We start from the raw sequence: 72089 nt of genomic DNA, 5'->3' as shown, positions 1-72089 counted from the left end.
TTTATTTACTATTTTCTGTCACACATGCGTTTATGCATTTGTTGAGTATTTCTGGAATATACAGGTTGATTCAATTGAGCTGCTGTCTACACTTGCAACTGATGGATAGTAGTTAGGACTGAATTTTAGTTTTTATGAGCATTATTTATGTAAAGGGCTTTTACTTGTAAACTTTGAGTTTTGTGTTTGTGTTTTGTTACGGATTGCCATAGGGGGAGTTTGTTAGGTTCTAAAAATTTAGGAATTTGTGTATTTAGAACTCTAATGTGTAATGTTGGCAAACCATGATCAAAACAATATGTTTAGTCTTATTTAGGCTTGCTCAAAGTTGTGTCTTTCATGTAAAGTTGGAATCGAGAGGCTGCAGATGCATTGGTGCATTTTGGCCTGACTCGATCAATCGAAAGAAAAACTCGATCGATCGAATCTCGGGCAGAATGCTTTTCTGCAGATTTTTCCATCTCAGCCCTAACTCATTAAACATTTTGGGTCTTTTTTTTTTTTTTACCCTAGGTATATAAAGAAAAACCCTAGCCACGTTTTTAGAGTTGCTCTTGTTGTATTGTTGCTCATACTTTTCTGTTTTGTGTAAATCTCTTGTGAGATCTAGAGGAGCTTTCCTTTACACAAAACTTAGGGTTTTCAAGGTAGAGATTGTATCAACATCTTGATGATCAACTCGGTTGCTGCCATTAGAGCTTAAAGAATAACAAGCATGGGTGCTTGTAGCTGATTGGAGAATCCAAGAAAGAAGGAGTCTGTGGATTCGGAGTTTGCACGTGGTCGTGTCAGTAAGTTCTACTGGTGGGTAGCATTAGCAAGTCAAGCGGGGAGCTTGTAAGTCCTTTTGTATGAACTTCGATTCTTTCGCATAGTGGATTCAGGTTTACCTTGAGGATAGCTAGGTTAAATCCTCGCCAGGTTTTTACCATGTGGTTTCCTGGGTGATCATATCATTGTGTTATTTATATTTCCAATGCTTTATGTTTTTGATATGATTGTATGTTTGTGATAACTTATAATTGCATAAATTGACTAAGTTAATCAATTGGCTAATTAACTAGGTTAATCCGGTTGGTTTAAGGGGTCTAAAACCGTTCAATTTGATTTCTCAGAAATTCATTCTTTTTATTAGACTCACCTAATCTCACAATCAAATCCTCTTTTTTAAGATTAGCCAATTTTAATTCTTCCTTGAATTTCTTAGCAATTTTCAAAGATTTAGATAATTCCTTACAAAGAGTTTCAAGAGCATCAAAAAAAATCAACAGAAGCGTGAGCAGAAACATGATCAGAAAAACATTTCAAATTATCCATGACAACAGGGGTCAAGGATCAACTCTTAGATCAAAAGATCTAAAACAGAAGAGCTACCCGCTCTGATACCACTTGAACGGTTTTAGACCCCTTAACCCAACCAGATTAACCTAGTTAATTAGCCAAGTGATTAACTTAGTCAAATTATTCAAATCTAGGTTAACAAATCAAACAATCATATTAATTATATAAAGCAGCGGAAAAGTAAATAACACAATGATATGATGACCTAGGAAACCGCACGGTAAAAAACCTGGGGAGGATTTGACCTAGCTATCCTCAAGGTAAACTTGAATCCACTATACGAAAGAATCGAAGTTCATACAAAAGGACTTACAAGCTCCCCGCTTGACTTTCTAATACTACCCACCAGTAGAACTTACTGACACGACCACGTGCAAGCTCCGAATCCACGGACTCCTTTTTTCTTAGATTCTCCACAAGATACAAGCACCCACGCTTGTTTTTCTTTAGGCTTTAATGGCAGCAATTGAGTTGATCATTAAGGTGTAGATAACATCTCCTCCTTGAAAACCCTAAACTTTGTGTAAAGGAAAGCTCCTCTAGACCTCATAAGAGATTTACACAAAACAGTAATATGAGCAACAACTTTTAGAGAGTCTTTGTGTACAAAACCCTAAAAATAAAAAAAGGCACACACGGCACTTTAATCTCCTTAAAAAAAGCTCTTAAAAACGTTTTAGGGTTTCCCTTATATATAAGAGAGTTTTACTTGAACCCCAAGACGTTTAAGTAGAGTTTAGGCTGCATTGGAACTCTGCAGAAAATAAATCTGCATGACTTTCGATCGATCGAGCCTAATTTTCGATTGATCGAGCCAGGCAGATTTAGTCCAATAAATTCTGCAATCACTCAATTCCAATTTTACAAATAAACATACTTTGAGCAAGTCTAAACAAGACTAACAACTATTTTGATCATGATTTGCCAACATTACACATTAGAGTTCTAAATACATTAGTTCCTAAGTCTTTAGAACCTAACATTTTAGATAGCACATTATTTCTGTTTTGTGACACCAAAACTTTAGAAGAGTCACACTGCACCATCAGCCACCAGGGACTAATGTAACAACTAGTTTGACATGTGGATTATATGTAACGTGAAGGTGAACATTAACTTCCTCAGAATATTGACAAAAAAATTGCGGTGAAATTTTGATATCAAAAAAGTTAAAAGAACCCAGATTGTATTATATACAATATTCATTGTTCATCTTTCAACTTGTATAACCATGAATGAGGTCCTGGTCATGACTTCCAGATTTTAGGTAGCATACATATTTGATCAAGATCCATTTCCTTAACCTGCAGTACAACAGGTATCAGCATAGCTGTCAAATACAAACCACTATTGGTCCCAAGAATTACTGCTACAATCAATATGTTTAAAAAAACTATTTTTAAGACAAAAAAGAGGATCCAGCTAGAACAATTCCATGAATTATTTAGTAGTTAATAAATTTGACATGTACTTTGGTTAAGTGATAACTCTTGTTTCTCTCATATGGTTTGGAATATATAACTCGTTTCTCTCATATGGTTTGGAATGTATGGTTTGGATATGTTTCTATTCAGAACTTATCCATAATCAGTAATGCTTATAGAAGAAAATGCATTATTCTAAGCATTTTAACTATTGCTTCAGGAACAAATGTTTTACTTTTTCCTCACTTCACAACCATCAACACCACCACTACGAACATCACCATTGCAATCAACAACGTGCCTGCACATAATTAGATTATGGTTTTCCATTCACTTTTCTTTTAATCTTGAAGTACAAGCAATATTCCCAAACAAATAGTATCTGCATGTCATCAATGGTTAATTCCTTCTCTTCGTCTTTATAGCTTCTATGAGTGAGTTCTTAGTTTCTAATATAATACACACATTTATCTACTACTTTCCATGTGGGAACAAGTTTTTGTCATGGGCTTTTTGGAAAGGTTTATTACGGTATCAGCATACATATTTCAGAATTCATTATCTATCATATCAAATATTGACTATGTTGAACCAGTCAGTCACCAAATTATAACTGCCCATTCAATCCACTCATAATACCTCACAACAACAATCCTTGATCACTCTCTCTCTCTTCCCCCACCCCTCTCCCCCCAACGATGTGCAAGGAGACCACAGATCGGAGAGCATGTTAGAAGGGATGCCGTTTGGTGAATTAATATCATTAATTTGAAGTAAATTCTTGGGCCATAGTTGGGTGACTGAAACGCCCCAAGAACACACACACAGGCGCACGCGAAAAGTTGATTACTTTACATCTCAAGTAATTTGGCCACTTTTTTTCACCACACAGCCTATATAGTGAAATCTAATCAAATAAAAACAAATTGAGGCCAAATCATTCCACAGTACCCTATGCATATCATAAACTACACCACATTGGTTTCTTGGGATAAAGGCCTGTTTGAGGTCTCGTCTTGAAGGGAAGATGATAGAACATATTTAGACAACTGCATTTGCACTTTGAAAAATATTTCGGATTGAAGAAACAAAAATCAAGGATGACACTAACCATGTTAGACAACTGGTCCCTTATGGAGTACTTGGAACTCAGCATTGTCTCTCAAATATCTTTAGCTCATTGGAACTTCACATCCAATTCTCCTGAATGAGATTGTGCATCATTTTGAAGCTATAAAATGAGTAGTTACAGTCAATAGGCAGATAATCACACAGACCATTGAGCATTTTTTTTTCTTACATGTAAGGTGGTGACAAATATTTAGATGCTTACTAGGTCAATTTTTTCAGCAGATTTTGTCCTCTCAATGAAATTTCCAAGTTAAGAGGTTATTGAGACATTATCCTCTAGTATAAAGCAAGCTTAACCATTGTTATACATCTTAAAAATCTCCACACGCTTGTAAAGATGATACTTTTCAACATATAACTCATATACTTACAAATCTCCTCACGCTTGAGAAAATTCTATTGTCATCAATACAAAATGAAGTAGCACACATATTTTTAGACACATTGAACACCTAAAACTAATTGCGCACTGACTACAGTCCAAAGATTTGAAGAGGGAAAAAAATAAACAAGGTTGCAGACTGCTTATAAACTTGTCAAAATCTACCCTACACCATTACAACAAATGTCTTAACCTGCTTGGTACACCCTTATTAGAAGCTGGATTTCCATAAATCAAGCAAAAATCATTATAATTTGGTTTCTGGATATTTCAACATATAGAAACTGTTAGCCACTAATAATTGAAACTAACAAATAAGACTACAATAAGTTGACAACACACCTTTGTATAAGCATCCCAATCATCATTGTAAGCTGAGATCATTTGCCATGTTCGATCCCATGAAAACCCTCTCTGTTAAAGAAGAGTTATTCATATCATTGTACTAAACTTCTAGAATGAATCTTGAGAAGATTTTTGTCATATTGCAATGCAAATCTTTCATTGAACGACAGTTTATACCTGCTTGATTGTTGAAACTGTAATCTTTCTTCTTCTCCTCAATGCATTTCCCAAGCATTAAATCACTGAGATATTTGTCCATTAAAAGCTTGGGTAGCACTCTCCTTTTTAAATAAGAAAAATGTATTTCAGAGATGATAGATTTAATTCGGCAACTGATACCTCTTCTTTTACTAAATAAATGCTGAGGTGTGTATAAAAAAAATGATGGGGTAGCATTCTCCTTTAGCTAGGGTTACATGGATCAACATTGTCTACCCTAGTCAAAAACCATGTAAACTATTTGGATTGATAATTATATGGGTTCTGATGAATTAGACCATGGATAGAAATGACATAAAGGAGACTTGATATTGTAAGATAAGAATAGCAGAATGAAAAGAAGGCAATATTAGTAGGCGATGACATTCTTAAATGATTTGGGAAGATTGTCTTCACCATCAAGATCTGCATTGCATGCTTTACATACTGAAACACTGTACTTTTGTTAGAAACCTCTGCACCATGTATAAAGCATAATTTTTGACGTCCAATTTGTTCTTAGACATTTACTATCAGCAAAGAAGCAACCCTCCTATTCTTTACCTACTGGAATAATAGAATAGATTCATGGGGGTAGCTATTGATTGAATCAAACATTTCAGAGTTTTATACATCAACTATGCAAGAAGCATACACTATACTCGAAATCATTGACAAACAGTAATTGATCTAATTGCTATGATTTGGGTGCATAAACAATATAGCCAGTAATTCTCATTATCTCATTAGAAAATATAAAGGAATTAATAACACGACCGTTATATGGTATGCCTATCTCTATAATTAAACATGTTTGATAGAATTAATTTTTTATGATGTATAAGGACGTACTAGCTAGACACCAGAAAGGAGTCATAATAATTGAGGGGTTTGGTTGCTTATGACTTTATGTCGTTTTATGCTTGATCTCTAGAATAATAATCATAATAATAATAACTGAATAAAGAATTATCTTTGTAAGCAAATTAATCAATACCCAAAATAGGCTCAATATAAGCAAAATACCAATAGCATACATTTCGACTCTAATTATACTTGCAACATTTATGCAAATGCAAGACATGATATAAAGAAGTAAATTTTCAGTCCTTGAATCATATGATATAAAAACACACCAATACATACAAACTAGTATGTAACTCATGCTACCGCATGGGAATGGATATATTATTAATCATAAGTTTATTCATATTTAAAAGACTCAGTTAAGTCTAAATTCATATTATTAACCATAAAATTTTATTAACAAAACTAAACAGTATATATATATATATATATATATATATGTATAAAAGAAAGCGAGTTGAACCACAATAGATTGATATAGTATACAAGTTATAGTTGTAGTCATGTGTATATTGAAAGGGTAATTAAAGGGTAATTAAGCCCATACAATTAATTAGTTCTTAAGTAAATAAAACTTTAGAGACATTTGGCACAACAATCAAACTTAAGTAAAAAAATGTTCAAAAGTAGCACAACTATATGCCAAAATAGAGTAATATGAAACTAAATTGGCAGCCATGAAGCTACTAAGAGAGAGGTGTTTGCCATAAAAGAGACTAATTAATAGGTTTAAGAATTCACAAGGTTGACATTAGATATTCTTCCCATGTGCTAAATATTATTTTCAGTAAGGTCCCACCAAATAGGTTGAAAGCCATCTTCGTGCAAGATTGATATCTGCAAGAGAAGTCAATCATCAAGCAAGGACCAAAGGATTTCAAAAAATGTTAATATTGACTCAATGTATGCGCATACACACAAACCCATCACTATATCAATTAAGGGAATCAAAACTAAATGGAAATATTACACAGAAAGATGAATCTTGGTGACAATGTTTATCCAAAAGATCCATTCACGCTTTTGAATATTCAATCTCTATTGGTGATTGAAATTTTCGTAGCTTAAAAAATTTTAAATTAAAAAAAAAAAAAAAAAACCCTCAGAGTTGTACTCATTTTGTAGTTTTACGATATGTCATTTTGTAACATGATGGGCATTTGTATAAAGAAAAAACCTCTGAAGTTGCATGGCTGATAAAAGAAATTCTCTCCAATCTCTTTTTATAGAGAGCTGGATTTGTGCGTGTTTTAATTCATCCTTCATAGTTGCATTATTACGAAACAAGTCCAATGGATTTAGATTAGTACTACCGATTCCCAAAGCATAAGTGTTTAATGTGTTATTAATTTCATCTAATCTCATTACCAAGACCAATGAATTTTAATTGGAATTCAATTTTTCCAAGTGGTGCATCTCTTGCAATATTCTTTCATTTTTTATTTTTAATTAACTTTTTGAAATTTATTTTCAATTCCCATGGCCATTTTCCATATTCAGCTTCCTGTTATAGTTCCCTAGGCACTTTGAAGTTTGAACCAAGAGAACAATGAACTTACGTAAAAATAAATAAAAATAATGAATCAGAGTAATGGTTCTCTCGAAAACAATCCCAAATCATATTATATTCTTTTGATTATTTTCTTTGTACACGTGTATAGTAAAATTGGACTCCAATTTCATATTCTAATTGAACAATTGGAATGACACATGGCACAAAATTAAAACTCTAATTTGGAATTCTATTTGAGTTTCTCTCTGCTTCACCTATTATTATATATATAGATTAGTGTAATGACTTGACCTTTGCACTGCTATCTCCTACCTCTCTTGAACCCCTTTCCCTCCTCTACAACTACACCATTTAATCTTATAAATCTAAAACTTCAGAAAAAGTTTAAAATCATTTTATGAAGTCCTTAGAAAACTCTATGCATTTGTACAAGTACCATCTGTTAACAAGAACGTTGCACCTGTTAATTTGTAAAAAAAAAAAAAAAAAAAAAAAAAAACTTACTTCAAGTCCTCAGCCTTCCAAGGAAAAGGACTTTCGCATTTAAAGGCAAGAGTGAGAAGATCATATAAATGCCTATAAAAGAAAACATCGAGCAGCAGGTTAGCATAAGAAAAAAGAATTTACATCAAAACAGAGGAAACAAAATTATATACTAAACAAATCGTTAGTTTGGAGACTGCAAAGTTTGAATACAAAAGAAAGGGTGCAACCATGAGTTATAAGGAAAAAATCTTCAGCTGAAATGTATTAAAAACATGTCCAACTAGCAAAAAAAGTTGATCCATACATAAGATTTCTCACTACATAGAAGCATCATTGCAAGCTTATTCAAATATCCAAGTGGAGCCAACTACATTTCTGTAAGTACAACCAAGATAAAATAACTACTGGTTCATTTCACACAAACAACTGGAGGGAAATCAGCATTGAGAAATGGCTTTCTACCATGCAAAGGTCTAGGTAGGTGATCATAGCATTAAGTTCTCAATTGCCCAAGCTCATTCAAACCCATCTTTTATCACAATCATCCAATTCAACTGCATTTAAGACAATTATAATCATGAACTATTCAAGTAAAATAAAAACGATTATTTTTCTATTTTTTGAAGGGAACAAAATCTATTCCTGAGATTTTAAGTCACTCCTAGTTAAATACTTTGTAGTTAGTTCTGCCAAATCTTGCAGACCTGACCACTTTGTAAAATTGTTTTAACTCAAACAACTTTCAATGCATTATGTTTGAACAGTCTTTTAGCTGAAAATCAATGGCACCATGACAATTCCATCAATCAAACCTTAACTTTCCAACAACATTCACTCAAGCTATCTATTTTAGAACTAATACCACTATACCAGTGAGCCCCTTTAACAACCATAACAACTACGCTCAACTAATGAACAACAATTCTACTCAGTACAAGTAATCTCTTGACTATGGCCAATGAGATGGTTCTTTGTGAGTCTTAAAAAGCATAGGCCTTTTGACTTTACTGGTCCCTTAACTAGATAAATTTAATGATTTTTTCTCAAGTAATTTTGAAAACTCTTGTAACCATTACAAGAAATTGAATTCAACAATAAATCGAATGACCATCAATTCTGCTTTTTCTTTGCATTAATGTCCTCTCAAATTGAATTAGTTTCTGTACATATAAGCCTTTGAATTTAGAGAGAGAATGGGAAGTGACAAATACCAGCAAAGATGCAAATCAAACAAAGCTAAAGAGGGAAACATACTCCGACATTCAACAATGTAAAGAAATCGAATGGAGATGATGCAGAGGAAAACAGTTTCAACTTTCAATTGAATAATAGTACCTGGATATATTTTTTCAAAATTTGATTAAGAGATTCTCAGTTTCTTTAATGTTGGCTATCGATTGAAGATGGTGTCATCCTTTATGGAGGGAAGGCCCATTGAAGAAAAACAAAAACCAAACCCAAATTTACTATATCAATTGGAAGCTTAGAATCAGCTGTCAAAGAAAGACAGCTGGTGTCATCAGTGATTAGAGGAGGTTGAGGTTCTCTTGTGTCTATGTCCATCGGAAGTGGAGAAAGGAGGTGATGTCTGAAAAATCACCAATGAACCACACGTTGCTTACACGCTCAAAGAGTTACTTACACAACAAGAAAAAGAAAACCTACAGAGAGCACTGGTGTGATGCCGGCCAAATACCCTCCGAAGGTCAAGTTAGAATCTTTTACAACTCTAGAGTGCTAGAGAGGGTCAATTATGCATACCTTGATTTGCGAGGATATTGGGGTTTTTATAGTAGTCAAAATTTGACATCTTTTCTGTGGAATCGAAGTCTTTTCCTTGTAGGAATCTTCTTCAGAAATCCTAAACGTGATGGACAAATCTTTTCCTTAAAGAAAAGATTTCCATTAATGCACGCAGCTTCTAGAAACCCGATTGCGCTAGGATTCTATTTACCCTAGGATTCTGTGATGTGCGTCGCAAATATTCCCATATAGGGATTTTGTCTAACACGTGGCCAACAAATATTTTTAGGTTGTGGCTGTTTATGATGAATCCGTCCTCACTAGGTCTTACACATGATGGGCACGTCCATCAATTCTTTCTTGGATCCGTCAAATTATTCTCTCCTCTTCAGTTGCCCCCTCACCCCATAGGTTCGTCATCAATGAGCGAACAGACACGTGGGGTGACTACTCAAACAGTGGGATGACGGTTCAAAAATTGGGGTGACGATTCAAACTTCATGATCTACGCATAGACTGTCTGGAATGCATTTATTACCCATATCACCTGTCGCACTCCTATAGGCTGTTGTATTGAATCGAAGCGTCGCTTCGTCTTCCGTGCACTTCTTCTATAAATATCTCTCCCCTCCCTTCTTATTTCTCTACTTTCAGCAAAAACATATTGTTAGAGTGCAACCATCACCTTTGTTAGAGACCGATCCGTTCAGTCCTAGCATCCATCGCCCAGACCTTAATCCATTCAGTCTTAAACTTGGTAAGTAATTTCTTCTCCATCTTCTCTTTAATTTTTCTACATCCTGGCATTCTCTATTTTTCTTTAGACTTTATGTCCCCGTCACCTTTTCCAAAACCTGTCAGAGTCTTAGGTTTTGTTGTTACATGTAGGTAATGTCTAGTGCGTCGAGTAACCAATCAGTCATCCGTGAAGGGGCAGACTATGAAGAGGTATACCCATCAGGTCAAAAAGACCAAGACGGCCTAAGCAAAGAGAGGAGTCTATCTACATCTTTCCCGTCCTTAAAAAATGAGGACATGGAGATGGTCAAGCTAGATGAGGGTTCTGATGACGGTGAAGATCAAAGAATCAAGTCCATCGTGGGTGATGATGGACTTAGGGAGTTCATCATGTTACCAGAGTGGACAGTGAACGCTTTTACATCCACCATCAAGGAGTCACATTTCAACACTCTTAGGGCTAACTACCAAATCTCAGACCACATTCCAATCCGTCTACCCTACAAGTCAGAAAAGTGTTATTATAAAGGGGTAGACGGTGCTGGAGTGTACGAACAGGTGCTTAAGGTAGGCCTTAGGTTTCCCCTAAGCTCCCTACACCGTGAACTCCTCAAGTACCTGGGATTATCCGTCAGCCAAATATCCCCAAATGCCTAGAGGGTTTTTATAGCAACGGAGGTCCTGTACGGAGCTATGTCAAATGGTTCCTGTAGGTTGACAGTGCGAGAATTCCTCCATTGCTATCGTCTAGATGAGATAGAAAAGTCCAGGGGAATGTACAGTTTTGTTCCTAGGAGCCCCGTCTTGAAGGTGATTTATGAAACCCTAGACTCAAATAGCGATTGGAAGAGCCGTTACTTCTTCGTAGAGGGTGACGACCGGATGTGTCACCCAGGGGAGATGGATCACATGCTCGTTGATACAACCTGGGGCATAATTAATCTGTCTAGTATACATCCGTCATATGAATATTTTCAATAAGTAATAACAATAATTTTTTTTTTTTTATGCTATTGACATCCGTCCTCTTTTTTATAGTTCGATGGCGCCCTCAAGTTGATCTCGAGGAGTTTCACTTTTTTGAGAAGATTTTTGCAAAGTCCAAGCCAAAGGAAAGGACTTGGGCCAAACTCGTCAATCTTGACACCGTCCACTAGTACTGTGACGAGCTCGAACCAACTCCGGCAGCGATTAAATACGAAGAACGAACTCTCCAACGTAAGTCCATCATGCCCCCTTGTTTATATAGTTTGTGTCTTATCTCCAACTTAGCCGTCTATCTTCTCAAAAATGGATGATGCTAAAAGACAGGCAGCAATTAGACTACAGGCCGCCAAAAATAAAGAAGCAGGTACGAACCCTATGGGGACAGGCTTAAGCAAACCGTCCATCAAAAGGAAACTACCGTCCAAGGAAGACCGTGCACCTAAAAAACCTAAGGTTCCGTTGGAGCCCATCATTGACTTGATGGCTAGGGGTGCTAAGACGGTTACTCTAGCAAAACATGGGGCCGGTAAAGGCCTAATGACCGGTCCGTCAAGAAGCCAGAAAAAACCACCCGTTCTAATCCGCGAGGACTCCAAATACGCCGTTCAGAGGCTCTCGTCCATCATAACTAATGAAGATTATGAGGACCTAGGTAATCACTCGACGGAGGCTATGGGAGAGATGGGCTTTTTCAGCATTGCTCAGGTAACTCATCCGTCACCCTCTTATCTATCTACCTCCCCCTCCTTTCTTTTATATACATAAAAAATTTTCTATTCCTATCCTTTTCTAGGCTATGATTATGATGAAGAGAATGATGGGACAGTGTCTCAACCATGAGACGACCTTGGGCCATGTCCGTGAAAAGTCCAGGCTGACGAAGGACGAGCTTATCGAGTTAAAGAACTAAAAGGTGACGACGGAGAAGAAACTCAAACTGTCAGAAGAGGCACGGGATGAGTACCACAAGATGACGGAGAGCCTAAAGCAAGTACTAGAGGACAAGGAAAAAGAGCTTCGTTAGGCTAAGGAGATGGCCATACTAGAGTACCGTGACTTCGACGCCCTTCTGTCAAAGTTGGGGACTTCATATAATGACGGATTTGATGATGCACTCCGTCAAGTGAAGAACTTATACCCAGATCTTGACCTGTCAACTGCCACGATCAACATCCCAGAGCAAACATCCGTTCAGCCTGCCCAATCAGAGGACACAAATGAGCTTTTTGGTGATGATGCTCTTACTAGCAATATCCCTGTGGACCCGACGGTCATGGATAGTGAGCTAAAAGATGGTCAGGACCGTCAAGTTGAAGAAACCGTTGCCCCTGCTGAAAACTGAAGTTATTTTACTTTTATCATTTGTTTCTTTTTATGTAAAATTTTAAATCAGCTCCCTGTCATGTATTGGGGATGCGTAAACATTTCCTTTCAAGGGCCTATGTTTGTTAAACTTTATTTGGTCCGTTATGTTTTTGACATTTCGTCTTATGGCATGCATCCGTCTACTTTGTTTAAATGTGTTTGTGCTTTTTGCAAACTTTTGATTTTGCCAATTTTTGATAGACTTCGTCCATGCTGTAACTTTTTATAAAAGCGTCCTATTTAGGCAATCCGTCCATGCCTTTGTACCGTCTTTGGATGGTCCGTCCATTTCGCGGATGTAAACCCAATCCGTCTATGTTTAGTCTTAGAAATTTTATCCACTTTGTATGGTCCGTCTACCTTGTGGACATAGTTTATATTCGTCCAGATTTTGGACTTTGGAATTTTCCTCCTAATGGTTTGATCCATCAAGCTCTATGGACTTGGTTTATATCCATCCACTTTTTGGACGTTGGAATTTTCATCCTAATGGGATGATCCGTCCAACTTGTGGACAGTTTATATCCGTCCATTTTTTGGACTTTGAATTTTTCATCCTCTTAAGATGATCCGTCCATCGTGTGGACTAAGTTCTATCCGTCCATTTTTTGGACTTAGAAATTTTCATTCTCATGGGATGATCCGTCAAGCTTTGTGGACTTGGTTTATATCCATCCACTTTTTGGATGTTGGAATTTTCATCCTAATGGGATGATCCGTCTAGCTTGTGGACAGTTTATATCCGTCCATTTTTTGGACTTTGAATTCTTCATCCTCTTGGGATGATCCGTCCATCTTGTGGACTAAGTTCTATCCGTTCATTTTTTGGACTTAGAAATTTTCATTCTTATGGGATGATCTGTCCAGCTTGTGGACAACTTATATCCGTCCATTTTTTGGACTTCAAAATTTTCATCATCTTGGGATGATCCATCCATCTTGTGGACTAAGTTCTATCCGTCTATTTTTTGGACTTTGAAATTTTCATCCTCATGGGATGATCTGTCCAACTTGTGGACAGTTTATATCCGTCCATTTTTTAGACTTAGAAATTTTCAGTAGAAAAAACATAGTCGTGTCTGAATATTCCTCTTATAACTTAAAAATAAAACCATGCGTTTTAAAAAAGTACCTACCCTCTTAGGCTTAAAAAGGCACTTGTAGAAAGAATTGTTCTAAGTAAAAACTAGCGATAGCAAAACTAAATAATAGAAAAAATTGTTCTAAGTAAAAACTAATAAAACTAAGTAATAAACTAGAGACTGGGGGAGCGTCGATGCTCTTCAAGTCATCTCTGCTGGTAGTATCTCCATAGGTGCTCCGTGTTCCATGGGTGTTGCAGCTTCCATCCGTCCAGAGTCTCGAGGTGATAGGTCCCTTTCCTTTGCCATGATGAGATCCTGTATGGTCCTTCCAAGTTGAGGCCGAGCTTTCCTTGTGAAGGATCTCTAGCGGCTCCCATTACCTTCCGTAGCACAAGATCTCCTATCTGAAAGTCTCTATGTCTGACATTGGAGTTGTAGTATTTTGCCATGAGGTTCTGGTATCGTGCCATCCTCTACTCTGCTGTAATTCGGACCATGTCCATTAAGTCTTGCTGAAGCCGTAAGGCTTCTTCGTTCTTATCCTCGTTGAAGTTCTCCACCCGATAGCTCGTAAGCCCTACCTCCGCTGGAATGATAGCCTCATTCCCATACGTTAGCCTAAACGGCGTTTCTCCAGTAGGTGTTCTTGTCGTAGTACGATATGCCCATAAAACACTTGGTAGTTTGTCAGGCCAAATGCCATTAGCCCCCTCAAGCCGGGTCTTGATGATCTTAAACAAGGACCAGTTTGTGACTTCGACTTGGCCATTTTCCTTTGGGTGTGCGGGCGACGAGTAGTGATTCTTAATACTCAGCTTCAAACAGAAGTCACTGAACGCACTGTTGTCAAACTGCTTTCCGTTGTCAGAGACGAGCACTCTGGGTATCCCGTACCTGCATATGATATTTCTCCACACATAATTTCAGATGTTCTTCTCTGTGATAATGGCTAGGGCCTCTGCCTCCACCCACTTAGTGAAGTAGTCGATACCAACTACCAGAAATTTTAGCTGCCTTGTTGCCGTCGAGAAGGGACCCATGATGTCTAGTCCCTATTGGGTGAATAGCCAAGGGGACGTCATGGGTGTCAGCTTCTCGGTTGGCTGCCTGATCAGATTAATGAACCTCTGACATTTGTCGCAAGTCTTGACATAAGCTAGCGCGTCCTTTTGCATTGTAGGCCAATAGTACCCTACTCGGATCAATTTGTGCACTAATGACCGTGCCCCTGAATGGTTTCCACATATACCCTCATGGACTTCTCTCATTACATAGTCCGCTTCCTTGTGATCCAAACACCTCAGGTATGGTCGAGAGAATCCCGTTTTGTATAAGACATCATTGATCAGCACAAACCGCAAGGCTTGGACTTTCAATTTCCTGGCTGCGTCTTTTCCGTCTAGTAATGTGCCCATCTTCAGGTAGGCTATTAATGGCATGGTCCAATTGTTCTCAGAGTTTACTTCCTGCACTTTTGTTCCATCATCAATAATTGAGGAAACTTGGACAAACGACAATACCTAATTGGGGACTAGCATTAATTCCGCAGAGGCTGCTTTTGCCAGACGATCGACACATTCGTTCTCTTCCCTTGGGATTTGAACAAATCTGACTTCGATGCTGCCGATCCAATTCTTGACTTTTTCCAAGTACTTCTTCATCCTTTCATTTTTGCATTCGTAAACGTCGTTAATCTGACTTGTTATTACCTGGGAATCGTAATGTACTACCATGGTTTCAGCACCTGCAGCCTTTGCGAGGTCCAATCCTGCCACTAATGCTTCATACTCGGCCTCGTTGTTGGTCGTTAGGAAGTCCAGTCAAATCATGCATTTGATTCTATCTCCATCAAGGGTTTGGATCACCACGCCGGCACCTCCAGCTTGCCTGTTTGAAGATTCGTCTGTGTAGATGTTCCATTGTCTGAGGGTGTCCGCCCCCTTGCTTCTAATGGAGTATATTCAGCGATGAAGTCTGCGACAGCTTGCCCCTTTATTACAATTTGCGGGTGGTACTGTATATTAAACTCGCTCAGCTCTATTGCCTACAAAACCATTCACCCGGCAGCCTCAGGGATGCTCATGGCTCTTTTTAGAGGCTAATCCATCAAGACTATGATAGCATGGGCCTGGAAGTACGGGTTGAGTTTTCAGGCTGCAGTCACCAGTGCGAAGGCCAACTTTTCCATCTTGGGGTACCTCTTTTCTGCCCCCCGAAAACCCCTGCTTATGAAATAGACGGGTAGTTGAGATCCTTCCTCTTCTCTTACTAAGGCCGCGCTGACCGCCGCTTGCGAAACACCTAAGTAGAGGTAGAGCTCCTCCCCTGGTTTGGACGAGCTGAGCAATGGTGGAGAGGCAAGGTATTTCTTCAGGTCTTCAAATGCTTTCTGGCACTCGTCCGTCCACTCGAAAGATTTTCTCAAGGTGAGGAAGAATGGTAGACATTTGTTCGTTGCTTTAGAAACGAACTTGTTTAGGGCTGCAATTTTGCCATTCAAGCTTTGCACCTCTTTCACCATCCTCGATGGTTTTAATTCCATGATAGCCCGTATCTTTTCTGGGTTGACCTCTATGCCTCTTTGGGATACCATGAATCCCAGGAATTTTCTCGTTGTTACTCCGAACACGCACTTGCTTGGATTCAGCTTCATGTTGTATGACCAAAGGGTGTCGAATGTCTCTTGGAGGTTGTTTAGGTGGTCATTTTCGTGCAGGCTCTTTACCAACATGTCATCAACGTAGACTTATACATTCCTCCCAATTTGGTGCCTGAACATTTTGTTCATAAGTCTCTGGTACGTCGCCCCTACGTTTTTGAGCCCAAATGGCATCACCTTGTAGCAAAAAAGTCCTTGGCTAGTGACAAAGGAAGTTTTCTCTTGATCAGCTTCCTTCATCTTAATTTGATTGTAGCCTGAAAAAGCGTCCATGAAGCTTAGGAGCTGGTGTCTGACCGTTGAGTCTACCAAAGTATCTATCCGAGGGAGGGGGTAGCTGTCCTTTGAGCACGCCCTGTTGAGATCCGTGAAATCGATTCACATTCGCCACTTCCCGTTAGCCTTCTTGACTATGACTACGTTCGCCAACCAGTCTGGGTAATATACCTCCCGAATGAAATCCGTTTCTAGTAGTTTCCTAACCTCTTCCATAATCGCTCTGTCTTGTTCCTGAGCAAACACTCGCTTTTTCTGTCGGACGGGCAAGGATGCGGGGTTCACGTTGAGCTCGTGGACCATGATTGATGGATCAATCCCGAGCATGTCCTCGTGGCTCCACGCGAATATGTCTTGGTTTATCCTGAGGAATGCTGCGAGGGCCTGACGTATTGGCTGGCTGGCTGGCTAATGTCCCTATCCTAGTCGTCCGTTCAGGCCCTGATTTGTCGAGTGCTATCTCTTCTAATTCTTCAACCGGCTCCACTATAGTCCGTTGCTCTTCGATACACATGGGCTGCTGGTGATCTTCCATTTCTAGCATGGCAATGTAACATTCACGGGCAGCCACCTGGTCTCCTCGCAACTCACCGACCCCACAATTTGTAGGGAATTTAACCATTAGGCGGTATGTCGATGTTGCTGCCTTCCACGAGTTTAGGGTGGGTCGTCCGATAATAGCATTGTACGCGGACAAACAGTCAACCACGAGAAACGTCACATCCTTAGTGATTTGCTGAGGATAGTCGCCAACTGTCACCGAGATTGTGACCGAGCCTAACGGGAATACTTTTGTTCCTCCAAAGCCTACCAACAGGGAGCTCATCGGCATCAGTCTTTCTTTGTCTATTCTCATTTACTGGAACGCTGGGTAGTATAGAATGTCTGCCGAGCTGCCATTGTCGATCAACACTTGATGTACGTTGTAGTCTCCTACACGTATACTGACAATGAGTGCGTCATCATGAGGATGATAAAGATGCCGTGCATCTTCTTCCGAGAATCCAATGATAGGGCTTTCCATCCGTGCTATCTTTGATACGGGGCCCGTTAGCTAGACGTTATGGACTGACCTAAGGTAGGTCTTCCGAGCCTTTTTGGACGACCCTGTAGTAGCGGTTCCCCCTACAATCATTCTTATGTCTCCAACAGGGGATCTTTGACGCTCATTATCGTAGCGGGGGGCGTGCTCTTGGGGATTTGGATCCGTCTTCTCCTTACTGACGAACTTCTGCAACTTTTCTTGTCTGATAAGGGCCTCAATTTGTTGCTTTAAGTCGTAGCAATCAGATGTGTCATGACCATGGTCACGGTGGAAATGGCAGTACCTGTCTCTAGACCGCTTACTTGGATCACTCTTGAGTTTTCCTAGAAACATCAAAGCCCCCTCGTCCTTGATCTGCATCAGGACTTGTTCTATTGGGGCGTTCAATGGGGTGAAGCTTGTAAACCTTTTTCCTAGGGGCTTAAGGCGCCTTTCATCCCTTCTGTCTCCTATTCTGGGCCTCTTCTATTCTTGGTCCTGCCGTGTGTCTTCCTGTCGCTCTCTCTTCCTGGGCTTTTCGTCTCAGGCCAGCAATGCGTCTTCCACATTCATGTACTCAGTGGCCCTGTAAAGCACTTCCGTCATGGTTTTCGGGTCGTTTTTGTATAGAGAGAACAAAAATTTACCCTTTCGCAACCCATTCGTGAAGGCTGCTACCAATATCTTATCGTTGGCCTTATCGATCGAAAGGGCCTCCTTATTGAAGCAGGTTATGTAGGATCTCAGCATCTCGTCCTCTCACTGTCTGATGCTCATCAGGCACGCCATAGACTTCTTATACCTATTTCCCCCGATAAAGTGTGAAGTGAACTGGGTGTTTAACTCCTTGAAAGTGCTGATGGAATTTGGTGTCAACCGACTGAACCAAATCCTCGCGGCTCCCTTCAGGATGGTTGGGAATGCCCTGCACATTATCTCATCCGTGACCCCTTGAAGGTGCATCAAGGTTTTAAATGTCTCCAGGTGGTCTAGAAGGTCTTTCACTCTGTCATAACTATCGATCTGTGGCATCCGAAACTTATGTGGTAGAGGGAAGGAGTTGACTGCTGCAGTAAACAGTGAGTCTGTTCGATTGACTAAATCATTAAGGTCGCTTGATACTCGCCCCTTCAGGGCGTTCATCATGACCTTCATTTATTCCTTCATCGCCTGCATCTCCACAATAATGGGAGGTAGAGCCACATAAATGAGGGATGGGATGCTGATATTTTGTCGCTCCGGCTAACTTGGTGCGTTACTTCCCTCAGGCCCCTCTCGATCTCCTCGTACAGCACTGGTACCTTCTTGTTCCCTCTGGTTGTTTGGTGCCGCATTTTTCTAGCGCAACTATTCTTCTAGGTCATGGTTTTGCTTGATGAGGCGCTCCACAGCTGCGGCGAGGGTTTGTACCTGTCTTTCAAAGGGAGTCATGGGTGGTTCCTCCTCTTGGATGTTATTGGTGGTTGCCATCAAGCGGATTAGCACCATGTAACTCTTTTTTCTGGAAAGCGATAGTGCAGCTTTTGAATCACAAAAGGAACACTAGTCTTTTCCCACAGACGGCGCCAACTGATGATGTCTAAAAAATCACCAATGAATCACACGTTGCTCACATGCTCAAAGAGTCACCTGCACAACAAGAAAAAGAAAACCTGTAGAGAGCACCGATGTGGTGCCGACCAAATTCCCTCCGAAGGTCAAGTTAGAATCTTTTACAACTCCAGAGTGCTAGAGATGGTCGATTATGCGTACCTTGATTTGCAAGGGTATTGGGGTTTTTATAGTAGTCGAAAGTTAACCTCTTTTCTGTGGAATCGAAGTCCTTTCCTTGTAGGAATCTTCTTCAGAAATCCTAAATGTGATGGACAAGTCTTTTCCTTATAGAAAAGATTTCCATTACTGCACGCAGCTTCTAGAAACCCGATTGTGCTAGGATTCTATTCACCCTAGGATTTTGTGGTGTGCGTCACAAATACTCTCATATAGGGATTCTGTCTAACACATGGCCAACAAATCTTTTTAGGTTGTGGCTGTTTATGATGAATCCGTCCTCACCAGGTCTTGCACATGATGGGCTCGTCCATCAATTCTTTCTTGGATCCGTCAAATTATTGTCTCCTCTTCAGAGGGGGTTAAGGTTCTCCTATGTCTATGTCCATCGGAAGTGGAGAAAGGAGGTAGTAAAGGTGCAAGCCCATAGTTGTCACCAGCATTTTGAGGAGGACAAGTGCATTCCACATGTGCCCCCATCCTTGTAATGACAGGTGCAAATTTTCAAAATTCACTTGTCCAACGAGAGATTTTACATGAAACCTCAACATGATTCTGATCACCTTGCAACAAGTCTCCAAATTTCTGCTGCAATTCGCTATGAGGTACACCATAAAACCACAAATGATCACACTTCAAACCTTGAAAGATCGGTTGCCACATGAAAGGTTGCATATGAAAATGTTGAGGACAAAAATCCAATTGATTATGTCATCACGGAGAGAACTGCACTTACCATTACTTAATGTAACTAGATTAAAAGCAACACAAAAGGTAAATGTTGGAAATTCTGGACCAACCCAGAATGATACGGAGCTTTTAATGCTTTGATGGTTGAACCACTTTGGAATCTTCTTTTCTGGTACTATAATATTATATCTCTCTCCAAAATCAATCAGATACACATCTAGATTTGAATGTAACTCTTCTTCAATTAGGAAGAACTTCGAGAGGGAGAGCTAGGATGAGTAATCAATCTGATGTGAATGGGAATCCACAAATACATGGCCTTTCACACCTGAACATTTCATATTTGGCGAAAGCTCTAAATTTCTTCCAAATTGCATGCAATTAGTAAATTTCAGAAATTGCAAGTAACCAAAACTAGTATAGTATTTTGAAAGGTAACCAAAATTGTTTCTTTATAAGAGAGAGGTACCTGAAGGAATAGTTTGCTTAATGATTTTGAATTCAACGAGATGCAGTTTGACACATGCACAGATCTTATACTTTCTGGAAGCTTCAGAATTTTCTTAAGGAACATGGAATCCTCAATTAGAAGAAAATCTAATGCATTGAATTTCATAATGCTATCTCGGAGGTTCAAAGTATCACTCCCCGATAATGAACATTTCATTGAGAGGTGGAAATAAGAAGTCAAACTTTTTACAAGATTCAACATCAGAAAACCATATTTTGAAAAGCCACCATAAGAATTGCATAGTGCTTGTCTACCAATCTCCACATCCTTTCCGAATTGGACAGTGCCAAGAAGAATGAGTTTGCAAAGATATTACAATTTATAGATGCTACTTGGAAGATGACATAAATAGAAATCGGAAACTATATCTAATCACTCAAGCCCAGTGAGATTCCCAAATGATGAAGGAAGCTCTCTAATGGTAGTGTATGCCAAATTTAGGAACTTCAAATTTTCCATTCTTGTGGAATATCAAGGAAAATCTCAAAGCTATTGCACTCGTAAAGAATTAAAAATTTAAGAGATTTCATCGTGATGCAGCTTGGAAGAATTTAATGTTCAACGCAACCTGTAAGGTCCCAGCTTTCAAGCTTATCAAGACATCCATTAGAGTCATGAACCTTGACTATTTCATACACTCACGAAGATTCAATTGCTTTATGTTTAGGGTGGCTATCGATAAGTCAGGCAATTCCCTAATGTATTGACAGGATTGGAAATTCATACATAGCAAGCTTTTACATTGTATCCTTTGTAGAAAAAAAAAATCAAAATTAACTTCAACAAATGCTAAAGTATAGTTTAATCATTAAAGAAGTACTAATAAATTATAATAAAAAAATTATACCTAGAGAAGCTTGTACAATATAACCTTACTTTCTGGCATGCTTAGTACGGTGAGCTTTTGAGGACAAAAATTGGAGGGTAAGGAAGATAAAGGAAATCCATGCCAATCAAGCACCCTTAATCCGTTGGGAATATGTTCAAGATCTCCACAAATGTCTACATTACTAGCCATAAGGAGCTTGAAATTTTTCATTTTTTCAAGACATTTAGGCTCTACTTGAATCTTTGATGGTTCAACTGAGCATATCATTAAGCCTCAAATTTTTTTTTGACCCCTAGTTAGACAAAGCATTAAGTGAATCACACAATACAATAAAAAGTATAATGACAGTAAACTTAAACAAAAACCAAACTAATAAACTTAAATTTTCTGAATAAAAATCAATACATATGCCTTTTTTAAAATGAATTAAAATGATGCATACCATATTTTTAGTTAGTACATCAAGAACACCCTCATAATGCCATAGTCTACTACGCTCTCCAGGTAGTTGTGGTGATTCCCGTCGAATAATGTCCTTACCCATTTGTTGTAGCAAGTCATGCATTGACAATTTGTCATATTGATCAACAGTTATTAGACACATATCAATAAGTTTTTGAATTCCATAGATTGGATGTAAATTGCAAGAATCTAGTACATCCATGACATACTTCTTATGAAATCCCTTAAAGAAACATGCAATATCAAGGAAAATATCTTGTTCAGCTTCATCCAATCCTTCATAACCTATTGCACTTTTCCATTCAAGTTCAGTTCTTCCACACAAATCAGCACCCATTATTACTAGAGCTAATGGAAGTCCCTTGGTATATTGTATAACTTGGTTTGCAAGTTCCAAGTAATCCTTTTTAGGTTTGTTGCTTTGGAAGACATGCATACTAAAGAGTTCAAGAGCTTCATCTTGATATAATTCCTTAACCTCGTGCATTGAAAAACATTTTCCAAGAGTAGCTACCAAGTGTTTGTTTTTTGTTGTTATAATGATTTTGCTTCCAAAAGCAAACCAATCACATCCTCCAAGCAAATTTTCTATATGGACCCATTTATCCACATCATCGAGAACTAAAAGAATCCTCTTAAAAGAAAGTCTTTCCATTATTATATTGATTCCTCTAGATTTGTTACCCACCTTTAAATTTCTATCCCTTAAGATTTCAAAAAGAAGTGTCTCTTGTAGTTCGATTACACCATTATTTGTCCCCGATTTTTCTCTAAAATTTTCTAGATAACAAAATCCATCAAAATGATCACAAATTCTATTAAAAATAGCTTTTGCGATTGTTGTTTTACCTATTCCACCAAGGCCATAGATTCCTATCATATGAGCATCATTTGACTCAATATCTGAAAGAATGGTCTTTACACGATTATTTATTCCAATAGGGTATTGAGCAATAGATAATGGCTTGCGATTTAATTTATAATTTGAGATCTCTTCAAAATTTTCTTGGATAAATTTGGACTCGCTACAATTTTCATTTACATAACATTAATAAAAAAAATTAAAAAAAATAAAAAAAGGAGTTAGACCAGAAAATAGAAATATGAAGACAAACCATATTTAAGATGTTCAGCGTGTGCATTAAATTTGAAATATTAGCAATTAAAGTAAGTGGCATGTACTAATTTATAAATCAATAACCATCATTATGGTTTTTTTTTTTTTTTTTTGATGGTGAACCATCATTATGTTAGCACTTTCTTTTTTGTTGGGAAAGTATTTTTTGCTTTTAGGCATAGTTATCAAAACATATTAAGTATTAAACCATCAAGGGAGTAGTATGGTGGTTCATTGGTTCAACAATTGTGTCACTGTCTCAACGGTTAGACAAATAATTTATTTATTTTAAATAAGAATGAATTAAAAAAAAAAAAAAAAAAACAAACAAACAAAAGTGGCAACACTGCTTAGGGGTCATTTCCTCATTAATGCGGCCAGAACGTTGGTTGTGTGCATTCAATATGGAGGTGACAGTTCATCCTAGTCTTGCTCCTCCCATGGTCTTGGTTGGCCGAGGCTGGGCAATTTAGACTTTCGCACTTCGTCCTCAGGCGTTTCTTCCTCCTCGGCAAGGGCCTTGGGCCTGGTATAAAGTGGGCCAGGGTTACCAAATTCTCTTACCCCACATTAGCAATTAAAGTAAGTGGCATGTACTAATTTATAAATCAATAACCATCATTATGGTTTTTTTTTTTTTTTTTATTGATGGTGAACCATCATTATGTTGGCACTTTCTTTTTTGTTGGGAAAGTATTTTTAGCTTTTAGGCATAGTTATCAAAACATATTAAGTATTAAACCATCAAGGGAGTGGTATGGTGGTTCATTGGTTCAACAAATGTGTCACTGTCTCAAGGGTTAGACAAATAATTTATTTATTTTAAATAAGAATGAATTAAAATAAAAATAAAATAAAATAAAATAAAAAAACAAACAAACAAACAAACAAAAAAAGTGAAGATACTATAAAAAAAAAAAATGCAATGGTATTCAATTAGTACATAAATATGTAGGTATAACATAGAATGATATTAATAGAATATTATTGTTTAGAAAATGTATTTAAATATAGAATTTAACATATGCACTTATATAAAAATGGCTAAATAATTGGGCATTTTGAATTGATCAAAATGACTTAAATATTAAAAACCAAACGGACTGAATAAAATCATGCAGTTTGGTATTTTTCTAAAAATCCTGGTGGATTTTCATGGTTTAATCCTTTTTAAAAATAAAAAATATGACAGTTTCCTTCATACCAATCCAGAATTTCATACGATTAATCAGCTTGAGAGAGTTCAATCGTCAGTTTGGTACAATTTTGATAACTATAATTTTAACATGAAGTTGCATGGAAAATCTAGTTAGGTGACAACTGAAACTTACTAAATCTCACTTTTAATACTAGAAATAAATTACTGAGGAAGTTTTCAAAAAAAATTTAAATGAATAATACGTGGGTGAAACTCCTATTTAATTGATAAGGTAATGTACATTTAAATTCTTCTTTCTACCAATTCTCCCAAAAAAAAAAAAAACCATCTTTCTAGTTTCTACCATTGCGAGCTAGCTTCTATAGTAGAAGATATGAAGGAAAAAAAAAAAAAAAAAAANAATACAATTATTGATATCGTTGAGTTCTCAATGGTTTTCGGGAGCTTTGTAGAAATTCTTTCTCCCCTTGGGAGTTTATCATCGATGAAGGTGTGAATACCCCTTAAACGCAAAGCCTCATAGAAATGGCTAATAAAACCACAACAGGTATCTTGACCTCTGAAACTCAAGAAGATATCAAAGTTCTTGGGTTGGTGAGTGAAAGAGGAAGATGAGGGTCCTTTGTTGATCACAAGAGCCATCAGCATATATGAGCAGACTGTTGTAAAGATCTGGAAGGAGGAGAAAGAAAACTGTTAAGATGTTGTCAATATAACACAGGAAAGTGAATGACAAATTTGGAAAAGAGTGAACGCAAGCAAGAGGAGCCTTTAAAGGCAGCTTGCTTTCGGTGTGACCAGTAACTCTCAAACTTTTTAAGTGCCATACTGATGCTGTTTTTCATTACAATATTATGGAAGTTTCTGTGTGAAACTTTTAACTCTTTGAAAATTTCTAAGTACCATGCTAGTCATTGCAATCAGACAGAATTGTAATTTCGTATCTTATTAGTCAATATCGAAAGCGAGCTGTAATATATCTAACAAACACTTCCCACTTACCATAATAGTTCATTTTCTATGTTGGCATTTTAAGAGGGGAAATTCTTGGGGGAAATGGAAGCTTTTTTCTTTTTCTTTTTTTTTGGATGGAGGGGGAGAAGGAATTTAGTAGCTAAAATGTTTGTGTTTTGTATTTTTTTTTTTTTTTTTTTAATGAGAAAATGCTTGTGTTTGTTAACAAGATTCTGTTATTCATGAATAATAAGAAGAATAGTTAGGTGGAATTGGGATAGTTAATGGAGATTATTTAACGGTTTTGTTTTCATCAATATATATATATATAATGGTTTTTTTTTTTTTTATTGGCATGTTGGAGGAGTGTGTACCATACCGGGAAATTATTGTGTACTCCCAGAGTACCATAAATGCGTACTCCCTCCTCTCACACGGTAGGTCCCACTAATTAAATTTATGGTGGCCCACCATTCATATGAGAGGAGGAAGTACACATTTATGGTACTTCAGAAGTACCTAATAATTTTCCGTATCGAAAATGTGCAATAGGTGATGTGAAACTATCATAGCCCAAAAGCTTTTAAAAGTGCAGCCACTCAGCACTTGGATAACTAAAATGATTTTTATTTATTTAATAAAGAAATCAAGGTTTTCATAATTAAGGATAATATATTATGTTACTAATTTACAAGGCTCCTTGCAATCAAAAAGATGACACCAAATCTTCTATTTAATTAATTCCTTATTTTAGATAAGTGAAATAAAAAAATAAAAAAATAAAAAAAGGCATAACAATTTCCTAATATTATACACAACTCAAACACAATAAGATAAACATCAACCTAGATGTAAAAAATGACATAATCTCAGAAAAACAACAAACAAAAGCATATGATAAAGTTTAACTTATAGAAAATAAATTATTTAATTGTGGCATAAAGAAAATTTTCAAAAAGCTAAGGAGCTTGTGGCTGAATTGACACCTCTTCATGCACAAAGTATTTGGAGGTTTAAGGGGGAAAAGTTCGAGTTATGGAGTTAGCAGTATATTATAATTATGTCTAAAAATAAAAACTTTCCAGAAAGCCACATGATGGTCATTCTATAAGTATAAGTATTTGTGAGGTTTGGGAGACAAGGGCTAAGAATTCAAGTCTCTAAGAAGAAGTTTCACACACATATACATTTAGATTAAATTAAAGTAGAATTCTATTGCAATTTTTTTTTTTTTTTTTTGAAACCAGGCCCATAATATTATTAATTATTGAAAGACACTAAATCCTTATACAACGCCTCAACAGCTGGAGGTGGAGCCTCCTCTAACCAATAGATATCCTCAACTGTCAAACGTGCATGCCTAGCTAATGAGTGTGCAACACTGTTGGCACTACGATTAACCTAGCTGAACGACAAACTCCTACAACCAGATGCCAGCACCCAAACATCCCCATACACGTTGCCAAGTCTAGACTTTATAGGACCCAAAGAAGCCAAAGATCTCATAACCATGGCGTTATCACCCTCAACCTCCAATTCCGTGAAGCCAATGTCAACTGCAAATTCTAGAGCTCTCCTACACGCGAGCACTTCTGCCTCCTCACTGTCAATGACAGCTGGTCCTTTCGCAGACAAAGCAGCCATAACCTCCCCTATATTGTTTCGGATAACCACCCCAAATCCCATGAAGTTCATGTTGGAGAAAATCGCAGCATCAAAGTTCAACTTGTAGAGCAAACCCAAAGGAGGTCTCCATGACTGCACTGAGATCCTATTCACCGTGATGCCTAGCTATACCTGAGCTACTCGAAACTCCTCCAGATAGTCTCTAGCCCTTTGGTTCAGTCTACCCAGGTCCTGGATTGCACCCGCATGCAAAATGGAGTTTCGTTGATTCCAAATTAACCAACTTTGAGCCCAAAACAGTTCGAGCTCCTCATTGGACAATCTACCATGCAATTCTTCAACCAGCTGGAGCATATCACCATGACCTATCGTTCCTTTTTGCAGGCATCTCGTGCAACCAGCCCAAATGTCCTGGGCCAATCCGCACTCCCACAGTGCATGGTACTTTGTTTCCGCAGTAAAAAAAAAAGACCCCACACCTAGCATCCTTAATAATCCTTCTTCGTGCCAAATTCTCTCGCGTAGGCAAGATGTTAAGGCAAGCTCTCCATCCAAACATTTTTATCTTGTTTGGGATCTTAAGCTTCCATAACTTCGCCCTAACCGAGCCTCCATTCACCCCGCCAGAAGACTCTCCTTTGTCAGCTTCTAGCTTGGATATTAATCTCGCAGTGTAATATCCGGATTTCACCGTATACTCACCACTCTTTGTATGAAGCTAGAAAATCACATCAGGGACTTGTCTACAGCTTAAAGGAATTTGAAGAATAGCCTCTGCATCTGATCTCTGAAATTTAGCCATTACCTCCACATGGTCCCAAGAGTTTGTGCTGCTGTCAATGAGATCTGAGACATGCCACTCCTACTCCTCCTCCACAGGTGGATATAGAACCCGGTTTGTGACTTGATTCGGTATCCACTTATTTGAGGTGACCCTAATTGCAGACCCATCACCCACCCTCCAACAACACCCTCCTTCAAAATAGGTTGTGCTGCCATTAAGCTTTTCCACACATAAGAGCTGTTAGGGACATTCGAAGCATTCAAAAAATTAACCCGTGGGAAATATCGAGCCTTAAAGCACCTGTATAATAGGGATTCTTTTTGTTGGATTAGTCTCCACCCTTGCTTGGCAAGCATAGCCAAATTGAAATCCTTCAAGTCACGAAAGCCCATTCCTCCTCTTTTAGGCAGACATAATGCGCCCCAGTTTTTCCAGTGAATCTTCCTTTCATCTCCCGTTTGACCCCACCAAAATCTAGCGCACAAGGTATTAAGTTCATGGCAAAGCTTTGCAGGAATTAGGAATACACCCATTGTGTATGTGGGGATAGATTAGGCAACAGCTTTAATTAGTACTTCTTTGTCCACTCTTGAAAGCATTTTCCCTTTCCAACCTTGCAACTTTTTCCAAACTCTATCCTTAAAAAACGAAAAAGCTTGGTATTTTGATTGCCCTAAGAGCGTGGGCAATCCTAAGTACGTCTCAAATTTTCCACCTCCTTTACCCCCAACATGTTTTTTATGAGTTCTCTTTGCCTCCCAGTTGTGTTTCTGCTAAAAAACATGGATGATTTTTCAAAGTTGATACATTGCCTAAATGAATCAGCATATAACTGAAGAGTATCTGTAATACACTGCACTTCCTCCTGAGTTGCCTGGCAAAATAGCAATGAGTCATTTGCAAATATTAAATGGGATATATGTGATGCACTCCTACAAACCGCCACCCCCTTAAGCCTCCCTTCAGATTCTAATCTTTCCAACAAAGCTAAAAACCCCTCCGCACATAGCAGAAATAAGTAAAGAGACAGTGGGTCTCCCTGTCAAAGTCCTCTCGAAGGAATAATGTTCCATAAGCTTTGCCATTTATACAAACTGAGAATGAGGCAGTAGAGACACAACACATCACTCTCTCAATCCATATCACAGGAAAGCCCAACTTAACCATGATACCTTTCAAGAACTCCCATTCAACCTGATCATAGGCCTTACTTACATCCAGCTTCAAAGCTAGTGACCCCTTCTTCCCTGATTTTTTGCAGTGCATAGCATGCAAAGTTTCATATGCCACTAACACATTATCAGTTATAAGTCTGCCTGGAACAAAAGCACTCTGAATAGGGGCAATCAGCTGAGGAAGTATTTGTTTCAATCTATTAGCCCAACACTTTTGAAATAATTTTATAAATTACATTACAAAGGCTAATAGGTCTAAAATCAGAAATTTTTTCAGGAGATTTCACCTTTGGAATAAGAACTATATGAGTGTAATTAATTTCAGGAATCATGTTACTTGAATTCAAAAAATCAAGAATAGCAGCAACCACATCATCCCCAATAACATGCCAATATTTTTGATAAAAGAGGGCATTCATACCGTCTGGTCCAGGGGCCTTTGTTGGTCCCATTTGGAACAATGCTGCTTTGATTTCCTCCACACTAAATTCACTGGACGAAACATCCTGCATTGCTGGGGTCACTTTCTGTTTCACTGCATCAAGACATTCTTCCATTCTCTAACATGATCCTAAATGAAAAATACTCTCAAAGTACTCAATAGCCACGTCCGCCACCTCTTCTAGTTCTTCCACCCAAATATTATTATTGTCTCTCAACCCATTAATAAAATTCCTCCTCCGCCGCTAAGAGGCTTTAGAGTGAAAGAAATTAGTATTCTTGTCCCCATGCTTCAACCAAGCAACCCTAGACTGTTGGGCCCAATATATCTCCTGTTTGAGAAGCAAATCATCCAGTATTTTACTTGCAGCCAAAAACTCAGACTTGTTTGCCACTGTCGGTTCGGCCATACTTAACTCCTCTACCTTTTTTTGTACTCTCTTAATTTCTACTACATCTGGATTGGTATCGCTGGCACCCCAAGCCTGAAAGACTGATCCACACCTGCTAATTTTCTCCTTCATATACCTCAAACCCAAATCCAAATTACCCACAGACCCCCATGCCTCAATTATGACCTCTTCATAATCAGCCCTTATTAGCCACGCCTCTTCGAACCTAAAACTCCTTGTACATTTGCCACAGCGCCTTAGATCAGATTTGGCATGTAGTAATAAAGGCCGATGGTCAAATGCATGAGAAAAAAAGACGAGTCATCGAGCTTACATGAAATTTTTCCTTCCATCTCGTGTTGGTCACAGCCTTATCCAGCCTTTCCTATGTATTCTCCACTCCTGGCCTCTTATTATTCCACGTGTAAGGATATCCAACAAATCCCAAATCAGCCAACCTACATTCATCCAGCAAGTTACAAAAATCATCGATTTGTTTAAACTGAGGAGGATACTTACTTTGTTTTTTTGAAGAATGTAAAATTGCATTGAAATCTCCCACACAACACCATGGCCCATCAACAAAGGAGCGTATATGATTCAAGAGAGCCCATGATTGTGGCTTTTGACATGCTTCAGGCCACCCATAAAAACATGTTAACATCCAGACAAAGCCATCATCTTCCTCCACCCTTGCTAGTATATGGTTATCTGTAAAGTTTATAACCTCCATCTTGACCTCCATCTTCCAAATAAGAGCTAACCCCCTTCCCCCATAAGGCTTTTTGACGATAAACTTATTCGGAAAAGGAAATTCACTACAATGTTTATTAAAACCCCCTCTATCTAAGCGTGTCTCCATTAAGAAACATGCTATGGGAGCTTGATCCCTCACCAATTTGTGAAGGCTACAAACTGTCCAAGAGTTCCCAAGCCCTTGGCTGTTCCAACTTAATAGCCTCATTGTGCTCGGCAAAGGTGCTCTTGCACCCCCGCCGCTTCATCCATTAGAGAATCTTCAGAGTGTCTACCACGCTTCCCCTCCTAACTGCTTGTTTCCGTTTCTGCTTCAATGTCGACATCCTGTATTCCTCTTTTCCCCAACGTGTTTGGAGTTGCATCTTTATTCCTTATCCCCGGCCCACACTCCATCCTTATAAGCCTAGTCCAAGTAGGCTTTTATTTTGTAACAAAAGGCCCATTCTGCTCCTTCCCTTCCACATGCCCTTTTGTTGACTCTGGCTGCCTCACTCCCACGTGTTGCTGACTAGAATTAAGAGATTCACTCTCAATATTTAAAGTCGGCGCCTCAGAGTTATCAGCCAATAAATGTTGCCCCAACCGTTCCTTAGTTATTGCACCCGTTACGGAAACATGATCCAAGGAATCCAGGGAGGTCCCTGAAATCACATTATTTCCTTTTGCATGCATGTCGCCTCTAGTAGGGTTTTCTTCATTGTGTGCTATCGCCGCCGCCGGCTTCACTTGACTGCCACCAAACTCATTCTGCGCTTTAGTCATTCCTTCACTATTTGAAGCTTGGTTCTTGGTCGAGCCCATTCTAGGGGGAAAACGGGTTCGACCTCCTGTTGATCGCAACCACTCCCCATATGGACACACTACCTCTCCACCATCCTTGCTTAAAGCGAAAAATTTAGCGCAATGCTTCAAATCATGGCCCAAGAGTCCACAAAAATGGTAGAATAATGGAAGGCGTTCATACTTATAAGTAACCCAAGACCTCTTCCCATCTGATCCACCAATGAAACCACCCCGTCGAAGAGGTTTGGAAATCAGGACAGCAGCCTTGACTCTCATAAAAAAATTCTGTACTTCACGTTTCTGATGCATCTCTACCTCCACTACCTCCCCCAAACGACTCCCAATTTCAAAGGCAACCTTGGATGAGAACATGTCAAACGGCGCTCCCCAAATCTGAACCCAAAGAGCCACTGAATTGAATTTAACATTTGCCGCAGTCATTCCAGGCTGCCACCTTCTCATCAAGAGCACTCAGTTGTCAAAAGACCAAGGACCTCCTTTAAACACTCGGTCCATATCAAATTCCTTCTCAAACTTAAACTGGAAAAGGTTGGAGCCAACTTCCACAATCTGCATTGATTCCTCTAAGCCCCAAGCTCGCCTCAACGTATTCTAAGCAGCCCGTGTGTTGAACAGTTTGCATGTGAGAAACTTGCCTACCAAACTGAGCGAGCAACTTTCAATCTCATCCCTCCTATCTTCATCTCGTATCGTTATCACTTCTTCCTCTTCCGTCATCAACTTCATCTTCTCAAACCCGTTGATGACTTCTTCAGCCATAGTGTATGTAAACAGACTAAACTAATGTAAAAAAGCATGCCCTGAGTAAAGCCCGGGGAGAGAGATGTCTCGCAGCAAGTCGAGAGAGAGAGCTCCTACACGAGGAGAGTTAAATCCGAATTCTATTGCAAATAAANATTGGATGTTCTAAGGGTGCCTTATCAGAAAATTGGGATTCATCAGGAGTCATATGGTTACAACATGCAGTATCAAAAAACCAAGGTTGTTTACCTGAGGTGACAGAAAGGGCAGTGGAAGTGCGGGATAAAACCTGTTGAACAACTGCCTCAATATCAGCCGTAGTAAGTGAGGAAGTCAAAGATGGACCTGTAGGAACCGATGGATCTGAAGGACATACAGCAGCTGCCCGAGGAAGAGAAGCTTTATTCTGCTCTTGCACAAATTTCTGCAGTTTGCGACAAACTGAGATGTCATGGCTTTTAGCACGGCAAAACTCACAGCGAGTACCTTTGGAAGATTGAGAGGTGGGACGCCCAGAGTTTATCCGTGGAGGAGCAGTGAATGCAGCAATGGGAGGCTGTGGAGATGGTGTAGCCAATACATGATCAAATGATGACATGTGATAAGCAGGCCGACGGTTTTCCTTAGAAATGAACTCCTTCACTGCAGCATCAAGAGAAGGAGTAGGAGACCGGCTAAGTAGAGAAGCCCTAGTAGGCTCAAAATCTTCACGCAAACCCATCATGAAGTGCATAAATTTACGGCAATCCCGATATTTGGCAAAGAGCTCAATGTCCTTAGAACACACTAGTGGAGGATCTGCAGCAGAGAGTTGTTCCCACATAGTAGAAGTCTAAGAATAAAAATCAGAAATAGACTGACCTGTCTCTTGTCGCATTTGATAAAGTTTTGATTCAATGTGGAACTCTAAGCTTGAATCATTAGTACAATTATAGCGATAAGCCAAAAACTTCCAAGCAGCCTCAGCAGTCTCAAGACGAGGAAGAAGATTAAGAATGGAGGGAATAGAGGTATTAATAAACCAAGACAAGATCTTACTCTGAATACTCTCCCATTCCTCTAAGCGATCTTCATAATCATCTGTTGTAACAGTAGTCATGGAAGACTCTTCAGCAGCTATGACTTTGGACTTAGGGTTTGGTACTGGCTTAGGAATTGAACCAGTCACATATCTCCACAGTTTACGACCCTTGAGAAAAACAGTCATATTCTGAGACCACGCATGATAGCTAGTAGGACCATCCAACATAATGGTGATAGGACGTATGATATCGCGTTCACTTTGTTGAGCCATAATGAAGAAAATGATCAAAAAATGAGATTTAGAGATCTCAAATGCAGAAACGGAGCCCAAAATCGGAATCTACGCGAAAAACTGAGCAAGACAGGTCCTGTTGAAAAATTTTAACCTGGTCAAAGTCAACGGTTGACGCTGACGTGGAATGCTGACGTGGATGCTGACGTGGGATGCTGACGCGAGATGCTGACGTGGGATGATGACGTGGCTGAGTGACGTCACCCTAGGGCTAACGTGGCAGTCCATGAAACGGAGCAGGGCGCGTGAGGCGAGTGGCCGGCGCGTGGACGGCGCGTGAAAGCACGTGTAAGGGAGAGACGGCGCGTGGAGGCGCATGGCAACACGTGGTGGCGCGTGTCAGCGCGTGGCAGCTCGTGCTCGTGAGGCAGAAACTTCTGGCTGCGCGTGGGGGCGCGTGGAAGGCTGTTTCTGGCAGATTTTTGTTGGGTTTTGCTCGGGACTGTCAGATCTGTCAATGTATGCCTTTACTTTGGCGGTTTGATCAACAAACTGACGAAATCCGAGTGTTCTAGGTTTGTGGGCGTGACGGCGGTGACTCGCTTCTGACAGTGACTACCGGATGAAGGCGAGGGCAGCGGAAGAACGCCGAAGATGTCCACAGGAACCAAAAAATCAGAGGAAAGGCTCTGATACCATGTTAACAATATAAAAAGAGAGAGAATTACTGAATAGTCAGTATAATATTATCTGTGTAACAATGTACAAAAGAGAGCCTTTATATAGGCTAGGTATGTGTGCAGTACAAGTAATAGAAGTATAGTACAAGTAATATACTAGGCTAAGCCCAATGGGCTAATCTATACACTAACAATAATGCTCAGAAAGCTGTTAATGGTGATGAAATCTTGGCTACTGAAAAGCAGCCCTCTGCAGAGTGTTTAGTAGCTGAAAATGATACAAATACAAAGGTTTAGTTTGAATCTCTAAGTTCCTCATCTAGCGTAGGCCTGTCTTTTAATTCCTTGCATGCTATGTTTTTGCAAGCATATCTATCTTCTGATGTAACTCTATCCATGTGACACTCGCTTATTGTCAAGTAACTTTTTCCATGAGGTGGAGTTGCCATAACTACCATTGAAGTTTTCAAAATTAAAGAAGAAAATTTATGTTCAGCACCTTGTTTTAATCAACTAATGAATTGATTAGAAGCTAGATAACTGCTAAACTCTGGGAGTTTGCCCCTAGGAGGAAAAGTTGTCTCATTCAACACATATATGCATCCTTTCTCTGTTTGTTAGTCCCACATATGATGGGCTTACATAATATAAGAGGGATGATGTATGTAACTCTGATGCATTGCACCCTTGATTGATAAATAGAAACTTGGAACAATAAACAGAAACACATGTTGCCACGTGTATACATGTATGTTTCCCTTTGCTAAGTGTGGTATTCAAAGTTCGAACGCAGCCAGCCAGAAAATTAATGCTAAGCAACACCGTTTTCCTCTTTTAAATTTTCAATTTTTGGGAAGGCTTATATTATACTAACAAAGAGAGAGATGGAAATGCGAGGAACTTCAAACGGAACGGAAGAGATTGAAAAGAGGACAAATAGGCTTTTGATTTTTCTTTATAATTGTTTATGTTAAAGTTATGTCTGATCGCAAGCTTCACTGGTGCGTATTTTTTATTTTACAGAGAACCCCTTCTGTTGTTGTTGTTGTTGTTGTTTTTTTTTCCCCCTCTTATTTTTAATTTTTTAATGAAAATTGAGAAACTTTGATGTCATGTACATCATTTGGTTAAGTAGCAATTTTATGGTTTTGGTTTTTTTAATGTTGTAATCTGTTTGGTTGAGGAAAAATTTCAGAAAACAAAAGGAAATGGTTGCTAGGTGTTGTCCTTGTTGTTCTGGTTTCAGAGAAATGAACAACTGAAAGTGAAAACTAATAGTTGTAATAGGCTTTAGTTAAGTGGGGTGGGGGGTGTTAGTTTGGAAAAAGAAAAAGAAAAAAGATTTCTAGTTTTATTTTTCTTTCTTACAGTTTCTAACTAATCAAAAGGACCTAAAGAAGATTCCGGCAGGAGTTGGTTAGATATTTGTTATATACATTGGTTTATAGGTACCTTGAAAAGGGGAGGATGGAGTTCTTTAATTGCATGCTTCAATGGTTGGGATCTGGGTTTCATTTGTTGAGGTTGCTTGAAATGGGTTTTCAAACGGTCACATTGTTGTTAAACATTCACTATGTTGAGAGTGTTTTATAATTTGTTTAGACTAGAGTTCGTAGATGGGAGTGGCATATAATGAATCCAAACTGATCAAATTTGATAATTTATATGATTAGTAAATGACTATATGTATGATGAACAGATTTCTAGTAAATATTATCATTTAAATTTATGTAAAATTATGTGATTACTATTGTAGTTTTATTTAATTATCTTTGTATTCATAAATATATGGTAAAAGAAGAAGATGGTAGTTCTGTATCCATCTTTAAATGATTGTCGGTTGTAAAAATAGAGAATGAAGTATGCAGAAGTATTTCTCTTGCTGTCTTTGTTTCGTATATCAGCATCAACTTATGAACTAGATTTTCTTTTGACTATTATTGAAGGATGGTGCATTGATAATTCGAAAGCCATGAACAGTATTTTTCTCTTTGCTTCTTGGCATGGAAGCGTGATGTAGATTCTAGTTTCGGCTAAGGGGATGCTCACTGAGAATGGTTCCCAAGTTTCAGCTTTCTTAAATCGATGAAGATCGGCTCTTCCATACATTTTTTTTTCTTTTTAAATTTTCTAAATTCCCAAAGATTTTGATAAAAGAATCCCCACAATAATACTAATATATTTGATTCAAGATGCAATTTCAACATAAGCATCTAACACAATACAAAACCCAGAAATTCCAAACTCCAATTCTGCTATATACACATAAGAATTGCATGGTAGTTGTCTATAAATCTCCAGGCCCTTGGAAATATGACATCCGAGAAAGCCTTTCAACATGTTGTAATTTATAAATAATACTTGTAAGATGTACCAAATGGTTTTTGAGGAGTATGTTCTTAAGTCCAATGAGATTCACAAATGACGAAAGCAACTCACAAATACCAGTGGAGTGTTAGTGCTAACTACTGTAAACATTCCATTTCTTGAGAAAAATCAGGGAACTTCTTGAGGCTTGAGCAGATTGTAAGTGTTAAAGATGCATGAGATTTCATCATGAGACAACCTGGAAGAATATGAAATTTAGTGCAATTGCTAAGTTCCCATACTTCAAGCTTTTCAAGATGCCCAATGGAGTCATGAACCACCATTCTGCGCATGTTTCGTTAGGTAATTCAGTTCAACAACAAACAAAAAAATTTCAGTAAATTCAACCTAAAAACACTGAGAACCCAATGCTGGTGTGGGAATGTATTCCAAACACTTTATACATTGTTGTGAATCCCACATTGGTTAGGAGAGAACTCACTTATGTTTTTATATGTTGTTGTAAGCCACCATTGATATCCTAAGATGGTGGACTTTATCCATATCACACATGCACACTGCCCCTCCCGGTCGCATAGGTCCAGATTAGTTTTGTTTCGGGCTGAGGTTTTTATATTTCCTCCTCTGCCTCTTTGGTTTAATGGAAAACTAGGCTCTGACTGGTTTGCTCTTCCCTTCTGCTCTGCTTTGCTCTACCCTCTCTGTTATGGTTTGCTCTTCCTCTCCCACATATTTTACTAGTGCAAACCACACTTCAGTTTCAGCTATATAAACTATATATATCCGTGTTCAAGGCATAGTTTCAGCCAAGAGAGCCAATTACACTGAGTTTTACTCCGGGTAGGCTTTAAGGACAATGCTTTCACAAAGTGATTCTACAACATTGTGAGATCTTTCTAACCTTCCCTTTAATTTTGTTCTAGCTAATTATTTGGGATCTTATTTGCTGAATCAAACTTGTTTTTCAATGCTATATTTCCAACACCCAATGACGATCAAGTTTATGTCCCAAAATTTTGGGATTGACTATGAATCCTCAAGAGACTATGAAAAAAAAAAGTGGATTGCAATTGATGTTAAGCACTGAATAACCCCAATTTAGACTGCTTCACACTACAACAATTGTATGAAGTACTCACATGTAACAAAACCATTTTTTTAAAAGCTTTTTTAGTAGGTATTATATAATTATCAGATAGAAAAATACCCAAATTAGCCTTTCATTGAAAGTTGTGGATTTCAATTAACTTAATTAGTAAAATCTTTTGTCATTAAATATGAAATTTAGGGTTCGAATCCCAACCTATACAAAAAACCAATCGGTATCCATATGTTGAAATTCTATCATATATGTCAGGAAAAAGAAAAAAAAAAAAAAAAAAATTATTTATGGACCACAGTTACTTGACTGAAAAATGGTGATGAAAAAGTATACTCTCAACTTAAAATGAATCAATTTCATAATTAAGATTAAACATTACAAATTTAAACACTAAAATCTTAACAGTAAAATAGACCAAGCTAAAATTACATCTACTATGATAATAACAAAAACATTTTAAAAAAACAAACAACTATTTTACTATAGTCCCATGAACCACTGATGCAGTCAATATGTTTAAAAAATCTATTTTTAAGACAAGAAAGAGGACCAGCTAGAACAATTCCATTAATTATTTAGTAGTTAATAAATCTGACATATAGTTTGGTTAAGTGAAATAACCATGGTTTCTCTCATATGGTTTATAATATAACATGTATACCTTTGCCTATAGCAGTGAGATTATGTTTTTTTTTTCAGAACTTTTCCAAACGCAGTAATGCTTAAAGAAGAAAATGCACTATTCTAAGCATTTTAACTATTGCCTCAGGAATTCTTTTTTTTTTTTTTTTTTTTTTAAACTATTGCTTCAGGAACAAACATTTTACATTACAATTCCTAATGTACATTTTGCACATATGATATTCACACTTTTACACTAGGTGTCCACATTTTACACATGATGAGACAAAAAGTGTATGAAGAGTGTATAAAAGGAGTATAAGACAATCAAAGCCCTTTACTTTTTTGTCACTTCACAACCATGAATACCGGCACTACCAACACCATCATTAAAATTAAAAACGCGCTGGCACGTGATTTCTTTATGGTTTTCTTTTTACTTTTCTTTTACTCTAGGAGTACATGCAAAATGCCCAAACAATTAGTGCATGTTATCAATGGTTAATTCTTTTTCTCTTCTTTCTGCCATTTAGATGTCGAAAGATTATAGCTTCTATGAGTGAGTTCTAAGTTTCCAATATAATGTACACGTGCCAAGAGCTTGTAACTCAACTGACACTTTCTGGTGTTTCCAATAGAGATGTCAAAGGTTCAAATCCTCTCTCCTCCAACCATCAAAATATATATGTGTGTGTGTGAACAAGGTTTTGTCATGAGCTTTTTGGAAAGGTTTACTACGGAGTCAGCATAAATTTGTCATTATCTATTATATCAAAGGTTGACTATGTTGAACCAGTCAGTCACCAGATTAAACTTCTGGTTCAATCTGCAGAAGGGGTGCTTTTGGTGAATTAATAATTTGATATCCCTTACTATGAAGTAAATTCTTGGGTCATGGTTGAAACTCCCCAAGAACACACACACGAGCGCGCATGCACACACGCACACACACAAAAACAAAGAAAGTTCATAACTTTACATCTTTCTCAAGTAAAGTAATTTGGCCACTTTCATTCATCACACAGCATATATAGTGAAATCTAATAAAATAAAAGCAGATTTTGAGGCAAAATCATACCACAGTATCTCATGCATATCATATTCTACACCACATTGGTTTCTTGGGATATATGCCTGGTTGAGGTCTCATCCTGAAAGGAAGATGATAGAACATATTTAGACAACCACATTTGCAATTTGAAAAATATTTTGGAATGAAGGAAAAAAAAATCAAGGATGACACTAACCATGTTAGACAACTGGTCTCTTATAGAGTACATGGAACTCAGCATCATCTCTAGAGTATCTTGAGCTAATTGGAACTTCACATCCGATTCTCCTGAGTGAGACTGTGCATCATTTTGAAGCTGCAAAAATAGTAACAGTCAATAGGTGCATAATCACACAGACAATTGAGCAATTTTTGTCTTACAGTTCCAGTAAGCGTCCATCTAATGTTTATTTCTCACTCTCATTCTCAAATTAGAAACAAAAGGACACTCATTCAAGTTCATTCACCACTAAAAATTCAAATGCAACTGATACTCTTCAGATACCTTCAAATTGATAACAGCCACAGGGTTTATTGATTCAGCATCCTGATTTGCCATATCCCATGTCATTGCCTTCAACCGGGGCAAAGTAACCTAGACATTGTTCATTCAGATTCTTGTGTGCTATCTAGTAGATCAGTGAGATTGCGTATACCATAATCAAATTTCTAACCTGATCCTTGAGTAAATCATCCCGCCATTCTCGTTGAAACTTTTGTAGCAGAAGCGTCAATAGTCTTTGTAGTTCAGGCAATACTTCAGTGGGAAATAGTTTATGAATGTCATCCTTGCTGACATTCTCGTAAACAAACCTACGGATCAACATGCGAAGACATACCAAAAGCTGCAATATAGAACATTAGAATTATAACCCACACCAGGTGGAATTCGCTAAGAAAGCCTATACTACTTAGAAAACTTGAATCACCTTTTATGTAGATAGTGATAATATAACAAGTAATGTAGATGAACACTTTCAAAATGGCTGCTTTTACAAAGCAACCTTGTATCATTCTACGCATGTTTAGTCAAAAGATAATTTAATTCAACAAAAGACAGCAAAATTCCAAATTGAACCTAAAAACACTAAGAACCCAACACCAAAATTTGGGATCAACTATGGATCCTCAACAGACCGTAAACAAAAAAGATAGATTGCAAATGAAGTTAAGCACTAAATAGTGAATAATCATGACCCAATTCACATTGCTTCACACAAATTGAATGAAGTATTCGCCTGTAACAGAGAGAACAAATAAAAAAAGCCTCAAGTAGTCATTATTAAGTTTAAACATTCAAAACCATTCCTTTCAAGCTTTTTCTAGTAGCTACTATACACATTTCCCACGCACAATTATCGATAAAAAACACTCAAATTAAATTGAACGTTTAAACTTCAATTCCTTTTTCTAATAGCTTCACACAAATTGAATGAAATACGCGCATGTAACACAGGAAAAAAAAAGCCCCCAGAAGTTGTTATCAAGTTTAAACATTCAAAAACATTCCTTTCAAGCCTTTCTAGGAGCTACTATACACATTTCCTACGCACAATTATCAATTAAAAAAACACTCAAATTAACCTTTCATTGAAATTTTAAAGTTCTTCTTAAGACCACAACTTTTGTCAGAGTAAGAATGGTTGATTATCATTTTCACATACTCCACCACCCATAGTGAGCTACTGACACACTAGTACATTGTCATGTCATATAGATACGAGGAAATAAAATTGTAACAGTAAAATAGACCAAGCTAAGATTTTTTGTTTTTTATTTTTATTACATTCACTATGACAATAACAGCAACATGGTAAAAAAAAAAAAAAACACAGAAATTCCAAGACATGATTTTCAGCTAAATTGAATAGGCGTGTGTACTAGGTGATACATACAGGGTCGAGGTCGGAATCGTTTTCAAGCTGGAGCATGTCGCGGACGATGTCGCGGTCGGCGGCGTCGAGACCGGTTTTGCGTGTTCTCCAAAGGGCTTGGAGAATGTATTCTACTGACTCTTTCGAATTCGACCTCATCAATAGCGGCAAGTGACCCCACAAACTACGCTCCATTCTCTCTACTGTGTCTTCTTCAACAAAACAACCCAACTCCCTATTCAAATTCTTCACTTCAATTCAAAGTTCAAACCTTGTTGGCACTAGAAGTAGAAGTGAAAAGCTGGGAGTGAGAGAGAGTTTCCCATGTTCCACTTCCAGTTCCTTCCACCTATTGCGCCTCTCTGCTTTTTACCATTGAAACCGCTTGACTGACTGGAAAGCGATTAGAAAAGGGTCAGTTGTTTTATTTTTGGGTTGTTGGTGGGTTGGGCTTTGAGTTGGGTTCAATTGGGCTCAAGATTTGCTAAGCTTGGGGATGGATTGGGCTTGACTAATGATATAGATCTAGTGAGGGTTGGTTTGGTAAAGATCTGATGGGGTTGATATTTGATTACTAAATTTATTTGGAAAAAAGAGTTTAGCTTTTAAATATGTTTGGAGCTATCATGCTCCAATTCTACTATGTGGTAATTAAACAGATAATTCACCTCCAATTTTAATTATATGACTTTTTTAATGGATTATGTGATTTGTTTATATAATACATATAAATAGTTTTATAAATTGTCACATAGTGGATTAGAGAAGGTTCCTCCAAATTGATTTAGAGCTAATTTTTATAAAAATTGATGAATAATATCAATGTAAATTTAAATAAATTCAAATCAAATATCAAAATTATTAGTATAGGTGAAGACAAACATCATTGAACCTAATTCATTGGTTCTTCAAGAACACAAGTTACACAACCAAGGCCTTGGCTCAGCATTTTTCCCAACAAGCCGTCAACGCTACCTTAGGACATCTTTTGGTCACAAAATTGCTCCTCACATTAAGTTCACACTCCCCATGGTTGATCAGGAACACTTTCATGACTATTCGATCATTGTTAATTGCATTGGACAAGAAGGGTTTTTAAATATGTTTTATGCTATGTTTTAGTCTTAAAAAGAGTTTTTTTACCTAAAAATAGTGAGGTAGGTAAATATGAGTAACAAAACCAATTTCAAGTGGGTAAAGTGATGAATTTTAAGTTAGTGGTAAGCAAAGTGAAATTTGGGCCTAATTTCTTGTGGTTAATCCCGATTTTGCACCCAAAAAAAAAAATTATTACAACAATACTAAAAAGGGATTTTTGACTACTATGCATCTATAACGCAATGAACTTCAAACACATATACAATTAAATTAAATTAGAGAAGAATTTTAATCTTATAAAAAAAGAAATTTTTTTGAAAATCGACACAACAACGTAACATCGCTGGTACAATTACTAGTAGAAGAATTTGCGAAGGCCCTAAAGCGACAATAAAACAACGCCGGTACAATTACTAGTGGAACAACGGTTTCCTTTACTTTCCAAATTAACAAAAAAAAAAACTAAAAAAAGAGAGAGAAGAGGTTCACGGACGAAGCTGGAACTGTGGAAGCAGAAAAAAATGGCACCACACGATCTCCGCCATCTGTTCAAACGAGCAGCGATCTCCGATCAACAGAGACGCAAAGAACTCTCCCTACAACGCCAAGCACAGCACCGCCGCGACGGCCAACACCAAGCTTGCTGCTTAGCCTCTTTCCTCAACCTCCACTCCGACCCCGAACCCGAACCCTCAGACTCACCGAAAAAGCTCGACATTCGCCACGCCTCGAGACTGAAAGGCGCCGAAGCTCGTAAATGGTTCATCTGACAACTCATGCTCCCCGAGTGGATGATCGACGTCCCTGATCAACTCCCCCAAACTGGTCTCTCTCTCTCTCTCTCACAGTTTTCGATGTACACATAAATGTCCACAATTTCATGCGCGATGTTCACATTTAAATTTAAGTTTTGTTTTTTGTTTTTGTTTTTATATGTAGGTATGTGTAAGCGAGGCCAGCAGGGAAGCGATGCTTTGTGGTATCGAGTAATGGAACGACAGTGAGTAGGTTAAGAAATGGTTCGATACTGCACCATTTTCCTTCTGCATTGCCTAGAGGAGCTAGGACTAAAGATTCCTCAGGCTCTGCTCAGTCATATTCTATGCTTGACTGCATTTTTCATGAGGTAATCGAATATGGATTAGCAAAGTCTTTTACTTAGTAATTGTTAACTCAAGTTTGTTTAGTTTGCTCTTATCTTAACTCTGGGTTAACTAGGAAACAGACACTTCATTTGGGTGTTTTGCTTGTGCGGTGGACACTGGACACTTGACACGCCTATGCACGTCCCAATTGCATCCTTTTAAAAAAAATGCAGAACACAACCAGAACACGAGAACAAGAGGCATTGAATGCCTCTTACAAAACAAAGAGAGCATTCATGTTTGAACAATAATTGTGCATTTGAAAGTTGCTAAACATCATTTAATAGTCATGAATTTGCTTTATTGTCCGTTATTACTCTTAATTTGATATATATTTAATATTATATGAAAAATAAATGCTTAATAATATATAGAAAATATAAATAAAAATATATTTAATAATTATTTAATAGATGTGTCTTGCAGAATTCGTGTCTTATTTTTTCAAAAATTTCTGTGTCACATTGTTATACCCGTACTCATGTCCGTGCTTCTTAACTCATTAATGAGTGCCTTAAGGGCACATGTTAACGAATATTAAAGATCATGATAAATCAACAATTGTATCAAAAACTTAAGTTGATAATATATTTATTCTTTAATGTAACACTCTCACATGTGTGGGTCCAAACTAAACGTGGAATACAATTTCTAAATGGGGAGGTAGAGGAGAGATAGAATTCAACTTTAGGACTATTTGCTCTGATACCATGATAATATCATGTCTCCCAAATGCTTAAGTTGATAGGGAATGGGTGAATTTAATCCTTTAAAATTATTCTAATAGATCTTTAAAAAAGATAATTCATTAGTTTGCATGCATAATTCATTAATCGAGTATTAAACTTGTTAGCAAAAGCTTTCACAAAATAAATCTGCTGTAGCATCTGTTGTTTGATTTTGTGATAATTGGGTTTGTGACTTTGCAGTTGGATCAGACTTACTATGTGATAGACATGGTGTGCTGGCGGGAGTACTCACTCTATGACTGCAAGGCTGAGTTTAGATTCCTCTGGTTGAGCTCCAAGCTTGCGGAGACTAGTGCGTGTGTCATGTGACCTGCCTTCATGGTATCATAGATACAGATTTAGTCTGGTCCTAGTGTACAATTGTGACCAGGCTGGTCTATCTGCAGCTTATACTGGTGTAGTTCCTTACATGAAGGACGGTTTGTTGTTTTTTAATAAGTATGACCTTTTTTTCTATAGCGTGGACAATGTTAAATGCTTTGAATATTTATTGTTGGATTGGCTGAGTTATTCTTATGAATGTAATTATAGGTTAATTTCAATTAAAAAAAGGAAAAAAATAATTAAAATCATAGGTCAATAGTGCCTGTATGAACTGTTTACTATTGTGAAATTGGGTTCGGCTTGCTAAGTTGGTGAGTTACTTGCTTGACTAGGATTTGGAAGTTCTAGTGCATTGGTTGGATATGTATGCTATTTTGTGGTGTCATTAGGGTTTTATTACATGTGGGGTTTGTTGACTTGGGCTGGGATTGATAGGTAAGATGATGTTTTTTCTCTGGTTTATTGTGGATGCATGCACATTGTTGAACCATGCCCCTCATTGTGTTCTTCATCGGTACATGATCATTTTTCTTCATTTTCTGCTTCTTGTTTAATCGTGTGACCTGGGCACAAACGTGTGCAAGGCAGCACATTTTTATCATCATGAATGTCCAATCACTTATAGCATGTGTCTCGTTGTTTCTCATTTCAATTTTGAACAATTTTTAAATCCATAGTTGCCATATCATTGTACCTACTATGTGTTGTATTTGTTTGGTTATGAATTATAGAGTTCCTTTGGGCCTAATGGCACTTCCAATCTCCACAAGTATGGGGTTGTGGGTAAGGCCCATATCTTGTTGGGTATGTTAGTTAATTACCAAGCAAAAAAAACTTCTTTTTTATTTATTAATTCCTAATGCCATTTGCATTTTTCCTTTCTTAGGCATGCCCATTATTAGACTAGAAATACACCACTTGCATTAGTTTGGAAGGATGAGAATTGTAGTCAATATGTCATTGACACGGATAGCAAAGGACAGGTTCCAAGCTAACAACAGGTATCTTGTCACTAAGTTCTGTCCTATTGCATTTGCAGTCTTTAAAACTTAAGAAGTTTGGACATGGACTATTGTGTTGTGTTATGCAAAGCATCAAATGTTTAAAACGTGTTCTGAACAGATATTTTCATGACAACTTTTGGGGTTGTCTGCGTAACTCTGCATTCACTTTATTGCAATAATTTTTTCCTTTAGTATTAAAATCGTCATACTGCTTTCTCTGTTGTTTTCTATATTGCATGTTTCATGTTATATAATGGGCATGATTTTTCCACAAAACAAAATAGGTACGCCACATAGCCTAGTGGTATGTCTGGCTCCTTGTGGTGTGAACCTGGGATTGATCCCCCTGCAGCTCAAATTTATTAGAAAACATGATAGGAAAGATGAGGGATTTATATGGGACAACCATAACTTGGACATACCAGGAAGCAATAGCAGTGAAGAAGGTAGTAGCAATCAGGAAAATATTGAGAATGTGCATGATGAGGAGATGAAATTTATTTGTGACAGGATAGCTTGGTCCATTTGTGGGTTGTAATAGAATTTTCATTATTTCTAGAATAAGTTGACAACACACCTTTTTTTTTTATAGGTAACAACACACCTTTGTACAAGCATCCCAATCATCATTGTAAGCTGAGATCATTTGCCATGTTTAATCCCATGTAAACCCTCTCTGTTAAAGAAGAGTTATTCATATCATAGTACTAAACTTCTAGAATGAATCTTGGGAAGATTTTTGTCATATTGCAATGCAAATCTTTCATTGAACAACATTTTATACGTGCTGGATTGTTGAAACTGTAATCTTTCTTCTTCTCCTTAATGCATTTCCCCAGCATTACATCATTGAGATATTTGTCCATTAAAAGCTGGAGTAGCACTCTCCTTTTTAAATAAGAAAAATGTATTTCAGAGATGATCAATTTAATTTGGAAACTGATACCTCTTCTTTTACTAAATAAATGCTGAGGTGTGAATAAAAAAAATGATGGGGCAGCATTCTCCTTTAGCTAGGGTTACATGGATCAACATTGTCTACCCTAGTCAACAACCATGTAAACTATTTGGATTGATAATTATATGGGTTCTGATCAATTAGACTATGGATAGAAATGACAAAAAGGAGACTTGATATTGTAGGATAAGAAGAGCAGAATGAAAAGAAGGCAATATTAGTAGACGATGACATTCTTAAATGATTTAGGAAGATTGACTTTACCATCAAGATCTGCGTTGCATGCATTACATACTAAAACACTACTTTTGTTAGAAACCTCTGCACCATGTATAAAGCATAATTTTTTACGTCCAATTTGTTCTCAGACATTTACTATCAGCAGAGAAGCAACCCTCCTATTCTTCACCTACAAGAATAATGGAATAGATTAATTGGGTTAGCTATTGATTGAATCAAACATTTCAGAGTTTTATACATCAACTATGCAAGAAGCATATACTATTCTCATCATCGTTGATGAACAGTAATTTATCTAATTGCCATGATTTGGGTGCATAAACAATATACACAGCCAGTAATTCTCACTATCTCATTAGAAAATATAAAGGAATTAATAACACAATTGTTATATGGTATGTCTATCTCTATAATTAAACATGTTTGATAGAATTAAATTTTTATGATGTACAAGGACATACTAGCTGGACACCAGAAATGGAGGGGTTTGGTAGCTCATAACTTTATGTTGTTTTATGCTTGATCTCTAGAATAATAATCATAATAATAATACTAACTAAATAAAGAATTATCTTTGTAATCAAATTAATCAATACCCAAAATAGGCTTAATATAAGCAAAATACCAATAGCATACATTTCGACCTAATTATACTTGCAACATTTATGCATATGCAAGACATGATATAAAGAAGTAAATTTTCAGTTCTTGGATCACATGATATAAAAACACACCAATATCTACAAATTAGTGTAAAGACTTGACCTTTGCAGTGCTATCCCCTCCTTGTCTTGAACCCCTTCCCCTCCTCTACAACTACACCATTTAATCTTAAACATCTAAAACTTCAAAAAAAGTTTAAAATCATTTTATGAAGTCCTTAAAACTCTGCATTTGTATAAGTACCATCTGTTAAGAAGAACGTTGCACATGTTAATTTGGTTTTTTTTTTTTTTTTTTTTTTTTACTTATTTCGAGTCCTCAGCCTTTTCATCATATATTTTTATTTAATTGATAATACATATAAATATAATAAGCTATTATTAATTTGACAAAAATGTATGATTAATTATTTATATACAATATAGTTGTATTATATACTGAATTGTATGTAGAATACTATTTTAGATTATTGTATATAATATGGAAGTTGTATGTACAGAAAAAAAAAATATATCATTTTATTTTTATTTACTCCCATGACAAATTTCTTGATCTATTATTGTTGAACCCCCTAGAAAAAAAAATCCTAGAGTCGCCACTGCTAAAATGGTAAACCCTTGCTAGCATCTTGGGGCCACCCTCAAAGGATTCTTCCTTATAATAATCTGGTGTGTGTGGAACGGGAGACTGTACTAAAAGAATAGTTATATACTTGAAAAAATTTGAATACCTTTGTTTGTCAAAAACAAAAAGCTAAAATGGTAGAACCTACAGTTAGTTGTTAATGCAACTTCTTTATTGCATTGATCCCTCACATGACCAAACCACCTCAAATGATTCTTATCTCATTTTTCTTAATAGGAGCCACAATTATATTTAAATATTTTATTGTTCATTTTCTATATGATCTTTACTTATATTTCTACTTATTATCATTCTCATTTTAGCTACACATTTCATAAACATGTTGATTTTTAACAATTTAACAGCCCAACATTCAGTGCCCTATATCAGCTAGGCTTATATCAATTTTCCATCTCAGTATCCTTAACTATCAAGTTATACAACTCTATTTTATTTCTGCTTTTACAAAACTTACTACATATATAATATATTAAATCTAAAACCTTTGGATAACATAGCTTCCATCCAGATTAAAATTCCATCCAGATTACAATTTAGCATTGACCCCAACGTTTAGTTTAATCCAATTAAACTATATCATTTGCAAAAATCATACACCCAAGTATTTTCATCTTGAATCAATAAATTAATCTAGAAATTATTAGTTAGATTTTTTGGTTATACAAATGACCGTGAAAGCAAGTCATGATAAACCAGTTGCTAAAGGTCCTTACAGAATGTGACAAAAAATAGCATCATTTCAATCCCTAATTGTACCGTTAGAAAGAAGGTTATTCTACTAGACTTTCACAACATTTGACAGTGACTTTTAGGGAAACTTGTATCAGAACCTTGTAGTTTGTACACTCAAAACACTCATAAAAATGGGGGATCCTAACAAAGGTTCTGTATTTTGGAAAGGGTATTGTTCTCCCATGGGAGTTTCTAACAAATGCGGATAGCTGCAAACAATTCCTAGTTGGTATACTATTTTCTCATTCAAGCAGTGCCTTTGAATTTTTGAACACGTCAATATCTGCCTAACTTTTAGATAGCACATTATTTCTGTTTTGTGACACGAAAACTTTAGAAGAGTCGCACTGCACCATCAGCCACCAGGGACTAATGTAACAACTAGTTTGACATATGGATAATATGTAACGTGAAGGTGAACATTAACTTCCTCAGAATATTGACAAAAAAACTGCGGTGAAAATTTGATATCAAAAAAGTTAAAAGAACCCAGATTGTATTATATACAATATTCAATGTTCATCTTTCAACTTGTATAACCATGAATGAGGTCCTGGTCATGACTTCCAGATTTCAGGTCGCATACATATTTGATCAAGATCCATTTCCTTAACCTGCAGTACAACAGGTATCAGCATAGCTGTCAAATACAAACCACTATTGGTCCCAAGAATTACTGCTGCAATCAATATGTTTAAAAAAACTATTTTTAAGACAAGAAAGAGGATCCAACTAGAACAATTCCATGAATTATTTAGTAGTTAATAAATCTGACATGTACTTTGGTTAAGTGATAACTCTTGTTTCTCTCATATGGTTTGGAATATATAACTCGTTTCTCTCATATGGTTTGGAATGTATGGTTTGGATATGTTTCTATTCAGAACTTATCCATAATCAGTAATGCTTATAGAAGAAAATGCACTATTCTAAGCATTTTAACTATTGCTTCAGGAACAAATGTTTTACTTTTTCCTCACTTCACAACCATCAACACCACCACTACCAACGTCACCATTGCAATCAACAACGTGCCTGCACGTAATTAGATTATGGTTTTCCATTCACTTTTCTTTTAATCTAGAAGTACAAGCAAAATTCCCAAACAAATAGTATCTGCATGTCATCAATGGTTAATTCCTTCTCTTCGTCTTTATAGCTTCTATGAGTGAGTTCTTAGTTTCCAATATAATACACACATTTATCTACTATTTTCCATGTGGGAACAAGTTTTTGTCATGGGCTTTTTGGAAAGGTTTACTACGGGATCAGCATACACATTTCAGAATTCATTATCTATCATATCAAATATTGACTATGTTGAACTAGTCAGTCAGCAGATTATAACTGCCATTCAATCCGCTCAGAATAACTCACAACAACAATCCTTGATCACTCTCACTCTCTTCCCCCACCCCTCTCCCCCCAACGATGTGCAAGGAGACCACAGATCGGAGAGCATGTTAGAAGGGATGCGTTTGGTGAATTGATATCATTAATTTAAAGTAAATTCTTGGGCCATAGTTGGGTGACTGAAACCCCCCAAGAACACACACACACACAGGCGCACGCGAAAAGTTGCTTACTTTACATCTCAAGTAATTTGGCCACTTTTATTCACCAAACACCCTATATAGTGAAATCTAATCAAATAAAAACAAATTGAGGCCAAATCATTCCACAGTATCCTATGCATATCATAAACTACACCACATTGGTTTCTTGGGATAAAGGCCTGTTTGAGGTCTCATCCTGAAGGGACGATGATAGAACATATCTAGACAACTGCATTTGCACTTTGAAAAATATTTTGGATTGAAGAAACAAAAATCAAGGATGACACTAACCATGTTAGACAACTGGTCCCTTATGGAGTACTTGGAATTCAGCATCGTCTTTCAAATATCTTTAGCTAATTGGAACTTCACATCCAATTCTCCGGAATGAGATTGTGCATCATTTTGAAGCTGTAAAATGAGTAGTTACAGTCAATAGGCAGATAATCACACAGACCATTGAGCATTTTTTTTTTTCTTACATGTAAGGTGGTGACAAATATTTAGATGCTTACTAGGTCAATTTTTTCAGAAGATTTTGTCCTGTCAATGAAATTTCCAAGTTAAGAGGCTATTGAGACATTATCCTCTAGTATAAAACAAGCTTAACCATTGTTATACATCTTAAAAATCTCCACACGCTTGTAAAGATGATACTTTTCAATATATAACTCATGTACTTACAAATCTCCACACGCTTGAGAAAATTCTATTGTCATCAATACAAAATGAAGTAGCACACATATTTTTAGACACATTGAACACCTAAAACTAATTGCGCACTGACTACAGTCCAAAGATTTGAAGAGGGAAAAAAATAAACAAGGTTGCAGACTGCTTATAAACTTGTCAAAATCTACCCTACACCATTACAACAAATGTCTTGACCTGCTTGGTACACCCTTATTAGAAGCTGGATTTCCATAAATCAAGTAAAAATCATTATAATTTGGTTTCTGGATATTTCAACATATAGAAACTGTTAGCCACTAATAATTGAAACTAACAAATAAGACTACAATAAGTTGACAACACACCTTTGTATAAGCATCCCAATCATCATTGTGAGCTGAGATCATTTGCCATGTTCGATCCCATGAAAACCCTCTCTGTTAAAGAAGAGTTATTCATATCATAGTACTAAACTTCCAGAATGAATCTTGAGAAGATTTTTGTCATATTGCAATGCAAATCTTTCATTGAACAACAGTTTATACCTGCTTGATTGTTGAAACTGTCATCTTTCTTCTTCTCCTCAATGCATTTCCCAAGCATTACATCACTGACATATTTGTCCATTAAAAGCTGGGGTAGCACTCTCCTTTTTAAATAAGAAAAATGTATTTCAGAGATGATAGATTTAATCCGGCAACTGATACCTCTTCTTTTACTAAATAAATGCTGAGGTGTGTATAAAAAAAATGATGGGGTAGCATTCTCCTTTAGCTAGGGTTACATGGATCAACATTGTCTACCCTAGTCAAAAACCATGTAAACTATTTGGATTGATAATTATATGGGTTCTGATGAATTAGACCATGGATAGAAATGACATAAAGGAGACTTGATATTGTAAGATAAGAATAGCAGAATGAAAAAAAAGGCAATATTAGTAGACGATGACATTCTTAAATGATTTGGGAAGATTGTCTTCACCATTAAGATCTGCATTGCATGCATTACATACTGAAACACTGTACTTTTGTTAGAAACCTCTGCACCATGTATAAAGCATAATTTTTGATGACCAATTTGTTCTTAGACATTTACTATCAGCAAAGAAGCAACCCTCCTATTCTTCACCTACTGGAATAATAGAATAGATTAATGGGGGTAGCTATTGATTGAATCAAACATTTCAGAGTTTTATACATCAACTATGCAAGAAGCATACACTTTGACAAATAGTAATTGATCTAATTGCTATGATTTGGGTGCATAAACAATATAGCCAGTAATTCTCACTATCTCATTAGAAAATATAAAGGAATTAATAACACGACCGTTATATGGTATGCCTATCTCTATAATTAAACATGTTTGATAGAATTAATTTTTTTATGATGTATAAGGACGTACTAGCTAGACACCAGAAAAGAGTCATAATAATTGAGGGGTTTGGTTGCTTATGACTTTATGTCGTTTTATGCTTGATCTCTAGAATAATAATCATAATAATAATAATAACTGAATAAAGAATTATCTTTGTAAGCAAATTAATCAATACCCAAAATAGGCTCAATATAAGCAAAATACCAATAGCATACATTTCGACTCTAATTATACTTGCAAAATTTATGCAAATGCAAGACATGATATAAAGAAGTAAATTTTCAGTCCTTGAATCACATGATATAAAAACACACCAATATGTACAAATTAGTGTAATGACTTGACCTTTGCACTGCTATCTCCTACCTCTCTTGAACCCCTTCCCCTCCTCTACAACTACACCATTTAATCTTATAAATCTAAAACTTCAGAAAAAGTTTAAAATCATTTTATGAAGTCCTTAGAAAACTCTATGCATTTGTACAAGTACCATCTGTTAACAAGAACGTTGCACCTGTTAATTTGTTTTAAAAAAAAACTTATTTCAAGTACTCAGCCTTCCAAGGAAAAGGACTTTTGCATTTAAAGGCAAGAGTGAGAAGATCATATAAATGCCTATAAAAGAAAACATCGGGCAGCAGGTTAGCATAAGAAAAAAGAATTTACATCAAAATAGAGGAAACAAAATTATATACTAAACAAATCGTTAGTTTGGAGACTGCAAAGTTTGAATACAAAAGAAAGGGTGCAGCCATGAGATATAAGGCAAAAATATTCAGCAGAAATGTATTAAAAACATGTCCAACTAGCAAAAATAGCTGATCCATGCATAAGATTTCTCACTACATAGAAGCATCATTGCAAGCTTATTCAAATATCCAAGTGGAGCCAACTACATTTCTGTAAGTACAACCAAGATAAAATAACTACTGGTTCATTTCACACAAACAACTGGAGGGAAATCAGCATTGAGAAATGGCTTTCTACCATGCAAAGGTCTAGGTAGGTGATCATAGCATTAAGTTCTCAATTGCCCAAGCTTATTCAAACCCATCTTTTATCACAATCATCCAATTCAACTGCATTTACGACAATTATAATCATGAACTATTCAAGTAAAATAAAAACGATTATTTTTCTATTTTTTGAAGGGAACAAAATCTATTCCTGAGATCTTAAGTCACTCCTAGTTAAATACTTTGTAGTTAGTTCTGCCAAATCTTGCAGACCTGACCACTTTGTAAAATTGTTTTAACTCAAACAACTTTCAATGCATTATGTTTGAACAGTCTTCTAGCTGAAAATCAATGGCACCATGACCATTCCATCAATCAAACCTTAACTTTCCAACAACATTCACTCAAGCTATCTATTTTAGAACTAATACCACTATACCAATGAGCCCCTTCAACAGCCATAACAACTACGCTCAACTAATGAACAACAGTTCTACTCCGTACAAGTAATCTCTTGACTATGGCCAATGAGATGGTTCTTTGTCAGTCTTAAAAAGCATAGGCCTTTTGACTTTACTGGTCCCTTAACTAGATAAATTTAATGATTTTTTCTCAAGTAATTTTGAAAACTCTTGTAACCATTACAAGAAATTGAATTCAACAACAAATCGAATGACCATCAATTTTGCTTTTTCTTTGCATTAATGTCCTCTCAAATTGAATTAGTTTTTGTACATATGAGCCTTTGAATTTAGAGAGGGAATGGGAAGTGACAAAATACCACCAAAGATGCAAATCAAACAAAGCTAAAGAGGGAGACATACTCCGGCATTCAACAATGTAAAGAAATCGAATGGAGATGATGCAAAGGAAAACAATTTCAACTTTCAATTGAATAATAGTACCTGGGTATATTTTTTTGAAATTTGATTAAAAGATTCTCAGTTTCTTTAATGTTGGCTATCAATTGAAGATGGTGTCATCCTTTATGGAGGGAAGGCCCATTGAAGAAAAACACAAACCAAACCCAAATTTACTATATCAATTGGAAGCTTAGAATCAGCTGTCAAAGAAAGACAGCTGGTGTCATCAGTGATTAGAGGAGGTTGAGGTTCTCCTGTGTCTATGTCCATCGGAAGTGGAGAAAGGAGGTAGTAAAGGTGCGAGCCCATAGTTGTCACCAGCATTTTGAGGACAAGTGCATTCCACATGTGCCCCCATCCTTGCAATGACAGGTGCAAATTTTCAAAATTCACTTGTCCAATGAGAGATTTTACATGAAACCTCAACATGATTCTAATCACCTTGCAACAAGTCTCCAAATTTCTGCTGCAATTGGCTATGAGGTACACCGTAAAACCACAAATGATCACACTTCAAACCTTGAAAGATTAGTTGCCGCATGAAAGGTTGCATATGACCATTGATGGAAATGTTGAGAACACAAATCCAATTGATTATATCATCACGGAGAAAACCGCACTCACCATTATTTGCGTAACTGTCTTTCAACGTAACTAGATTAAAAGCAACACAAAAGGTAAATGTTGGAAATTCTGGACCAACCCAAAATGTTACGGAGCTTTTAATGCTTTGATGGTTGAACCACTTTGGAATCATCTTTTCTAGTACTATAATATTATATCTCTCTCCAAAATCAATCAGATACACATCTAGATTTGAATGTAACCCTTCTTCAATTAGGAAGAACTTGGAGAGGGAGAGCTAGCATGAGTAATCAATCTGATGTGAATGGGAATCCACAAATACATTGCCTTTCACACCTGAACATTTCATATTTGGCGAAAGCTCTAAATTTCTTCCAAACTGCATGCAATTAGTAAATTTCAGAAATTGGAAGTAACCAAAACTAGTATAGTATTTTGAAAGGTAACCAAAATTGTTTCTTTATAAGAGAGAGGTACCTGAAGGAATAGTTTTCTTAATGATTTTGAATTCAACGAGATGTAGTTTGACACATACACAGATCTTATACTTTCTGGAAGCTTCGAAATTTTCTTGAGGAACATGGAATCCTCAATTAGAAAAAAATCTAATGCATTGAATTTCATAATGCTATCACAGAGGTTCAAATTATCACTCCCTGATAATAAACATTTCTTTGAGAGGTGGAAACAAGAAGTCAAATTTTTTACAAGATTCAACATCAGAAAACCATATTTTGAAAAGCCACCATAAGAATTGCATAGTGCTTGTCTACCAATCTCCACATCCTTTGTGAATTGGACAGTGCCATGAAGAATGAGTTTGCAAAGATATTGCAATTTATAGATGCCACTTGGAAGATGACACAAATAGAAATAAGAACCTATATATAATTGCTCAAGCCCAATGAGATTCCCAAATGATGAAGGAAGCTCTCTAATGGTAGTGTATGCCAAACGTAGGAACTTCAAATTTTCCATTTCTTGTGGAATATCAAGGAAACTCTCAAAGCTATTGCACTTGTAAAGAATTAAAAATTTAAGAGATTTCATCGCGATGCAGCTTGGAAGAATTTGATGTTCAACGCAACCTGTAAGGTCCTAGCTTTCAAGCTTATCAAGACATCCATTAGAGTCATGAACCTTGACTAATTTCATACAATCACGAAGATTCAATTGCTTTATGTTTGGGGTGGCTATCAATAAGTCAGGCCATTCCCTAATGTATTGACAGAATTGGAAATTCATACATAGCAAGCTTTTACACTGTATCCTCTGTAGAAAAAAAAAATCAAAATTAAATTCAACAAATGCTAAAATATAGTTTAATCATTAAAGAAGTGCTAATAAATTATAATAAAAAAAAAAAATTATACCTCAAGAAGCTTGTACAATATAACCTTACTTTCTGGCATGCTTAGTACGGTGAGCTTTTGAGGACAAAAATTGGAGGGTAAGGAAGATAAAAGAAATCGATGCCAATCAAGCACCCTTAATCCGTTGGGAATATGTTCAAGATCTCCACAAATGTCTACATTACTAGCCATAAGGAACTTGAGATTTTTCATTTTTTCAAGACATTTAGGTTCTACTTGAATCTTTAATTGTTTAGCTGAGCATATCATTAAGCCTCGAATTTTTTTTTTGACCCCTAGTTAGACAAAGCATTAAGTGAATCACACAATACAATAAAAAGTATAATGACGGTAAACTTAAACAAAAACCAAACTAATAAACTTAAATTTTCTTCCACATTTAAATGAAATAAAAATCAATACATATGCCTTTTTTAAAATGAATTAAAATGATGCAAACCATATTTTTAGTTAGTACATCAAGAACACCCTCATAATGCCATAGTCTACTATGCTCTCCAGGTAGTTGTGGTGATTTCCATCGAATAATGTCCTTACCCATTTATTGTAGCAAGTCATGCATTGACAATTTGTCATATTGATCAACAGTTATTAGACACATATCAATAAGTTTTTGAATTCCATAGATTGGATGTAAATTGCAAGAATCTAGTACATGTACATCCATGACATACTTCTTATGAAATCCCTTAAAGAAAGATGCAATATCAAGGAAAATATCTTGTTCAGCTTCATCCAATCCTTCATAACCTATTGCACTTTTCCATTCAGGTTTAGTTCTTCCACACAAATCAGCACCCATTATTACTAGAGCTAATGGAAGTCCCTTGGTATATTGTATAACTTGGTTTGCAAGTTCCAAGTAATCTTTTTTAGGTTTGTTGCTTTGGAAGACATGCATACTAAAGAGTTCAAGAGCTTCATCTTGATATAATTCCTTAACCTCGTGCATTGAAAAACATTTTCCAAGAGTAGCTACCAAGTGTTTGTTTCTTGTTGTTATAATGATTTTGCTTCCAAAAGCAAACCAATCACATCCTCCAAGCAAATTTTCTATATGGACCCATTTATTCACATCATCGAGAACTAAAAGAATCCTCTTAAAAGAAAGTCTTTCCATTATCATATTGATTCCTCTAGATTTGTTACCCACCTTTAAATTTCTATCCCTTAAGATTTCAAAAAGAAGTGTCTCTTGTAGTTCGATTACACCATTATTTGTCCCCGATTTTTCTCTAAAATTTTCTAGATAACAAAATCCATCAAAATGATCACAAATTCTATTAAAAATAGCTTTTGCAATTGTTGTTTTACCTATTCCACCAGGGCCATAGATTCCTATCATGTGAGCATCATTTGACTCAATATCTGAAAGAATGGTCTTTACACGATTATTTATTCCAATAGGGTATTGAGCAATAGATAATGGCTTGCAATTTAATTTATAAGTTGAGATCTCTTCAAAAATTTCTTAGATAAATTTGGACTCGCTACAATTGTCTTTACATAACATTTAAAAAAAAAAAAAAAGAGTTAGACCAGAAAATAGAAATATGAAGACAAACCATATTTAAAATGTTCAGCGTGTGCATTAAATTTGAAATATTAGCAATTAAAGTAAGTGGCATGTACTAATTTATAAATCAATAACCATCATTATGGTTTTTTTTTTTTTTTTGATGGTGAACCATCATTATGTTAGCACTTTCTTTTTTGTTGGGAAAGTATTTTTAGCTTTTAGGCATAGTTATCAAAACATACTAAGTATTAAACCATCAAGGGAGTAGTATGGTGGTTCATTGGTTCAACAATTGTGTCACTGTCTCAACGGTTAGACAAATAATTTATTTATTTTAAATAAGAGTGAATTAAAAAATAAAAATAAACAAACAAACAAACAAAAAAAGTGAAGATACTATAAAAAAAATAAAATAAAAAATGCAATGGTATTCAATTAGTACATAAATATGTAGGTATAACATAGAATGATATTAATAGAATATTATTGTTTAGAAAATTTATTTAAATATAGAATTTAACATATGCACTTATATAAAAATGGCTAAATAATTGGACATTTTGAATTGATCAAAATGACTTAAATATTAAAAACCAAACAGACTAAATAAAATCATGCAGTTTGGTATTTTTTAAAAATCCTAGTGGATTTTCATGGTTTAATCCTTTTTAAAAATAAAAAATATGACAGTTTCCTTCATACCAATCCAGAATTTCATACGATTGATCAGCTTGAGAGTTCAATCGTCAGTTTGGTACAATTTTGATAACTATAATTTTAACATGAAGTTGCATGGAAAATCTAGTTAGGTGACAACTGAAACTTACTAAATCTCACTTTTAATACTAGAAATAAATTACTGAGGAAGTTTTCAAAAAAAATTTAAATGAATAATACGTGGGAGAAACTCCTATTTAATTGGTAAGGTAATGTACGTTTAAATTCTTCATTCTACCAATTCTCCAAAAAAAAAAATCCATCTTTCTAGTTTCTACCATTGCGAGCTAACTTCTATAGTAGAAGATATGAAGGAAAAAAAAAAAAAAAAAAGTAGATTCATAATTTGGCCAGAAATTGGGAGTCAAAACAAACCACTAAAACTCATAAAAAGTACAAGAATTGTCACTAAACACATACCTATGCTGGTAATGCCAACTAGATATATTGGCTGCTTCTTGGAGAGTGTTTCTCCATCTTTGTACTTTCTTGTTGTCCTTAATGTTTTTTTCATGTTTATCTAGAGCTTTTCCAAAATTTCCATTTTGGTTACGTAGTTCTGATGGGTCCACCTTATAAAAAATTGGTCGCACCAATTGGTCATTCTTCTTGCACTCAATAATCTTGGCTAACTCATCCAAACACCAAGTGAATGATGCATAGTTTTTAGAAAATACAATTATTGATATCATTGAGTTCTCAATGGTTTTCGGGAGCCTTGTAGAAATTCTTTCTCCCCTTGGGAGTTTATCATCAATGAAGGCGTGAATATCCCTTAAACGCAAAGCCTCATAGAAATGGCTAATAAAACCACAACGGGTATCTTGACCTCTGAAACTCAAGAAGAAATCAAAGTTCTTGGGTTGGTGAGTGAAAGAGAAAGATGAGGGTCCTTTGTTGATCACAAGAGCCATCAGCATTTATGAGCAGACTGTTGTAAAGATCTGGAAGGAGGAGAAAGAAAACTGTTAAGATGTTGCCAATATAACACAGGAAAGTGAATGACAAATTTGGAAAAGAGTGAACGCAAGCAAGAGGAGCCTTTAAAGGCAGCTTGCTTTCGGTGTGACCAGTAACTCTTTAAACTTTTTAAGTGCCATACTGATGCTGTTTTTCATTACAATATTATGGAAGTTTCTGTGTGAAACTTTTAACTCTTTGAAAATTTCTAAGCACCATGCTTGTCATTACAATCAAACAGAATTGTAATTTCGTATCTTATTAGTCAATATCGAAAGCGAGCTGTAATATATCTAACAAACATTTCCCACTTACCATAATAGTTCATTTTCTATGTTAGCATTTTAAGAGGGGAAATTCTTGGGGGAAATGGAAGCTTTTTTTTTTTGGATGGAGGGGGAGAAGGAATTTAGTCGCTAAAATGTTTGTGTTTTGTATTTATTTTTTTTTTTTTAATGAGAAAATGCTTGTATTTGTTTTCAAGATTCTGTTCTTCATGAATAATAAGAAGAATAGTTAGGTGGAATTGGGATAGTTAATGGAGATTATTTAATGGTTTTGTTTTCATCAATATATATATATAATGGTTTTTTTTTTTATGGCATGTTGGAGGAGTGTGTACTCTCTCCTCTCACATGAATAGTAGGTTTCACTAATTAAATTTATAGTAGGACCTACCATTCATGTGAGAAGAGGAAGTACGCATTTATAGTACTCCGGAAATACCTAATAATTTTCCATACCGAAAATGTGCAATAGGTGATGTGAAACTATCACAGCCCAAAAGCTTTTAAAAGTGCAGCCACTCAGCACTTGGATAACTAAAATGATTTTTATTTATTTAATAAAGAAATCAAGGTTTTCATAATTAAGGATAATATATTATGTTACTAATTTACAAGGCTCCTTGCAATCAAAAAGATGACACCAAATCTTCTATTTAATTAATTCCTTATTTTAGTTAAGTGAAATAAAAAATAAATAAAAAATAAAAAAGGCATAACAATTTCCCAATATTATACACAACTCAAACACAATAAGATAAACATCAACCTAGATGTAAAAAATGACATAATCTTAGAAAAACAACAAACAAAAGCATATGATAAAGTTTAACTTATAGAAAATAAATTATTTAATTGTGGCATAAAGAAACTTTTTAAAAAGCCAAGGGGCTTGTAGTTGAATTGACACCTCTTTATGCACAAAGTGTTTGGAGATTTAAGGGGGAAAAAGTTCAAGTTATGAAGTTAACAATATATTATAATTATCTCTAAAAAAATAAAAATAAAAACTTTCAAAAAAATAACGTGATGGTCATTTTATAAGTACTTATTTATGAAATTTGGGAGACAAAGGCTAAGAATTGAAGTCTCTAGGAAAAAGTTTCACACACATATACATTTAAATTAAATTAAAATAGAATTATATTGCAAATAAAAATAATAATAAAAGCTTTCCAAAATCGTTCTAATAGAGCAAAACATTGGATGATCACAAAACATCTATAAGTGGAAAAACTTATGCTTATTGAAATAATGGAATTGAACTCAAAGAAATAAAAAATATATATATCAAAAATTTTCAAAAAAACAATATTCATAAATCTGATAGCAAATTTACTGATTGAATTATTAAGGAAAGAAAAACATTGTAAAAAAAAAATAAAAAATAAAACAAACAAACAAACAAAGATCGATATTCCCTTACCTGATCTGAGTTTGTTTGTTGAGAGTGAGAGAAAGAGGAGAGAACCCTTTTTGTTGAGAGAGAAGAATTGAGGAAAAAGAATCTAGGAAGTAGGAACACTCTCTCCGCGTCTGAGACAAGCAAGCAATTAAAATGGATGCATTTCAATTTCATATATTCAAAATACCATTATACCCTTGAAATTTTCAATATTCCGCCTCTCCCTTCTCTTTCTTTTTTCTTTTTTTTTTTAAGTCGAATCAAATTTCCAAATTCCATTGGACACTTTAAAATAAAACAAAGAACGAGTTTTGTACAATCACAATTCGTAACAACTCACGGTTTTCCGGTGCCTGAAATTCCACTAATTTTTACATCAAAATCTCAAATGTGCCACTACCGTCGGTGACTGATGGGTTGCCTCATCAGCGTTCCGCCGAAGAAAAATTATCCTCGGAGCTTCTTGATGCCCAGCCATAGATTCGGCTGCTTCTTTCTTTTTTTATCAGAGCTTGCTTAACATTCCCAAAGGACCTTTTACTCCAATATTTCAGTTGAGATTGACTTTTTTTAGGAACCCTTGTCCATTGGAGGACCAGTGATTCTTGCATGCCATACTGAGCGAACCACACCCTCACAGCCTTCATCTTTAAGCCACATTGCTTTGAAACAGAGGGCCGTTCTGTTCTGTAGAATCATGCTTGTTCATCGTCAGAGCAAAGCCATATAGGCTTGTGATCAGACGAGGAACCTTGATAGCGCAGTCATATTCTTGCATATCTGTCAAAATCTTCGCAAGTGCAAGGGTCTCGTCTACTATATGGAATTTTACTTTTAGTGTCACATGTGGTGTTTGTACTTTTATCTTTAATTTTCTTTTTAATTGAGTCGATGCATTTTGTAACTTGTAATTTGTCTTCAGAAACGGCAGCCTGATGAGAAGCTGGGGCAAAAACATGTGGATTTTGGCTTTGATAATGCTCAGAAAGCTGTTAATGGTGATGAAATCTTGGCTACTGAAAAGCAGCCCTCTGCAGCGTGTTTTGTAGCTGAAAATGATACAAATACAAAGGTTTAGTTTGAATCTCTAAGTTCCTCATCTAGCCTAGGCCTGTCTTTTAATTCCTTGCATGCTATGTTTTTGCAAGCATATCTATCTTCTGATTTAACTCTATCCATGTGACACTCGCTTATTGTCAAGCAACTTTTTCCATGAGGCGGAGTTGCCATAACTTCCATTGAAGTTTTCAAAATTAAAGAAGAAAATTTATGTTCAGCACTTTGTTTTAATCAACTAATGAATTGATTAGAAGCTAGATAACTGTTAAACTCTGGGAGTTTGCCCCTAGGAGGAAAAGTTGTCTCATTCAACACATATATGCATCCTTTCTCTGTTTGTTAGTCCCACATATGATGGGCTTACATAATATAAGAGGGATGATGTATGTAACTCTGATGCATTGCACCCTTGATTGATAAATAGAAACTTGGAACAATAAACAGAAACACATGTTGCCACGTGTATACATGTATGTTTCCCTTTGCTAAGTGGAATTTTTTTTTAAAATAACAATAAATATTAAAATATTTAGTTAGTTGTCACGTTGCAAAAGAAAATTGAAAACTAGCATCTCGAGTATCTAAAACTCGAGTTCCAAGATAAAAATCAAGTTTTTAAGGCTTGATATTTGGATGGAGGGGGAGAAGGAATTTAGTAGCTAAAATGTTTGTGTTTTGTTTTCTTTTTTTTAATGAAAAAATGCTTGTGTTTGTTTACAAGATTCTGTTATTCATGAATAATAAGAAGAATAGTTAGGTGGAATTGGGATAGCTAACTGGAGGTTATTTAATTGTTTTTTTTTTTTGTTGGCCTGTTGGAGTGTACTGAAAAAGTGCAATAGGTGATGTGAAACTATCACAGCCCAAAAGCTTTTAAAAGTGGAGCCACTCAGCACTTGGATAACTAAAATGATTTTTATTTATTTATTTAATAAAGGATTCATGGTTTTCATAATTAAAGATAATATACTATGTTAACTAATTTACAAGGCTCTGACAACCAAAAAGGTGACTCCAAATCTTCAGTTCTACTTTATGTTCTACAAATAAGAACATGTCATATGTCACATATTTAATTAATTCCTTATTTTAGGTAAGTGAAATAAGAAAATAGGCAAACAATTTCCCAACATTATACACAACTCAAACACAATAAGATAAATATCAACATAGATGTAAAAAATGACATAATCTTAGAAAAACAAGAAACAAAAGCATATGATAAGGTTTAACTTATAGAAAAGAAATGATTTAATTGTGGCATAAAGAAACTTTCCAAAATGCCGAGGACCTTATAGCTGAATTGGCACCTCCTCATGCACAAAGTGTTTGGAGGTTTAAGGAGGCAAGAGTTCAAGCTACAGAGTTAGCAGTATATTGTAATTATTTCTATAAAAAATAAAAAAAATAAAAAACTTGTGGGAGTTTGGGAGGTAAGGGTTAGAGTTTAAGTTTCCAAGAGGGAACTTCACAACATTTACACTTAGATTAATGGAATTGAACTCTTGGTCATAACCATACATACTCAACTAGGCTTCATGCCCATTATAAAAATATCATAATTTTCACAATAATTTAAACATTAACAATATATTCACAAAATTTCCTAGAAGATGGGATATATATATATATATATAAGATAACAAAAATATAGAGATCAATAATAAGGAAGTAGAAGTAGCCGTTGCCTCACCCTTGGTCTATGCAGCATTGTGGAGCAATTCCTACAAATCCCGCAAATATTGGCAACAATAAAAGCAAATATTGCTACAGATGCGAGAAAAATGGGTTCTAAGATTTGGAGTTCAAATTCAAATAATACTTGACCATGTACTAATTAACCTCCCTTATAGAAAAGATTTTTTCATCAATTCTGTTTTTCTTTAATCAAGTGAAAGGGAAAATTTGGTGAAATTGGATATAGCTTTGGTGATTCTTTTGAGGCCTTTTTAAGGATTGGGGTTGTGGAAGGGAGGGCATGTATCTAGCCAAAGAAATAGATATAATTTGTTGTGATATCCGTAAATCTGCAATCTAATAGAAATCAATGAAATAAAAAATATCAAAGATTTTCAAAAACAATATTCATAAAGCTGATAGCAAATTCACTGATTGAGAATTATTAAGGAAAGAAAAACAAATAAAAAACACGAAGATCGAAATTTCCTGACCTGATCTGAGTTTGTGAGAGAGAGAAATGAGATAGGAGAGACTGAGGAGAGCACCCTTTTTTGATGAGAGAAAGACTTCGGGAAAGACTTGCGGAAAAAGTAACCAGTACACTCTCTCCGCGTCTGTGAGAAATGACAATCAGTTAAAATTGTTGCGTCTCATATATTCAAAATACCGTTATACCCTAAAAAAGTATCACTCTCTCCTCTCCCTTCTCTTTCTTTTTTTACTTTGTCGAACCATCCAAGCACTTTCAAATTTTTATTCCGTTTGAAAAATAAACCATTTTTTAAAAAATATTATCTTTTCATTTTTTTAATATATATATATTTTTATAGAATTTCTTTTTTTTTAATATTCATTTATTCATTCCCAATTATTATATTTTTAAGTAAACCCCTTAACCATAATATTTTTTACATTGTTCGACCGTATCTATATATAAAAAGTGGCAATGCGCGTAACTATAGTATATACAAAAAGTGTTTTTTGGTTTGTTCAATTAACAGTGTAGCTACAAAAGCTATAGTTCTTTTTTTGTTTTAGTCATTGGTTTGTGCTTTTTTTTTTTCTTTTAAATATTTATATAAGCTGGCATATATTATTATACTGACACTACAAATTTTACAATATTTTTACAATTATTGAGGTGTCAATTTCATATAAGTCGAAATAAAATAATAAAATGAGATTGTGGCCAATTACAACTGAAAATAAATGTTTTGTGGAAATATTATAACACTTGTTATGTAAATGGGTAAAAGCTACAGTATTTTTTAGTTTGCTCAATATGAACTGTTCATCACTTCATTGGTTTTTTTTTTTTAGTCATCGGTTTGTGCTCTTTTTAAAAATATATATTTATATGAGTTGGCATATATATTGTTATACTGATACAACAAATTTCATAATATTTTCCACAATTATTGAGGTATCAATTTTTTATAAGTCGAAATAAAATAATAAAATATAAGAATATGACCAACCACAACTAAAAATAAATATTTTATGAAAATGTTGTAACACTTGTTGTTATCACAATATTTTTACAATTGTTGACATCTTAGTTTCTTATAGATCAAATAAAAAAAAGCCAAGTCCATAACATTTTCAAATTAATTTCACAACAAATCATAGGTAAGCTACTATTGATGGATAAAAAAAATGATATCAGTCGTGGGTCCATTTTAAATCAATAACAACTTGTTATCTAGAATTTGTTATGAAAATATTATGAAGAAAACATTTCTATAAAATAATAATATATTAGACCAAAACTTACCAAAGCTAAAAATAAAAACATTGTGAAAATATTGTGACATTTTATTGTGTTCCTAGATTTCTTTTTTGGTTTAGTCAAATTTGATGGGCAAAAATTCAATGTTTCACGCAAAATTTCTTTGTTGGTTTTTTGTTTGTTATTTCCTTTAATGCATAGTTTAAAGTGGTTGTTCCAATTGAAAACAATAACAATTTACTACCTAAAATTTGTTGTGAAAATGTTGTGGATGTAGTATTACTCTAAAATAAAATTATAAAAGATCATATACCGATGCTCACCATAGGTAAAATAAAGGTATTGAAAAAATATCGCGACATTTATTGTGTTCCTGACTTTTTTTTTTTTTTAACCAATTTGTTGAGCCAAAATTCATAGTTTTATGGATAGTTTCTTGGGCTGACTTTTTTTTTTTTTTTTTTTTAACACGTTGGTTAAAGTAAAAAAAAAAAAAAAAACATAGTTTTACTAACAAAAAAAATTTATGGAAAAAAGTACTTTCCCCCTTTATATTTGAGGTAGTTTCATCTCTCAACTTTAAAGTTGAATAATTTCCTCTTTTATATTTTGTAGACAAGTATATAGTCCATGTTGTTACTCTCTTAATTAAACCTTAACAAAATCTTATGATTTCTAGAATATTTCATTGTACAATATCTAAAATGCCTCACGAAATTTTAATGTCCCAAAAATCTTCTTCGTGTATTTTGAGTTTTATGTGTTAATCATACTTAAAAAGTAAAAATAGTGATGTAAGGACCAGGTTTGAGATTTCAAACCACTACGTGGATGGATTTAGGCCCAAAAAGCCTAAAACAATGAATTTGTAGAGAATGAGTTGAAAACTAGGCTTCGGTTGATCAAACAAACATTAGAATAGATTCAAATTATCAGAGAATGAAAAGAAATAGGGTTGTATTGAAGAAAAATAGTCCTCGGCAAGGTCCAAGGTGCACTGTTCTTGTATATTATTTTTAAATTGGGTTACAAGTTTGGTTCCTGAATGCTACAGTGTGTCTTCTTCTGATTTTTTATCCCCCTTCTTGTTGCTTCCTTTTCCTTTTATATCATCCTCTCTTCTCATTCCCACTTCACACGTGTATACTGGTGGGTTGGTGTTGATACTTGTCCCATCAGCCTATCCTCTAAGTCACGATGCAATAGCTGTAAGGCTGAAACGAACTGTTCAGATATCACATCTACATTAATACGGCTAGAGAGTTAGCTGCAGTGCATTTAATGTGGAAGCAGCAGCTTTCCTTGGAGATAATACATGATTACGTTCTGTCCTATTCACCTATAGTACTTATCTTCTCATATGGAATGGTATGGAAGGTTGCCTTTGTCGGTAAAACACTTTTTCGTACCTCGGCCTTGGTTAATCAAAGATGGGTTCGTCCTCAGCGTAGTTTCTTGGTTCGTTACGATTAACATTGTCTTCTTCACCTACGACCGTGGGCTTTTATGACATCACGTGTTTGTCCTCAGACATGCACTCATCTTCGGTTTTGGCCTCGGGCCTAATACATATGTGGATGAGTACCTTTGGACCCTCCGGCTCCACAATAGCCCCTCAAAATCTTACTTTTTAGCACCTCAGACAAAAAGGAGGATTTTACTTTGGGCTTGTTTTGGGCTCGTCATGTCTTGTCTTCCGCCAATACAAGTGCCTTTTTAACTGCCCAAGGCACGCTCCTGACACTTTGGCGTCTGGAGCGCACCCTCATTAAATTTTGGCTGCTCCTTGTCCCCCACATTCTACGGTGCAAGACAAATCCAACGGCAGAGGTTTTTGTGGGATACGGAGTGGGAATTTTCCCGCTTCTAGCTTCTCCTTGATATAAATACCTTTCAAATCAACTTTTCCTTTCATTTTAGCATTCACTCCGTCCTAGCACATATACTTTGAACCTATACCCTTTTTCAATTTACCTAAACTCTTACAAATACCAAAAGCCTGTCCGAGGACACCATTACTACTTCTATAAGTCTTCTTAAACTTTACTCTTTTAATTTTCTATACATTCTTTCTTTCTTTTCTCCTCGGCACCATTCCCTCTTCTTAATTTCTTTAGTTCTTCCAACCTTTCCTAGAAATTGGTAAATTTAAGAGTTTAGTGGATTCCGAGGAGGGGATAGAAAATTTTAAGGCACAGTATCAGATTCCCCCAAACGTAGGTATTAGGTATTGCAAAGAGGGAGAGTGGCATATAAAAAAGGAGGAGGGAGAAGTAGTGATCCCAATTATTGCATTCATAGAGAGGGGAATTCTGAGAATTCCCATTAGCCCCGTGACTAGGGATTATCTTAGGGCTCAAAGGTTAGCCCCTACTCAATGCGCTCCAAATGTACTTAGGATTTTAGGATGCGTAGATGCCCTCAACGAAAAGATGGGTTTAAGGCTTACCCATCATGACGTCAACTGGATTTATAACCTCCACCATCTGAAGAAACAAGGATATTACCTAAAATCTAAGTATCCCGAAGTCAGACTCATTCAGTGCCTTCCAGAGTCTAACAAAGGCCTTAAAAAAGATTTTTTGATCGTGTTCGGGCAGTGGCATGATGGCCTTCCCTGCCCAATGACAGAGGGATAGCCAGGTGGGGTTTTAGCCATACGACATTTACTTACTAATTTTTCCTTTCTTTTTGGGGTTTGTTCTCCCCCTTTTTTGTTTTCTTCTAACAAAAGATTTCCTTTGTTCTTGATGATTTTGCAGATAGATGCACTGCCGAACCGAACTTTAGCTTAGTAAATAGGGAGAGCTTGGATAACATACTAAAAGCTGAGGTCTTTGTACACGACGGCGGCCAATTACAAGCGGCTCATATAATTTTAGGGTACAAGCTGATCTCGACTGGCTTTCAGGCGATCAAGGCCAAGGATCCCCGCCTACACCGCATAAGTGAAGTCGTCCCTTGTTTTCTCCTCCCCGAAGGTGCACCCGTTCCAGAAGGCACCTTCCTCACTCAACCCATCCCAAGGGGCGATCTTACTTCTCAACCAATCCCAGAGGGCATTCCTGCCGTAGTTTCTTTGTCCCGAGTTGCCACTGATGAATCCACTTCTTCTCGACCCATTAGTAAAGAAGAAAGTGAAGGAGAGGAAGAAAAACACAAGGAAGTGTTTGACGTCTCAGACTCGGACGACATCTACGAAGTTTTCTACCAACCTCCCTCTCCTGTAACCAAGGAAGCAGTTACCTCCCCAGATGAGATGGGTATTCAACGAAAACAGAGGTTGACCCTGCAAGAGCTGCTAGAATCCCAGCCTGGGGAAAAATGTCTGGGAAGTTTGCCCAATCCCAACTTCCACCACCCCTAGCTCAGATTCGTCTGCCTACTCGTCCTCCTCTTGCCCAACAAACTTGCGCCAACCTTGCCGACCATAAAAGAAAAAGGGACGACAAGGGTAAAGAGCTCATGGAGGTTGGGAAGAACCTCCCTCACCAAGAAGGTGATCCCTAGAGGGGGTCTAAGCATCCCTGGGGCATGTAAACAAGGTCGGCTCATAAAGTTGATATGAGGGGTGAACACCAGGTTGCACCCTCGACTTGGGCTCTTCCTATGGAATTGAATGAGGCCCCCCTAACTAACAAAGCTTCCATATGGGACTTCCAAGGGGGGACGGCTAGGTAAATAGCTCATGCTGTGGAATAGCCTTTACTTCTCCCCAAGGACATGGCTGACCTCAAATCTTTGAAGCAGCATGAAGTGTTCCTCGGGCTTAAAAGAGACCTGGCAATGGTAACCACTTTAACTTAAAATCCTTTCTCTTTTTATTTATTTATTTAACTTAACTTTTCTCTCTCCTCAGGCTACCTAAGCAGTCTTTAGGGCCGAGGAGATAATGAACTCCTCCCACCAAAGGATGAAAGAGGAGGAAGGGAGGAGGATAGTGGCCGTAGATGCCTTCCACGTAGCTGATAAGAGCATAAAAGACCTGAAAGTTTAGCTGGCCGAGGAGCAAAAAGAAAGGAAATATGCTGCGGTCGCCTTAGAAAACGCTAAGAAGCAGGCCGAGAGTCAACGGTTACTTCTTCCCCTCCTTGACCAGTTGCTCTAGATGATTCCACAACTTTCGGCAGTCCTCGGTGGTCTGTCCCTACTCCTGGTGGTATTGGCAATGAAGGCTTTGGTTATGGTGCAAGGGATCCCCACCATCTTGTTCGGCCATTTAAAGTATGGTTCATTCTTGATCTTCTCTAAAACTTGATGCACCGACTCTCTAAACACAGTGTTTACAACTTGAAGAACTGCAGGTGAAGATTGCCTAGCAAAATCTCTCCGGGGTCTATTATTGTTGTAGCAGTCCGACCTGAAATCCCTTCTCTCCTAAAGGATAACCTTGCCCTTTCCCATATCTTGCTGTTGATCCTTTTCAACCTTCTTGTATTTGTCAATCCAATCCATGAGTTGATGTATATTGTTAACAGGTTTCCCAATTAAAGACTTCCTTAAGCCATGCTCAACAGGTAGGACGAGCTTAAAAGTGCTAATGTCAATGTCATCAAAATCACCATCTATCTTGTTAAAAATCTCCTAATATCTGTTTGAATACGTCTTCAGGGTTTCTCATTCTCTCATGGACAAAGACAACAAAGAAGCCAAAGGCCAAGGAACCCTTCTACACGTGATAAATCAGGATCCAAATGCTTAAGTTAGTTCCTTGAAAGAATCAATGGAACCTAACCTTAAACTATCAAACCACCTCATCGCCATAGGCCTCAAACTGGTCGGGAATACCTTGCATATCAAAGGCTCGTTCTTGGAGTGTACGACCATCTTTTGATTAAAGTGGTTAACATGCTCCACAGGGTCTGTTCTTCTGTTGTACATGGTGAACGTGGGTTGGGAGAATCGTTGAGGAAGTCTCCCTCTCTCAATCCAGCGTATGAAAGGTAACCTTGCAATCTGGTTCAATGCTCTACTCATAGCATCGTTTCCCAGGCCAACCGAGGACGAATTTCTATCTCTATGTTCATGATGATAGCCTTCATCATACGAGAAAGTCTCGCTAGGGTGAGTTCTCGATCTGTGCCTATAGCTTTCATCCTTCTCGTTGTCAGAAGAGAAATTAAGATTGGACGGGGTTCACCTTCGCCGTTCATGATGCAGGCTTCTCCTCAGGTGGTCAATCTCCCTCTGCATGTTTCTGGTATTATCCTCCTAAGAGACATGGCTTTTACCCTTCGCTTGACTTCTACTAGTATGAGTAGTATATACACTTCCCTCTCGGTCTCTTTACTGTTCAAGATCACAGAAGTGATCTTGACGCTGAGACCCTATAGACTCTGCTTGATGTGGACCTGAACCTACCATTGTTAAAAGTTGGAGTTACTGAAACACCAATTTTACCCTTCGCTTGACTTCTACTAGTATGGGTAGTATGTACACTTCCCTCCCGGTCTCTTTGCCGTTCAAGATCACATAAGTGACCTTGACGTTGAGACCCTATAGACTCTGCTTGACGTGGACCTGAACCTACCATTGTTAAAAGTTGGAGTTACTGAAATACCAATTTTTCCCACAGAAAGCGCTAATTGTAAAGACCAAGTTTGAGATCCCAGCCCACTACGTGGATGGACTTAAGCCCAAAAAGCTCAAAACAGTGAATTTGTAGAGAATGGGTTGGAAAACTGGGCTTCGGTTGATCAAAAAAACATCGGAATAGATTCAGATAATCAGAGAATGAAAAGAAATAAGGTTGTATTGAAGAAAAATAGTCCTCGGCAAGGTTTGAGGTGCACTGTTCTTGTATATTATTCTTAAATTGGGTTACAAGTTTGGTTTCTAAATGCTACAGTGTATCTTCTTATGATTTTCGATCCCCCTTCTTGTTGCTTCCTTTTCCTTTTATATCATCCTCTCTTCTCATTCCCACTTCACACATGTATACCGGTGGGTTGGTGTTGATACTTATCCCATCAGCCTATCCTCTAAGTCATGATGCAGTAGCTGTAAGGCTGAAACGCACTGTTCAGGTATTACCTCCACATTAATGCGGCCAAAGAGTTAGCTACAATGCATTTAATGTGGATGCAGCATCTTTCCTTGGAGATACTACATGATTACGTTCTGTCCTATTCACCTATAGTACTTATCTTCTCATATTGGTATGGAAGGTTGCCTTTGTCAGTAAAACACTATTTCGTACCTCGGCCTTGGTTAATCAAAGATAGGTTTGTCCTCAGCGCAATTTCCTGGACCGTTATGATCAGCACTGTCTTCTTCGCCTACAACCGTGGGCTTCTATGACATCACGTGTTTGTCCTCGGACATGCACTTATCCTCTGTTTGGGCCTCGAGCCCAATACATATATGGATGAGTACCTTTGGACCCTTCGGCCCCACAGTGATGTATGGTATTCTATTTATTACCCAGAGTGTACTAATTTATTAGTGGTTTTAATATTCTAAATTTATAATTTTATCTAATAGAAACTTCAATGACATATGTTTTTTTGTTATTTTGTTCTTTTTTTTATTTGTTTTCTTCCTTAAAAATGTGTTCATTAAAAATTAAGTAAACTAAACATCGTAATTTGGCTCATAAAATAAAATGATGAAGAAGGAAATATGAATAACAAAATATTCATTGCAAATGGTTGTAGATATTTAATTTGATTAAAAGTATCAATTGTAGCATATGTCATCATTTATTACGAAAATTTGAATATTGTGACAATGTTTTTATCAAATCTTAGTTGTTTATTATGGGAAGATGACAACATTTCTTATCATTCTTAGTAGAATTTTTTTGTAAGTAAATATATACTGTCTTTAGTAAATAGATTCTACGAAATGTTTTCTCAAAAAAAAAAAAAAAAGATTCTAAGAAATGAAAAAGTATTTTATATTAAATGATACCACGCTATCCATATCAAAATCCAATAAATGAAAGACATGTGTGCAAAAATAACTACCCACTAACATATGTTTTCAATTGTTAGTGGGTTAGTTATTTTTTGCTGACGTGCCTCACGTTTATTGGATTTTGATACCGTTGAAATGGTATTATTTGATACCAAATACATTTTCCTAAGAAATTATCATACTAAA

At 36.4% G+C, this 72089-nt stretch overlaps 2 protein-coding genes and 2 long non-coding RNA genes across 5 annotated transcripts; 1 reads left to right on the top strand and 3 right to left on the bottom strand.

The window, feature by feature from the left end:
- Window positions 1–3879: 3879 nt before the first annotated feature.
- LOC111986996 (uncharacterized) lies at window positions 3880–4870 on the bottom strand. Its single transcript, XR_002880239.2, has 3 exons — window positions 4801–4870; window positions 4621–4692; window positions 3880–3996 (listed from the first exon to the last, which is right to left on the bottom strand). It is a non-coding gene; the product is annotated as an uncharacterized LOC111986996 (long non-coding RNA).
- A 23417-nt stretch (window positions 4871–28287) lies between these two features.
- Window positions 28288–29198, bottom strand: LOC111987000 (uncharacterized). The gene is made up of 3 exons (XM_065770105.1): window positions 28883–29198; window positions 28495–28782; window positions 28288–28340 (listed from the first exon to the last, which is right to left on the bottom strand). The coding sequence occupies exons 1-3, from the start codon at window positions 29196–29198 to the stop codon at window positions 28288–28290; spliced, it is 657 nt and encodes a 218-aa protein (XP_065626177.1).
- A 6696-nt stretch (window positions 29199–35894) lies between these two features.
- LOC111987017 (uncharacterized) lies at window positions 35895–41099 on the bottom strand. 2 transcript variants are annotated; one of them, XM_024018713.2, is made up of 6 exons: window positions 40711–41099; window positions 39490–39660; window positions 39321–39410; window positions 39012–39131; window positions 38843–38915; window positions 35895–36365 (listed from the first exon to the last, which is right to left on the bottom strand). In XM_024018713.2, exons 1-5 carry the CDS (start codon window positions 40882–40884, stop codon window positions 38868–38870), a joined length of 603 nt encoding a protein of 200 aa, XP_023874481.2. In that variant the 5' UTR covers window positions 40885–41099; the 3' UTR covers window positions 35895–36365; window positions 38843–38867. The 2 variants fall into 2 exon arrangements, with proteins under 2 accessions (XP_023874481.2, XP_023874482.2); XM_024018714.2 differs by having other exon boundaries at window positions 35895–36279.
- Window positions 41100–42226: 1127 nt separating this feature from the next.
- On the top strand, window positions 42227–44167 carry LOC112004709 (uncharacterized). Its single transcript, XR_010627669.1, has 3 exons — window positions 42227–42612; window positions 42727–42913; window positions 43862–44167. It is a non-coding gene; the product is annotated as an uncharacterized LOC112004709 (long non-coding RNA).
- Window positions 44168–72089: the final 27922 nt, after the last annotated feature.

This window comes from Quercus suber, unplaced genomic scaffold, assembly GCF_002906115.3.
Source record: "Quercus suber isolate HL8 unplaced genomic scaffold, Cork oak 2.0 scaffold_3B, whole genome shotgun sequence".
Taxonomy (NCBI): Eukaryota; Viridiplantae; Streptophyta; class Magnoliopsida; order Fagales; family Fagaceae; genus Quercus; species Quercus suber.
The sequence above is the reverse complement of the archived record's forward strand: the minus strand, read 5'-3'. Positions and strand labels throughout refer to the sequence as shown.

Excerpts from the sequence above, each read along its gene's own strand:
- LOC111987000 (XM_065770105.1), bottom strand. The coding sequence starts at position 29,198 with ATGGAAGAATGTCTTGATGCAGTGAAACAGAAAGTGACCCCAGCAATG. Across the intron at positions 28,783-28,882 it reads TTTTAGACCTATTAGCCTTT|GCAGACTTATAACTGATAAT; the intron begins GTAATGTAATTT and ends CTTTTGTTCCAG. Across the intron at positions 28,341-28,494 it reads CTTTGACAGGGAGACCCACT|GCAACTCAGGAGGAAGTGCA; the intron begins GTCTCTTTACTT and ends CTATTTTGCCAG.
- LOC111987017 (XM_024018713.2), bottom strand. The coding sequence starts at position 40,884 with ATGGAGCGTAGTTTGTGGGGTCACTTGCCGCTATTGATGAGGTCGAAT. Across the intron at positions 39,661-40,710 it reads ACGATTCCGACCTCGACCCT|CTTTTGGTATGTCTTCGCAT; the intron begins GTATGTATCACC and ends TCTATATTGCAG. Across the intron at positions 39,411-39,489 it reads ATGATTTACTCAAGGATCAG|GTTACTTTGCCCCGGTTGAA; the intron begins GTTAGAAATTTG and ends AACAATGTCTAG.